General features: G+C 44.4%; 1 protein-coding gene across 1 annotated transcript; it reads right to left on the reverse strand.

Annotated features, from left to right (window-relative positions):
• Positions 1 to 22,192: 22,192 nt before the first annotated feature.
• Positions 22,193 to 43,469, reverse strand: LOC310782734 (NLR family CARD domain-containing protein 3-like). Its single transcript, XM_083643461.1, has 6 exons — positions 43,349 to 43,469; positions 40,616 to 42,401; positions 40,336 to 40,509; positions 34,483 to 34,635; positions 34,241 to 34,287; positions 22,193 to 23,192 (listed from the first exon to the last, which is right to left on the reverse strand). Exons 1-6 carry the CDS (start codon positions 43,383 to 43,385, stop codon positions 22,654 to 22,656), a joined length of 2,736 nt encoding a protein of 911 aa, XP_083499587.1. The 5' UTR covers positions 43,386 to 43,469; the 3' UTR covers positions 22,193 to 22,653.
• Between the last annotated feature and the right edge of the window lie 28,620 nt (positions 43,470 to 72,089).

Below are 72,089 nucleotides of genomic sequence, written 5' to 3' on the forward strand. Positions count from 1 at the left end.
TCACTTGAAAGAATACTGCTACAGTTTTTAGTAAGTACAACCAAGGACAAAATCGACCCATGCCAATTTGCATATAAGAAAGGATGTGGTACAGAGGATGCGGTTGTCACGCTGGCACATGTCATCACTAAACACTTAGATAAATCTAACAATAATTATGCAAGAACACTTTTCTTGGATTACTCATCAGCTTTCAATACAATACAGCCAGACATTTTGATATTAAAGATGGTACAGCTGGAACTGAATCCATACTTAATCCACTGGTATGCCTCCTTTCTTACCAACAGGACACAAATGGTGAAAGTGAACCGAACCCTCTCATCAGCAATAACTACTAATGTTGGTGCTCCCCAGGGCAGCGTAAGCTCAGCTTTTCTTTTCACTTTCTACACCGACCACTGTCGCACTGTGGAATGTTTATCTGAGTGTCGTACCACACCAGATCAATATATTCTAAAGTACTCTGATGATACAGTTTTGATCTCTCTGCTTGATAGCTCTAGCGACCCTGGACTGCACCAACATAGAGTAAATAAGGTGGTGGAGTGGAGCGACAACAACGCTCTCTTAATCAATGCAAAAAAGACAGCAGAGATTGTTTTTGGGTCTCCACCTGACACACACAGCACCTCTGTTACTATCCATAACGAACAGATCAAGCAGGTATGCTCCTTCACATACCTAGGAGTAACAATAGACCACCTGCTGTCATGGAAAGACCACGTAGACTCTCTGTGTAAAAAAACGAAGCAAAGACTATACTTTCTTCGCCGATTAAGATCTTTTGGTGCTAGTAAACAGATTCTTCTATTATTTTTTACCTCAGTGATTATGAGTGTTTTACAGTACTGCAGTACCACCTGGTATGGATGCCTGTCTGTTACCTTAAAATCACAACTACTTAGACAGATGAATATTTGTTCAAAAATTGTAGGTAAACCACTGCATAGTCTATTTGAGTCTACATATGTCAACAGTGTATTGAGGTTAGCTAGAAATATTGCCTCAAACACTAATCATGTGTTACATGAAGAATATGAACTCCTGCCCTCTGGCAGGAGATACCTAATTCCAACTTTCAAGAAGGTCAGACTAAGAAAGTCCTTTATACATCAGTCGATCCTGAGGCTTAATCAAGAACATGGCCGAGGGTCAGTGGAGCAGTGACCAGTGCTCTCTGTGTGCTGTATGTGTGTATGTATCTTTGTATTTTTTGGTTTTGTTCTCTTTGTCATGTGTTTGTGCATGGGACTGCCGCTGTCTTGCAAGACAAATTTCAGTGTGAACTGACAATAAAGTATATCGTATCGTATCGTATCGTATCGTAGTCATATGCCAGCGATGGCTTCAGTCCTCTCCAATCAGTAACGACTTTGCGATCGATCAGACGACACGGGAGGCGCAGCCCATTTTTCGAACCACTCTCTCGTCGGTGCTACGACCTGTCACTCATTCAATTTCAACCTGCCTATAAAAACTAGCAGTGGCTGTGAACTGGCACAGACTCACTTATGTAGTATGCAGAGCGCAGCGATTCAACGTAATATTTGAGTCTGGGGAGAGACTAGGTTCTCGATAACCCTGATTGGTTGCTTTGGAATTTTTTATGTGACAGAAGGAAGGGGGGGTCATTTTAAGGATTTTGACAAGATAATTTAACCTTTTTTGTGGGGAAAACCATCAGACACAAATTATTATTCAAGATTCAAGATAATTTTAATAGCCATAGTGAGTGCAGGAAAAACTACCGCTCCACCCGGCTTAATCTATGTCAAGGTGCTGGAAGCAATGAGTACGTAATGAAGAGACAAGAATCCGCACACTTAAAGGTCCCATACTGTGAAAATCGGTTTTGATTGGATTTGTATAAACTTGGAGGTGTAAAGTAACATCTGTAAAAGTATGAAATCATTTGCTACAGTCATTCCTCTCCCTCCCTCTGCCATGGAGCCCCAGGAGAGGGTGGATCAGAATTTGCATGGATTTGACTACGTAGTTAATCCCCAACCAATAGGCGTGGAGCTCAAAGTTCACAGGGCCCGCCCAGAGCCCGCCCCCTCACAGCCCCGTCCTCCGAGGCTCCGACAGCTGCCTGGAGGAACCCTGTTGTGTCGGCATGGGAGGCCTGTCTGTTCTCTTCTGTTAGCTGCTGTGTTACTGTAGCATGGAAACATGTCCACAAAACAATGGCTAAGTGTCACCACTTTGTGGTTGTTCAGTTGTATTCATGGCGTTTTGAGCCAGAACGAACTATGTTAGCAAACGTAGCTAAGCCAAGCTAACGGCAGATTGTATTCACTGTAATGAATATATATTATTCACTGTAATATATTGTATATTATTAATATGACAGGTATCAATATCACCATACGTGAGCGTTGACAAACATAAAGTCTGACGTCAGCACCCCTTTTCTAGCACATGAGCCAATTGAAGAGTTTGAGCCCAAAATAAGGTTATTTGTCAACAGAATACAGTGACGAACACTTTGGCTAATTAGCAGGAAAAAACATGGCTACACATGAAATAGCTTCAAAATGACCAAACTGACTGGAGGGAGGCTTTAAATCTGTGCAGAAGGCTCACATGTATTTGCTGAGCTTTCAGCCTCGCAGGCCATTTTAGGGCATTGTGACATCATCACCATCAAGACAATGTGTTGAGGTTCACATACTGTGACATCATCACCATCAAGACAATGTGTTGAGGTTCACATAGTGTGACATCATCACCATCAAGACAATGTGTTGAGGTTCACATACTGTGACATCATCACCATCAAGACAATGTGTTGAGGTTCACATACTGTGACATCATCACCATCAAGACAATGTGTTGAGGTTCACATACTGTGACATCATCACCATCAAGACAATGTGTTGAGGTTCACATACTGTGACATCATCACCATCAAGACAATGTGTTGAGGTTCACATACTGTGACATCATCAGGAGTGGCTCTGGAATGTGACAGAACAAGTGTCAGGAAGAAGTTCAAGTTCATTTGTGTTTCAAAAAGCAGAGTGTTTAAGAAACAACTAAATGCTTATTGAGAGCTCCCTCACACCAGTTCATCCCATCAAAGTCCAAACTAAAGATAACAACATGTCTGCACAGTGAAGCAGTGTGATTAGTCCAGCAGTGAGAACAGTGTGTGCAGGTGGTGAGGAACTCGTACAAACACGAGTCCCTCATAGAGGGTCATCTTACCACAGAGTGATTACGCCAAACATGAGTTGCCATGCTATTTGTGAATAAAGCTTGCTTGTCAAATTTTACCCACTGGTCTCTCATGATTGAAATGTTGGTCTCCACCGAGTTTCAAGATGGGGAGACCAGTCATAGCCAATCAGCCCAGGGCATCTGTCAAAACATCGGTGAAGTCATCGGTGATGTCATACTCGCTGATGTCATCAGTGATGTCATAATACCACTGTGATGTCATCCGTGATGTCATAAATTCCCGTCTGCTGAGCCAATCAACAAAGAGGACACGAGCAGTATATAAACGTGGCCATCACGGCATCATCATCTTTCCTGATTGTTCATCTCAGTGGCTGGTCGTACCTCGGGGCTGATCGTCTTCTCTGGAGCTGCCTGTGTTTCGCCCCACCCACCTCCCCAGTCCACCACCAACGTCTTGACTCCTGAAGAATTCCCTACGGGGGGGATTCTCTATCCTAGACTGAGCAGCTGCTCTCCTCTCTCACCACAAGAAGAGGGTCATCTTACCACAGAGTCATCCAAGCTATCAGACTAGTTCTGACACTTCCTCATATCTTTCCATTCAAATAAGTCTTGGCAGTCTAACTTGTGAGCTGGTGTTGATTTGACCTGGCAGCACTAACAGTAAAACAGGTTCCTGTTTTTGAAAGAAGGGAGCAAAACAAACACTGTGGCGCGCACACGTACAGTACCTGCGTTGTCATAACAACACGTTGTCGTTGTCTCAACAGGGCTTGCCTTCTCCTTCGGTACGTACTGCCTCGCTCGTCTCATCTGCAGAATGAAATGTTCAACAGCTGAAACCTCTGAGGAAAAATCAAAGAAAGCAGTTTGGCAGTTAAGCACAAGAAATGGATTGTGCTGATTTATTGCCAGTGGCAACAGCTTGAAAGAAAATATATCTGACTCCAGTAGTAACAAGTAAATACCCAAAGGCTAACAAGCTAAACGATCAATCTCTCTCAATTTTTCCTTCATAAAATGTGTTTGGGGTGAACACCTGACTGGTTTTCTTCACTGCTCAAGACGAATTGCAAAAGGATATTTATGAAACTTACATTAAATGGGTTTGTTTGGTACATTTATGCTGCCCATCACACCAAGTGGGTCATTTCATGTTGGGATAAATGTCTTATTTGTGGTGTGCTTGTACTTAAGCTATGTAGGTAGCCCTGGCATGGACAATACCAGCACATCACTGAAATAGTCCTCAATGTCACCACGTTTGTTAGCAACATAGTCGCACGCACACCAGAGATGCTCAAAAGGCATTTTTTTGCAAGCCCAAGTCAAGTCTCAAGTCTTTTCCACTCAAGTCTAAGCCAAATCTCAAGTCTCTTATGGATGAGTGTTCTATCATCTGCTGCATCATGCATGCCATCCAGTCTGCCCAGAACAGAGATGGGGACTTGGACTTGAGTCGCACTAGTTAAGTCACACACACAGTGACTTGAGACTCCTCAAAGACTTGAGACTTGACTTGGACTTGGGGTTCGGGACTTGTGAACAATCTTAATTTTTTTGTTTTATTTTTTGGTGCATTAACATTAAGGAAATGTATACTAAAGTCATCCAATCAATGCTGATACTGTATGCTAATAGATAAGGTTAGTTTTAGCTATGCAGTGTTCTAAGCAGAATGGATGGCATGCAGCAGATGATAGAACGTGCATCCATGACAGACTTTAGACTTGAGCTCAAAGACCTGAGACTTGACTTGGACTTGCAAAAAATGACTTGGGACCATCTCTGTCCCAGAACACTGCATAGCAAATAAGGAATTCAAAGCATGTAGTGTATTCTCCTCCCTCCTTTATCAGCATACACTATCATCATTAATTAGTTGACATCATTATTAGTAGACATTTCCTTAATGTTAATGCACCCAAAAAATCCATCTCCCCATCTCTGATGCACACACACACACACACACACACACACACACACACACACACACGCAAGCATACACGCACGCACACACATACACACTCACGCACGCACGCACGCACGCACGCACGCACATACACACACACCTATACACACACGCGCACACGCACACACAGACACCTACACACTCACGCACGCATGCACACACGCACACACACATATGCACACCTGCTGCTTCCATGAAGGTGCAGTTGAGGCAGAAGGTGAGCAGGGGTTCCTTGAGGTTGCCATGAGGCCATCATCTGAAGACACACACACACACACACACACACACGACAAGATGGAGAGACCAAGAACGTGTGAATAGATTTATAAGCTAATGTGGATCCTTAAAGAGAGATGAGCCACTAGGTCCCCTCACACTCAACCTTCTCTATTAGTGGCAGGTAGAGGTGTTGTAACTGTGTAATATTAACCTTGCAATGTTTTTTGAAAAATGCTATTTTGAGAGGGGGTAGGCTACTTCCAAGCATTATTCCTATAACTATTAGTGGTGTGTTTGCTGACAGCTAACATTCATACTTTATTCAAATGACTACAGTCAGTTAGTTCCTGCTGAGGCTATAAGGGTAATAAGCATCAATCTGGGAACCCAGAGTTTATTATTATTTGAGAAATAGACTCTGGGACAGCCCTACCGTTTTTCCCAGCTTCCTGTACAGCGCGCCTCTCCTGCCACCGTCACTTCCATTTCTGCATCCGTGCTCCGAGGTTTACAGTCTAAATAGCACAGTCTAATTCCGCATCCATTTCGGCTATTTGCTAATATAACGTTAACGCATAATCACACTGCATAGAAGACGTCAACTCGTCTTACAACAACAGTGGAAAATGACTGGAAAGTCGCGGTGCAAGTTGCTATTTAGACTGTAAACAGTGGAGCACGGAAATAATTAAATAATAATAATCATATAATAATAATTCAAATCACAGTAATCATCAGTGTGCAGTGGTTAATTTTGATCTTCAAGATTCATAACCCATTCAGTAAAACCAAAATCTATCCCAAGAAACTCTCATCTTCTGACAATTGGAGGAACATGGACCAAGTCCTACAGCCTATCCGAGCTTGTCATCATGTGAAACCTCAGTACCTTTTGGTGTGGACCTTGACAGGACTCTGTAGCTTCTCCTCAGACTTGGTGCTCTCCTGGGGGAACAGAGGTTGCAGTACAGATTATCTTTTATTTATTTATTTTAATGTTAATTGATTTAAATTGTATTAATTGTTGTACATGCTGTAAGCAGGGCATCCTTGAAAAAAACAACGTGCTCTCAATGGTCCTCCCTGGATAAATAAACAATCAATCAATCAATCAATCAATCAATCAATCAATCAATCAATCTACAGCACACAGCAGCTTCCTGACAGATCTGAACCTGGGGCCTGGCCTGTATGTGGTGCACTCTAGTGGTCACTTGTATATTAGTTCTGCGTCCTTTCTGGTTCAATGGTGTAAAACCAGGGTGAGATAGTTGTGTTTTATATGTACAATGTTTACTATTCTGCTTAAGAAGTGCTGTTCGCAGGGCGAGGTGTTTACAGACCAGTAGAATCTCTTTGTTTTCCATGATAACTTATAAGAGCAGACTGTAGGCTACGTAATTGACCATGTTATGAACTGATTTATGTTACTGTGGCATATGAATTGTGCTGACTTTATTTAATTAGATTCCCGAGAGTGTTTGCTTCAATGTAGTCTATTTCATATTCCATTACCGCAGCCCTGAAGAACATGAAGCTGACGTTATGAATAGAAAATCTTTTTACAGCCTCAATGTGTTGACAAACTATTTGATCAATGACAAATATTCACACTGTGTCTTAAAGGGATAGTTCGGTTTGTTTGAAGTGGGGTCCTATCAGCTAGTTCGATACACTTATTATAACTGAAGTAGGTACAGTGGTCTGGATCCTGGGCGCAGCGTGTTACGAGAACCGGTACTCAGAGCAGCAGCCAAACCACTAACAACTAAAACGTAATTTAGCCACCTAAAACAACGCCCACCTAAACAAATCGATATCTGTGTACATGCACGCTCTATTTTGACAATTTTCAGTGCTTTACTTTTCTGCCAAACAGCAGTTTCATTCAGCACTGCTTTTTCTCCCAACCGTACAACTACCGTATTCCTCCGCTAAAAGCCTGCTGGATTACTCCGCAGATCAGCTGTTATTTTGGGTTATTTTATTTCTCCCAGCTTGTTATTGAAGACACAACAAATAGAATACACGAATGAAAATATGAGTGATTTTGATAGCGAGGATGATATGCCATTCACCTTGGTGACAAGAGGATACAATTATGAACCAGAGAGAGTACCGTAAATTCCGGACTATAAGGCGCACCGGTCTATAAGCCGCACCTTCAAAGGTGACTATTTTTTTCTTCTATAAGCCGCACCGGTCTATAAGCCGCGGGTGTTTTGATGTTTAATTACCATATGTAAGGCTTCGTGCACAGAGGGGATTGTCGGGAAAGAGATGGCTGTTTGGGGAAGCTCCCATTTATTAACATTTCAACAAAACAAAAGTCAGGTCACTAATCCCCAGACAAAATCACACATTGTGAGATGCTTAAAAATCACCATCGGCGGGAGCTGCTGTGCAGCCAAGAACACAAGTGAAATTCGTTCTCTCGTGACCTGTGGTTCTCAACGTGATGGACGATTCACCTTTCTTGTTAACAGTCCTAGTGAGAGGCAGGTCGAACGTCAAAGGCACTTCATCCATATTTATGATCTGCTCCGGTCCGATGGAATATTCCTTGATCTTTCTTTGTGTGAATTCGCCGAAGTTTGTAATTTTCTCCTGGTAGTCGGGAGGGAGTTGCTGACACAGTCGTCCGCGCCCTGACGGACAGTCCCTTTCGTCTCGGGTTTGTGCATGATCCTTTGCTGCTGCTGCTGTTGTTGTTCCTGTCTCGCTACTGTCTCAGACATGGCTTTCAGGCTCAATCGCCGCCATCGTCGTAACACAGCCAGTTCTCCATCTTTTGAAGCATGATGTTAGATTACAACGAGCTAGTTGTGTGGCTTAGCCTTCCAAAATGTTGCTGTTAGTTTTTTAGAATGTAATACATAGAATTTGGAATGTTACATTCAATTTCATTCAGACTGTCTTTCAAGCTCAATCTCCGGCTTTTTTCCCCCCGGAGCGAGGGAGGAGGGAGGGTGTTTTACCGTAGTGGCTGAGAGAGAGTAGTGGCACAGTGCTCCAATCAGGTCGCGAGGCACATTTTTTGCAACATCATCCAATCAGGGTCTCGCTCTCATAATGTCTGTCTTGCTCTCGTTCTGCCTCATACCAACATCCATAGATTTTGGAGGTTCCCGAGTGGCCGTTTGCTGGAAAAATCCATAGATAAGACGCACCGTTATATAAGCCGCAGGGGGCAAAAAAGGCCAAAAAACGGGAAAAAAGCCGCGGCTTATAGTCCGGAATTTACGGTAATATACAGAAGAGGAACTTTTGCAGAGAGTGAACAGGTGGTGCGGCGAGACAGATACGAGTAACTGCGCATATGCTGCCTAAATGCCGGGGTGCCCTGCAGACCTTTTTCACCATTCCCAGGATAAATTGGGGAAAACGTCCCAGACCAGAGAGGCCTGAGCCCTGTACCAAGAAGCAAGATTAGTGGTTTAGCGAGGTAACTTCAGGTTTAAACCTGGTTTGGCCGTGCTACAAAGCTAGTTAACTTCTTACCGACATATATTTCCATAGCAACTTATGCTTCACACTTAACCTGGTCCACAGCAGGTTAAGTTGCAAGGATAAGATTAGACCTTAAATACACCGCCCACGAACCAATCGAATCAGCAGTTTGGAAAAATGGCCAACCCCTTTCTGGACGAGTTTCCCATCGAGGAAGGAGCACGAATTGTAATGTTGAATTAATCAAGGGCTAAAGCCTTGCACTTGTTGCAGGCTACATTTTAATTAAGCCCTACTTACCACTTTGGAATATGTTTTTATATATTCATTTTTGTGCTCTCAAGTAGCCTAGATACGTTGTTTGACCCCGCTGATCGATTGCAGCTGAATAGTGAGTGGAGAAATATCACTAAACCGGCATAAAAAGGTTACATAAAAGTCTCCAAAGCGCACGGTGCCGTGTGCGCAACGGAGCTGAGACTGATGTTGGATTGGAATTGAAATGGTCATAGCCTACATACTGGAATAGCCTACTACATCTAAGCAATTTAATATGGGATCACCTGCACACAGGCGATCCCATATTAAGATGATTCATATCTAGGCTACTCCTGCATTTTGCAGCTGCAACTGTGTTGCTTTTGGCCTGTATGATGTGATTGAACTTCATATTTCCAGCATCATTATATGAAATATGGAAATATGCGACTCTGCTGACAATAGCCTATATACAGTATGTGACCACAAAATAGGCGATTTTTTAGAACTGAAATCTATGCCTGCGCGTACCGTGTCGATTAAGTTCAGAAGCATTTTTAAATTTTATCATCATTCTTTTTTTTATTGATTAGCCTATAGGAATTATTCAATCAGTGCGACTAAACACATCATGAGATCATTATTATTCATTGAGCCTAAATGGTCTATACATACGGATTTTGGACTGAGATAGATTACACATTGCTTCCACAAAAGACATGCCGGTTTTGAGTTTATTGAGAGGGTTAATTGAGCTGCTGTAGATAGCCTACGTGGAGGTAGAAACCGCTCTTCAAAGAAATTACTGGTGTGGATAAAAGTGGTCACTTTAGACAGTCATTCGGGAACAGACTAATAATATCCAACGCAGATTTTTATTTCTGCGGTTTCATTCAATGAGGAAATAGGCGTGTCTGGCGCTGTCAGAGCTGGAGCAGTCAATATTGCATTGTGATTGGCAGTTGTTAAAAACCACGCCTCTTTTGCGGGCACGAGCTCCAGTGCACGGGCATTTTCATGTGCACGAGCTCTCAGCTTGATTAGAAAAACCTGGTTGGAGTTAACGAGTGGCAAACGAGGTTCGTAGTACAAGTTAACTACAATCGAGCTGATCTGGTTTAGACAAAGCTGATCTGGTTTAGACAAACCAGATCAAGGGACAGATCCTGGATCTTCTTATATAACATTCGTTATATAATTATAGCCGTTATACCGGTATAGAGCCCAGGTGACTTGTTGTCTCTAAAGTAAGTCAGTGTTTTGTCTCTCTTCTAAGCCTTCCTGTTTTGTAAACCGCGGCTCTGTGGTCTGTGCAGGCTTTTAGCGGAGGAATACGGTAGTTGTACGGTTGGGAGAAAAAGCAGTACCGAATGAAACTGCTGTTTGGTAGAAAAGTAAAGCGCTGAAAATTGTCAAAATAAAGCGTGCATGTACACAGATATCGATTTGTTTAGGTGGGCGTTGTTTTAGGTGGCTAAATTACGTTTTAGTTGTTGACCCCACGTACTTACAGAGAAAAAGCTGGTTTGGCTGCTGCTCCGAGTACCGGGTCTCGTAACACGCTGCGTCCACGGTCCAGACCACTGTACCTAGTGGTCCTCTGAGGACCACTGTGATCCTCACTATTTCTTCGATGAGAGCCGCACTGGCAGGACAAAGTCAATAGGAGAGCCACTTTTACCGCAAACACCAAAAGCCACCCCAACCAAGCACATCTGCCTACCATTTTTTTGTGTTTTATTGTTTTCCACACACACACACACACACACACACACACACACACACACACACACACACACATATACCAGTTTCCCCTAGAAAATCTTTCAGGCCTGGAGGGATTTCGAAATGTACCCCGACCGCAACGGTGGGGGCCGTCGGTGGGGGCCGTCGCTGGCGACGCTGAAGTTTTACCTAACCTGTTCACATCTATGTCCACAATGGCATCCCAAGTATCATCATACTATTATGGGATGTGCGTTTCCCAGGCAACGACACACGTTGACACGTTTTGGAACAGCGCTGCATGCTGGCACAATACTCCTACTAAAAGCAAAATGCTTACTGTTTTGAATGATTTGGCACCTTCTATTACTGTCAACACCAGTATTGTTGTATTGTAATAATATGCCATAAAGGTTTATTGAAACTTTGGGGAGAGCAGGGGGGGGGGGGGGGGGGGGGAATCTTTTTTTTTTTTTTTTTTTTTTTGTGCAATTTCTTAGAGCCGCCAACTAAAGCTTCGAGAGCCGTCAGCGTCTCGCGAGTCGCGCAATGAGGAACTAGTTAGTGTATCGAACTAGCTGATAGGACCCCACTTCAAACAAACCGAACTATCCCTTTAATGACAGTCCAGTTCTTCCAGTAATCCTCCAGTAGCCTTGGAAGCAGAAACTTTGACTTTATTAACACTTTGAGTGCCACGGCCCTTGGGCAAAAGGTGCTGTACTGTGCCACATAGGCCGCAATGCATTTTAAAACAGTCATATAATTTCTTTAATAATTACTATGTAAACACTGAACACGCACAAATAACGATGAGACTCTCTTCTATCACCTGCAAAAAAAAGTTTATTGATCCCATTTTCCGTTCTTTAGTTATGAGCCGGAGAAGATAGCTTGATTAGACCAAAAGCAGCCCTTTTTTTCTACGAGCTGAGATAATGAGCCTTTTGTGAAAGGAAGCATTTCAAGCACATCATTGACTCATTGCTAATATTTTCTGATGTAATGCTGCAGCTGCCTGCGGGTCTGTTGTATGCTGTAGTGTCCTGCGTGCCCCACCTCCCCCCCTCCTCCCCCCCCCCCCCCCCCCGTTGTGGGAGGAGTAGCTCTCTGCTCTGCTGGGCTCTGCTGTGAATGCGTTTGTCTGCGTGTGCTCAGCAGTGAAAAGTCCGCTAGTCCAGCTTTTTTACACCCGCGTGTATGTCACCATGCTTCCAGTTGAGAACTCCACGGCTGATCATGCGAATAGACTGTTGCAGCGGACACGAGGTGCTCAATTGTGACAGCAGATTGGCTGCTGCAGGGGCACAGCTACGTTATGCTTCAATGAAGCAGCTGCATACGGACGGATGCGATGCGATTTCCTCTTCCCAAACGACTTCTTCTGTGTGTTTTACTCTATGGTTTTACTCCACTTTCTCTCATCTGGAGTGCGCTGTCGCCACCTTTCTGGGTTTTTTAAAATTTTACAGGGTTCTGTAAAATAGGTTAGACACATTCAATAGCTATCATATTGTAAGAGGCGATGTAAGAGGCATAGATCGACACCCCCCCGTCAAAAAAACAATTTCGAGTTACTGACGCCATTTGGCGTCGCTGGCAGCCTACGGTAAATTTCTAATGACGCCATATGGCGTCGCTGGCACTCAATGTGTTAATGATAAGAATGTTCTTCCTGAGAGAAGATCCCAGAGTTACAGTAGTATCCATTTCCCCCCAATATCCATGTCTGGAAAATGTCAGCAGGAAATATGAGGGCTTATATCATCCTCTATAGGTCTATTGTCTATGGCTTTGATTGTTTGATTATTTTTCACCTATTTCTATTACACTTTTGTGCTTCTATTCTATATCCCTTCCCCGCTGAATCATATCACTTTTGCTGTGTAACAATCTAAAACAATGTCCAAGAGTTCAAGAGTTTACTCTGATCTTATCCAAATTGTTTGATCTGGATCTGTTCACTTTTGCCATCATCCATTGTCTAGATTTTGAATTTCTTTGTGTGTTTGTGCCTTGTCTAGTTCATTTAGTTCTGTGTGCCATGTTCTCTGTCTGCCCCAGCTGTGTGTCATTTGTAATCAAGTCTTGTCTCTGCTGTCAATGGTTGGATCATTGTTGCTGTCATGTGTGTGTGTGTTTTCTGTGAAGAGCTCTGTCTGTTAACTCATTGAGTGCCAGCCACTTTTGGAGAACGGACGCTCCCAGTGCCAGAGTTTTCAGAGCGTTTTCAGTGATTTCTCGAGGCCCGCAGAATATTGTGTGATATTACTATGTAAACACCGAACACACAAAAAGAACAAGGAGACTCTATTGTATCATCAGCAAAAAAAAGTTTATTGATACCATTTTCCGTTCTTTAGTTATGAGCCGGAGAAGATAGGTTGTTTTCAGCGTTTTCAGGCATTTCAAATTATAAGCTGAGATATTCAGCCTTTTGTGAAATGCAGCATTTCAAGCACATTCACTGACTCTAGATAATATTTTCTGATGTAGTGATGTGGTGTAGTTGTGTCCTGCCCTGCGTGCCCCACCCCCCCCCCCCCCCACCCCCCCCCCCCCCCTCTCAGCTGAAAACTCCTCCCCACACTAGTAACACACAGCCTCACGCACCAAGCGTCTATTTTCGGAGTGCTTTTGGTGCGCCGCCTCCCAGGCAGCGCAACATGGAGAAGCCACACGCGGACTGCAGTGAAAGGTTTGGCTTTTGAGTGTCGGCTGCTGCTTTTCTAGCGGCTAATCATGTGGAGAAACTATGCTGACAGACAGACAGAGGCGGAAGGGCTCAGTCGTGTGCGCGGATTGACTGTGTTCGCACGCACCGTCAGTTGCAGCCAGAACAATCTACATGGCTCTGGACTGCAGCATGAGCGGGTTCTCTTTGATCACGGCTATTTCAGGCTGTGTATTCCTGACATTTCTGTAATCTGGAGAGCACTGTCGCCACCTAAGGGTTCTGTAAAATAGGTTATAGACCTCCAATAGCTACAATAGTTGTACAGGAAATGCGGAAGGCTTTGATCGACATCCCACCGTCAAAAGACGCATTGGACGTCGAAAGACGTCCGTGGCACTCTACGTCACTATTTAATTGGACGTCGAAAGACGTCCATGGCACTCAATGAGTTAAATACACCCCTGGTTATGCACTAGCTCCTGTCTCTGTGTCGCTGCCCTCACCACACCTGCACCATGACAGATGCACGTGATTGGCTATTTGTTACAAACCCTGCCTTTTTATGTGCTCATAGAGTACCGCAGGGATGACATATTTTTGTAGTCGCAACGCAGAAGTCGCGGACTAGCAAGGTAGCAACCATGTGGCTAACAACCGAGCTACATTATCATTGGCATTAGCAGCAGTTAACGAGCACATGGCTGACAATATACAGTAGCTAACAGCAAAACCAACATTTCAAACAAAATACAGTTGCACATCACACAAAGTAACAGAAATGAAACACTCACTGCTTTTATGTACGCACAACCCCTTGGAAAGAATGTTGCCAGCCTCTGTTCGTCTGTTTCTGCTTCTCTATGGTCGGAAGGGAAAGTTACGGTGGGAGGGGCCAAACCACTAAGTGGGCTTAACATGATTGGCTAACCACAGTAGTTGACTAACAGCGGTGCTAACCAATAGGAAACTGAGAAATATTAAGGCAATATAGAATGAGAAAGGTTGGCCTTTTTAACAGCCGCCCCCAGATTTCTTATGGAAATCTGCGCAACACTACAAAAAAGGTCCTCCAATCGGGAGGCCTTGCCCTTAAAGGGAAAGATTCTAATCAGGCACTTCAGGAAGGCGAATGATCCGGGCCACCGGACGCACATAGTTCCGATCCCCAACTCGTACTTCCACTGCCCTGACTCTGTTATCCGATCCAGGGAGGACTTGTGATATCCGTCCTACAGGCCAGAGTGCTCGGGGTAGCTGTGGGTCTACAAGCATGACCGTGGTACCAATCTGGAGATCTGGTGCTTGCCACTTCTGACGCGTTTGGAGACCAGGCAGGTAATATTTCAGAAAGTGCTTCCAGAAGTGGTCCACTAGCAACTGACTGTGTCTCCATCTACGCCGACTCAACATGTCTGACTCAGGGTAGACGACCTGTGGGAGCGACGCATCTGGCCGCCCCATCAGAAGAGCATTTGGGGTTACCGGGTCAGGGTCAGAGATGTCGGAGGAGATATAACCCAGAGGTTTTGAGTTGAGGATTCCTTCAATCTCAATGAGGACTGTCCTCAAGATCTCTTCTGTCACTGATTGAGCCCTCAGTGTTACCCGCAGGGTTTGCTTCAGGGAGCGGATCTCCCGTTCCCAACACCTACCAAAGTGTGGCGCGCTTGGGGGGTTAAAGGCAAAGTGGATTTGTTGGCTGGCGAGTTGTGCCTGGACTTCTGGTTGGAGAGCTGTGAAGGCTTCCTTCAGCTCTCGTTCTCCTCCCCTGAAGTTTGTCCCCTGGTCGGACAACAACTCGAAGGGTTTCCCTCGCCGAGCCACAAAACGTCTTAGTGCCATCAAGTAGGAGTCCTATGCTGCCGAGGAGATCGATGTGGACAGCACGCATCGTCATATATTTGAAGAGAATACCCCATCTCTTTTCGCGCCGTCGGCCGATTTTAACCTCATAGGGACCAAAACAGTCCACTCTGGTGGAGTAAAATGCTGGCTTGTGGAGGCGCAGCCTGGCAGGGGGCAGCTCAGCCATCTTGGGGATCTGGGGGGTTCCACGCCATTTTTGACAGTCAGGGCACTCCCTCTGGTGGCGTCGGATTGCTTCCCTGCCACGGATGACCCAATACTTTCGACGGACTTCAGCGAATACCCGCTCTGGCCCTGGGTGTAATAGCCTCTGGTCGAACTCTTTGATGATCAACTTGGTGACCCAGTGCTGGGGGTCAAGCACGATCCGGTGCATAGCATCCTGATCCAGCAGTGTGCTGTGTCGCAGGCGACCTCCCACTCAGATCAACTGGGTGGCATCATCAAACTCGGGGGCAAGAGAGAGCAGGCGACTGGTCCGAATTACAGCTTTTCCTGCTTTCAGGAGTGTCACATCGGTGGCGAAACAGTATTTCTGCCTCTTTGAAGTCACTGGCTGATGGGCTTCCCTCTGCTGCCCCATGAATAGAGAGCGCAGTAGCCTCCAGGAGTTTGCCAAAAGTAGTGAACTGACTATAGCTTCTGGGGTGTCTGGGATCGGCGCTGTAGCAGTGAGGCCGCAGAATGTAGTTTTCCTGAGCTCATCTCCTTCAGTAGGTGAGGTGACTGGCTTCTTTGGCCACTGGTCAGGGGTCCCTTGCAAGAATGATGGGCCTTGGTACCAGCGACTCTGCATGCCTAGCTCAGCAAGCGCTTTCCCACGTGTGATGTCATCGGCAGGATTGCTGATGGTATCCACGTAGCGCCATGCATCCCGGTCAGTAAGGTTCTGTATCTCCGCCACCCTTGTGCCGACAAACACCTTAAACCGACACGAAGTCCGATTGGAGCCACGTGAGGACTGTCGTGGAGTCGGACCAGAAGGTAACTTGGCGGATGGGAAGAGAGAGCTCTGTCAGGAGTACCTTAGCTAGCTGCGCCCCAGTAAGTGCTGCACACAATTCCAGACGGGGGATTGATTCTCTCTTCTCTCTCACATTCTCTGTAAAGTCCTCTGAGACTTGCCAGGTTACATATTCATTGTGCTTAGCTAGACCTAGCTAGACACATTCTCTGTAAAGTCCTCTGAGACATGCTTGTGAATTGACTGGACTTGACATTTTTATTCTGATTGGGCAGCTATTCTGATGAAAAGGCTCCATGTAAACACAGCTATTGTCAATGTTCCTGTCCACCTCAGATTAAAGACCTGCGGGACCACCAGCTGGACAACAGGATGGAGTCCTTCTTCCTGGCCGAAACCGTCAAGTACCTGTACCTGCTCTTTGACCCCGCCCACTTCCTGCACGGCGGGGGGTCCTGGGAGGAGGGGGGGTAGGGGGGGCAGTGCGTCTTAGGGGCGGGGGGCTTCATTTTCAACACGGAGGCCCACCCACTCGACCCGGCCGCGCTCTACTGCTGCGGCCGCCACGCCCACGAGAGGCACGAGCTGAGGGACATCCTGCTCAGCCTATCACAGCAGCCCTCGGAAAAGACCGGCAGCCAATCACAGACGCCCTCCAAGCAGACTGAGGACAATCCTCCCCCCGGCCAATCGGAGAGCATCGCCCTGAAACCTGGCGAGCGAAAGACCGCCCCCCTGCTGTCCTGCCCCGTTCAGCCTTTCAGTGCTCGACTCACGGTCCTGGGACAAGTGTTCTCCGATGATACCTGACATCATCTGGGCTCGACTCGCTGGTCTGATCTCGGTTGGTTTATGTTGTGGGTTTGTGTAGTGGGGGATCCAGTGACGAGGAGGAGCTGTGATCTTTGTGATTGTAGGAGGGAAAACAAGGAGAGGACGATGACATCACCATAGCCCCCCCCCCCCCCCATTTCAGCCTCTGATGACATCACTGTCCACTCTGATGACATCACTCCTCACTCCTCACTCAGGTAGGATGAGTGTTCGAGCCCACTGAGCCAATAACTGTGACCTCTGATGTCAACTCAAATGTTGCTCTGTTGTCTTTGATGCTGTAATTTAAATTAAAAGTAAAATATATTTTTTATTTATGACAATATTGATGGTGGTCGCTGTATGATTTCATAAGACAAGATGGAGGTTTAATGTAGGTAAGACTTTATTTGGATAGTCCGCCTATAGAGTCTACAGAGTACTTTGTTGTATTTCAACAGCTTATTAGTTGACATTCAACAATTCAACTCTTTAGCACATTCAACAAATTATCTATAGACACTTTTAACTTCACAACTAGACATTCTAAATTGCCCCTAGGTTGTTGCAGTGTTTGCTGGTACAATAGAGAGGCAAAGTGGAACGTCACTTCCTGCTTCAGCACTGTACCACAGATTTTCATCCGCCATTTATTTTCCCATAGACATTTCGTAAAATGCGTATAAAATAATTTTACTTCGTCGAACCAAACGGTTCAGCTAATGCTATAATCGTGAGAGACCATAGAACATTTCACTCAGACCAAAACTTAAAAAAACATAGAACAAATATTTTCTTTAAACCCACATTTTTCTTACGTTTTGGTCCCAGTGAAATGTTATGCGATCCCCTGTTTATATATATATATATCTGTACCGTTTGGTTTGAACCAGTAAAACTATTTTTATACGCATTTTACGAAATGTCTATGGGAAAATAAATAGCGGATGAAAATCTCTGGTACAGTGCTGAAGCAGGAAGTAGGTGGTCACTTTGCCTCTCTATAGCTGACAGGAAATAAGCAAGGATTCAAAGTGTGCCCTAGCAACACAAATCTATGAAAACTGTCTATCGAGTATATGTGACAATTCATGAACATACCAACATCTCTACGACATCTACAGACAAACAGTTGAATTGTTGAATGTCAACTAAAGCTGTTGAAATGTTGTCTATGATCTAAATAAAGTATTAGCCTAAATTTTGAGCCTAAATCTCCACTTTCCACTCGCATGTGTCGGAGGAAAACATGTAGGAACATCACTGACACAACTGATGGCCTGTGTGGACAGACCTGTAAGCTTCCAGACTGTTCCTGCCTTGCCAACAAACTAAAGTGCACAGAAATGTGCAAGCTACAAACCTGCAGCCATCACAGCGAGGAGGAGGATGTAGAAGTTGTTGTGACCCTGGATGACTATGATGATACTGATGATGATGAATACAACAGAATATGAAAACTGTTTAATATTATAATTTGTGATGGTGGTGATGATAAAGATCATTGGTTAAATAAGTGATTGAAAGTTAAAATTCTTGATTTTTTGTTCTGTTCAAATAAATTGACAAGATTGTCTCTTTCGTTGGATCAACAGTTGGTGTCAGTGAGGGTTAACTGTGACTAAGATACCACTTGTCAAGATTTATCAAGTTGAAATATCATCTAAAGGTACAGACCTTTTCAAAATACAAAACTAGGATTTGCCACCGTGGGTGGTACCAATTAGTGAAAATTCTGGCCCGGGCCCATCTTCTACTTTAAGGCCCACATTCAGCCTTCATGGTGGGATAATATGGGAAGATTATACATTTCCTCAATTGTTACAGTCCTGTGAGTATTTCAGGTTTTGTTATTTGTGTCAGTGATGTTCCATGTCACAATGCTCAAATAAAGACTATACTTTAGGCGGAAATTGTGGGGAAATGAATGTTGTTGATACTTTGAAGACCTACATTTATTAGACAGACTCACAACTGGGCTTAAATGAAAGCTATGAGTCTACACTTAAAAAATAGACCAAACATGCCTTCATAAAACATGAGTAAAGGTCCTGACAATGAGCCTAAAGTAGGATATGCATCAGCGCCTAGATAGCAATTTATTGTAGGGGCTGGTTAACTTCATGTGCTGATAACACATGAAGCTACCACTTAGCAAAAGTTATCATACCAAAATATCATCTATGGACATGTACCTTTTCAAAAAATGTGACTAGAATTTGTCACCTTGAGTGATACCAATAAGTGAAATGTTGGGCTTTGGCCCATGGATTATATATACGGCTCCCTATCTGCATTCAAGGTGTGTACGGCAAGCCACAGGTACCACCTGCTACATTATAATCATATAGAAAAATCTCTGGGAATAATGTTTTCCATCCCGAGAGGCTATTAGCCTACCGGAGTGTCTCCCGGCCAATCCAGGAGGCTTGGCAATACTATTTGGACCGCTTGTTGCTGGGTTAAATAAAACGATTATACTTCCTAGCTATACAGTCATAGCTCAGTTACAAGTACACAGTTAATTGATGTTACTTTCCAGTTATAGGGACATAGCCCTTGAGTTATACAGTCTTCTGTCTTATTGGAAAAAAGGAAGATGTATTGATATGTGGTTCTATATGATGCCTATGGAGGGCGCTCTAGACTGTGTACTTAAGAATGTGTTCCAGGAAGTAAAGTTGCTTTGAATGAATCGTCTGGTGTGTGCAGTCACTTCAAAACACCTCTAATAACTAACATTTCATGAACATTTCATTTTCACATGTTTGAAAAGGGGATTGATGCTCTACTACTAATGACTGACATGAATTTTGCATTTTCTTTCTTTTTTCTCTCAAAAAATGCAACTGCCCCCTCAGTTTCAATGGGCATGACACTTCTGACCTTAACTATTGTATCAGTGAAATGACTGAGTTTTGTTAAAACAGGTAACATTTGTGTTGTATCAACAGTAAATGCTATTTTAGGGCAAAACACTACACTTTACCAAAATGAGGAAAGGAAACTATTTCCACACAATTGTATGCATTTGAATATGTAACATGGCCTCATGAAGCCAGAACATACATGAATACTATTTTGATGGTAGTGTTTTAATTGATCACACCAGTGTGTAGTTGATGCTGTGTAAGACATCAACATATCATAGCTGTGTGTTTTGTTTTGGTGGAAAGAATCCGTTTTGAGAAGAGAGAACATGGTTTTGAGTGTTGTGTCACTTTGTAAGAGATTTGTGGAGTTTTGACAAACTCTTTTCAGTTTAGAGTTTTGACAAACTGAGCCACAGTTATTGGAAATGTGTTTAAACGTTTGGAGAAAAACTGTAAAGACACAACACATGTAGACATTTTCAACACGTTTAATTCCTCAATGTAGCAGTCAAATAAATTGAAACTGAGTGAACAAAGTAGTAATTTTAAATTCAAAAAATATATGATAAAGAAAGTAGAATACAGTAAAAATAATTTCCATGTATTTACATCCAATGAATAAAACAACAGTTTGTACATAAGAAAGACATGAGTTTATGGTGCCTCAGCATCCTGTCTGTGCTCTGACTCAGACCAGAGATTCTGCTCAACATCACGGCAGCAACAACAAGCCTCCTCCATGGCCTCTCTCTCTCTCTCTCTCTCTCTCTCTCTCTCTCTCTCTCTCTCTCTCTCTCTCTCTCTCTCTCTCTGTGTGTGTGTGTGTGTCTCTCTCTCAAATTCAAATTTTTAAAATTCAAATAGCTTTATTGGCATGAATGGCATAACAACAATATTGCCAAAGCATCAAGAAACAATCACATTCAACATTACCATCACTCCTCATGAATAATACAATAATACAGTAAAAAATAATACATACAATGCAATAATAATAATAATCATAATACACATTAATTATAAAACAGATTGATACACATCAGTGTGTGTAGGTCACTCACTGTCCCTCAGGTTGAGAATAATTGGACAGACAGATGAGCCCTGTCTCCTTCTCTTAGGACTACTTTTAATTTGGAGCTCATTCAGTTCTTTGAACTCTGGAATTACAGAGATGAACTTATTGAAGTCAATATTCCTTGTTTCTTCAAAGGTTTTACATTGTAGGAGGAAGTGCATCTCTTTTTTGACCTCACCTGTCAAACACTGACCACATGTTCTCTTTATCTCTCTGTGTCTCTATCTGTCTGTCTGTCTGTCTGTCTGTCTGTCTGTCTGTCTGTCTGTCTGTCTGTCTGCCTATCTATCTATCTATTGGTTAGCATAAGGTGCAGTCAGTGACATGTGAAGGGAGTTTTTAGACACACACACAAACATGCATGTGTGCGTTCACGTTGAGAATTGAGGCTTTGTGTTCAGATTAGTTTGTGTCAGAATTCTAGAGGCAGATTTTCACTTCTAGCTGCTTCCTGTCATGTGATTTAAACATATGGACGAGCTTTTCTGTCTTGACTTGTCATAACTGTCGTGTGTGTGTGTGTGTGTGTGTGTGTGTGTGTGTGTGTGTGTGTGTGTGATCCTGTACAGAGTGAAGCATCATCTCAGCAGCTGTGTTTGGTCTCAGTGTTTCTCTCTCACTCCTCTATCTGACAGTGTCTCTCTCCCTCCTCTATCTGACAGTTTCTCTCTCCCTCCTCTATCTGACAGTTTCTCTCTCCCTCCTCTATCTGACAGTTTCTCTCTCCCTCCTCTATCTGACAGTTTCTCTCTCACTCCTCTATCTGACAGTTTCTCTCTCTCTCCTCTATCTGACAGTTTCTCTCTCACTCCTCTATCTGACAGTGTCTCTCTCCCTCCTCTATCTGACAGTTTCTCTCTCCCTCCTCTATCTGACAGTTTCTCTCTCCTTCCTCTATCTGACAGTTTCTCTCTCTCTCCTCTATCTGACAGTTTCTCTCTCTCTCCTCTATCTGACAGTTTCTCTCTCACTCCTCTATCTGACAGTTTCTCTCTCTCTCCTCTATCTGACAGTTTCTCTCTCCCTCCTCTATCTGACAGTTTCTCTCTCCCTCCTCTATCTGACAGTTTCTCTCTCCCTCCTCTATCTGACAGTGTCTCTCTCCCTCCTCTATCTGACAGTTTCAGATTCATTTATTAAGGACTGCACAACAAGTCGGCAGAATTTGCTTTCGGTACAGCAATTGTTAAGCACATGAATATGTGTCAGCATGAGACATTACAGTACATAGACAGACATATGACAACATAAATACAGAACATTCAAACATATACATTGCTGGAGAGGTATGCAGTGAGGTTTCAGAGGTGAGTGGAGTTCAGAAACCTGATGGCAGTGGGAAAAAAACTGTTTTTGAATCGTGTTGTTTTGGTGGGGAGTGATCTGAAGCGCCGTCCAGAGGGCAACAGTTGGAACAGGTGATTGGCTGGGTGAGATGGGTCAGAAACTATTTTTTGTGCTCGTGTGATTGTCCGTTTGTGGTAGAGAGTGTCCAGTGATGGGAGTGGGGTACCTATAATTTTTGAAGCTTTTTTTTATTATTCGTTGGAGTTTGTTGCGTGAGTTTCTCTCTCACTCCTCTATCTGACACAGAGACACTGAGGCACCATAGTTATACAGCCTAAACCCAGGGTAGAGTTTTTCAGTGAAGGTTGAGTAGAAGGTGTGGAGGTGAGTCAGTGTGTCAGAGGAAACTGTGTAGAAGGACAGAGAGCCAGCAGGCCAGTCAAGATACACTGCGACTCTGTTAGAGCGAGAGGAGGGGAGACGTATGTCTGTGTCTCTGTTATTGTGCAGGGCAGAGTAACGATCATCAGAGCACAACAGACTCCAGGACTTTTCATTCCCTCCAAGCCTGCTGTCAGCACCCCCTCCTGTCCTGCTGATTCCTCTGTAAGCCACTCCTATATCAACCCCTCCTTTCCTCTCCACCTCCCAATAACAGCGACCAGTCAGACCATCTCTACACAGCAGCTGAGGCCTGGAGTTAAATCTCTCTGGATGATCAGGATATGGCTGCTCCTCTGTCACACACGTCACCTTTCTGTTGTCTTCAGACAGGAGGAGCTCTCTCTCTGCTGTGTTTGTGTCCAGTGTGAGTTCACAGGCATCTGATGAGACAACAAGACTCAATACAGCAGCAGCTTCTCATCTAAAACACCTGTACGGCAACCATTTTAGGGCATCCTCGTCAGTCAGAGTATAGGCTATCGTTCCTCAGTCTAAAGCGTTGTCAGTTGTCATGTCTCCTATAGTAAACCGTCGTGTGTGCTCTGAAACACCTTCAGTCCTCACACGAAAACGCTGTCATTCCTCCTGCCTCACTAAAAACGTTGTCGATCCTCCTGCAGACTAGTTGTCAGACATCACTCAAACTAGCTGTCAGGCATCACTCCTCACGTCTAACACAAAAACGTTGTCGATCCTCCTGCAGACTAGTTGTCAAGCATCACTCAAACTAGCTGTCAGGCATCACGCCTCACGTCTCACACAAAAACGTTGTCGATCGTCCTGCAGACTAGTTGTCAAGCATCACTCAAACTAGGTGTCAGGCATCACATGAAAACGCTGTCATTCGTTGTTTTTGGTTGTTCTTCCGTGTGGGGAAAGAATGCCTGTGAAGTTAGCAACAATTTTTTACAACTTCACTTCCGGTTGAATGCTTTTTGCCTTTCAAAATAAAAGCACGCGTTTTTTTTTATATTTACAATAGATTAAAGTAGTAATCTATGAGACCCAATAGAATTAACATAGTAACACTAAGATGAACATCTAGTTTAATTGACAATAGACTATATATATATTTATATATATATATTTATATTTCTTGAAATTATTTCAACACAAAGACCGGAAGGCTAAATTTGGACACATGTAAATTAAACATAAAAAGTTAAATGGCTTTAAGGTAGATTCCTAGGATACTTCTTTATTGAATGGGAAAGCTTATTTAATTATTTAATGGTAAACTGTTGTTCCATCAGGCATAAGATATCCCAACAATGTAGGGTGTGTGCAGAAAACATTTGACTTCTCCAATAGCCTTGGTTATGGCCTCTTGGAAGACATCCAAAGAATAGCAAGTAGAGGTGATACACATTAAGCAAAATGGAAGGTTTTGGTCTTGTGAAGTTATTTGCAAAATTTAGATACACAAGTCATGTGTATGAGTGATGACGTCAGCTGCAGTTAGGAAGAAACAGTTAAAACCCCCAGTTCCATCAAAACATTATTTTCTATCCAAATAAGTAAACAGATTGACGGTGCAGTAGTTTGAGTGCTCTCCTATTACAATTTATTTATTTAAAAAGACAATGTATCTATTCAATTTTTATTTTCAATTCTTGTTTTTGTCAGAGGTTAAGACAGATAATTCACCAAAATTCAGTATAACAGTTGTCCTTTGTAGGTCAATAACAGGTGAGTATAATCCATTGGCAGGTGATTACACTCAAATGACAAAAGCAGCCAATGAGCTGTGTATTGTGAAGCACCATATTGGCAGGAAATGCATGTGACATCATGGAATGCTATGAATAGGCTAGGCTACAGTTCAAGGCCCAAGTGTCCAGATTAAAGGTTCATTTTAATACAGTGAGTAATCATAACACAGTGGAATTTGACTTTGTCCAATATGCATATCAACTCTCCCCTATATATAACTTTTCGAATGACTGAGATAGTATATAGAGTATTTTAATCTGTTATGCGTCTAAAAGTAAAATGTGAGAACAAATGGCATAACATTCCACAACGTATTTTGTACAGTGACATTCCAACAAGACCATAAAAATAAATACTTTCCCCTGTGTTTCATGAAAATTATTTGCCAAGATGTACTACAGAGATTAAAGTAACCAAATAAGTCAAAATCTCAAAATACTTGATACTCATTTTCATCACGTGAAGGCTTTATGTAATTTCAAAACGTTAAAAGATGCAGAGTGGCTGGCTGTTATCAGGACCATCAGAGAGAGGCAGAGTAGCTGGCTGTTATCAGGACCATGAGAGAGGCGGAGTGACATATTTACTTGAAAGTGCAGTCCATTCATTTAGAAGTCTGTGCAGCAAAGATGTGTGTGATGTCCTTTCAACCCGAATCTCTCTGACCAATCAGTTGTCAAAAGTATAGATTCAACCCAGATCGTCATGTTTACTGCCCAGTGGGGCTGGGGGGGGAGGGAAGCGAGTAGACCCGGCCCGATACTGGCGTTGGTAATGAGCCTATATACCTTGGTGCTTGGCCTGCTAGCGCCCTATGTCAGCCAGCTGAATGTATATATCATTGGCCTCTGCAAATGTAGATGGTCTTGCAATATCCCTTTCTTCCATGGCAGTGGTGAGACTATCCAACAGTATTAGATATCCAGCCAGACACTCATCCACTGACGATGACAATTCAGCATTCTGAAGAATGGCCTCTGCTGCATGCCTAAATTCCACATTTGCCACCAAAGATGGTTCCTCGACCTCACATGCTTTCCCATTCAATAAAGAAGTATCCTAGGAATCTACCTTAAAGCCATTTAACTTTTTATGTTTAATTTACATGTGTCCAAATTTAGCCTTCCGGTCTTTGTGTTGAAAGAATTTCAAGAAATATAAATATATATATATAAATATATATATAGTCTATTGTCAATTAAACTAGATGTTCCTCTTAGTGTTACTATGTTAATTCTATTGGGTCTCATTAGGGGTGTCACAATATATTGTCCCACGAAATTTCGCGATAGTAAAACGTCACGATATGTATCGTTGAGATGAAATCTCATATCGCAAAAAAAAAAAAAAAAAAAAAATTTTTTAACACCTTAACTGCCAGCGACGAGTGTACTCGTCAAACACAATCCAGCTGTTAACTGCCAGCGACGAGTGTACTCGTCAAAAAAAATCGATTTTTTTTTTTTGACGGTAGGTTGTGCATCTAAGCCTTTTACATCTCTTATATAGGTATTGGACGTGTACAACGTGTACAACCCATTCCACCGACCCACTAAGTGGCGACAAGGAAGGAGGAAGGCAAGCAAAAAGCAGTGTGACTGAAGCCATTCTCATGAAGGTGGATTGGCGAAGGCGCTTTCATTTTCGCGCTGATTGCTGGCGGTGCGGGATTGCAGATTTGCATAGTGGATTGCGGGTGGGACACACTTTGAAACACGCAGCATAATATGACCAGAATCGCAAAAGCTTCATCAAAGCCCTCAACCAAAACTCCAAGACGCGAGCGAGTCCAACCAGACTTCCTCAAAGAGCGGCCGCACAGACAGGCACACACCCGCACAGCAGCAGCAAAGCAATGGTGACAAGCGGGGACTGCCCCCTAATCCGACACCAAATTGGAAACAAATCCCATTCTAAAAGGCTTTTAGAATGGGATTTTCAACCCATTCTTTTTTGTTTCTTTTTCGCTATAATTTAGAGTAATTTAATTTCTATTCAGAAATTTATTTGAGAGGTCGAGAGTATGAGAAAGTGCATTTGCAAAGGTAGGAAAGTGCTTGTGACAGGGCGCTGCACCCAAAAAGAACGCCCACAGGAGGGAGGAGTTGAGCAGAGGGAAGTTTACTGCTGTTATGGAGGAAATTACTGTTCAAAACTATTGTGTAGGTCTTACTGATGCCAAAAATGAATGGTTAAAGTGACTGTTTCACAAAAAGCCGTTTATCTCTAAATATTTTTTCTGATGCTGAAACCATGCTGTATTCAATTGCTAATGCTTACATAACTACTAACTCTACAAACTAACTCTTTTAGACAGAGAAAGCACACATTCTATTAGTTCTTTTTAGATGATTGGTGTTCACGAAGTCGTAACAGAAGAGAAACCTCGGCTCTTGTAAAATGAGCATAGAATCCTCAAAAACCCCCCTGGCAGAAGCTATCTACAGCAAGAAAAAAACGGCTGGCAGTCAATGTGTTAAATAGACTAAGAAACGTCTTTGTTTGTTGAAGTTCAATGTGTGGAAAGTAGTTCAGTTGAACAAGTCTCTGAAGAGACACATGAGAAGTTATACAGGAGAGAAACCATTCAATTGAGTTTCTGGCAAAACTGTTTACTTGACAGGAAAAACTGAAGATGCATAAAAAATAGATTAAGAAAAGTCTTGTTGTTTGAGTTTGAAGAAAAACTGAAGATGCATAATGAGAATTTATACTGCTGAGAAACCTTTTAGTTCAAAGTAAATCTAAGTGACGGTGTAACTCATTCTATTTCAAGATAAGCCTTATCTCCAATCTCATGTTTTTTCTAGTTGTTATTGTAATAACAATTTCCCACAACAGCATGTTTTGTATTTGTGCATTTCAAATAAAATACTACTTTTCCAGTCATATATTGTCATTATTCAAGTTTAAAAAAATATTGTTAAAATCGTATCGTATCGTATCGTTATCGTGAACCCAGTATCGTGATACGTATCGTATCGTGAACTGAGTGTATCGTGACACCCCTAGGTCTCATAGATTACTACTTTAATCTATTGTAAATATTAAAAAAACGCGTGCTTTTATTTTGAAAGGCAAAAAGCATTCAACCGGAAGTGAAGTTGTAAAAAATTGTTGCTAACTTCACAGGCATTCTTTCCCCACACGCAAGAACAACCAAAAACAACGAATGACAGCGTTTTCATGTGATGCCTGACAGCTAGTTTGAGTGATGCTTGACAACTAGTCTGCAGGACGATCGACAACGTTTTTGTGTGAGACGTGAGGAGTGATGCCTGAGAGCTAGTTTGAGTGATGTCTGACAACTAGTCTGCAGGACGATCGACAACGTTTTTGTGTGAGACGTGAGGAGTGATGCCTGACAGCTAGTTTGAGTGATGTCTGACAACTAGTCTGCAGGACGATCGACAACGTTTTTGTGTGAGGCGTGATGCCTGACAGCTAGTTTGAGTGATGTCTGACAACTAGTCTGCAGGAGGATCGACGGCGTTTTTGTGTGAGACGTGAGGAGTGATGCCTGACAGCAAGTTTGAGTGATGTCTGACAGCTAGTCTGCAGGAGCATCGACAATGTTTTTATTATGGCAGGAGGAATGACAGCGTTTTCGTGTGAGGACTGAAGGTGTTTCAGAGCACACTCGACGGTTTACTATAGGAGACATGACAACTGACAACGCTTTAGACTGAGGAACGATAGCCTATACTCTGACTGACGAGGATGCCCTAAAATGGTTGCCGTACACCTGGGCTGTGTTTCACAATAACAATCATTCTTAGTGGTTATGAAGATATATTACAAGTGATTTTAAGAAGTGGTTGATTGTAGGTTTTTACCACATTCATGTTCACATAAATAAACCTTTTGTCAAAACCTTAAAAACAGACCAAATAAAGTGTTGTGCAAACTAAAGGCAATGAGACACAGAAACACAACAGATGAACATTGTTTGATGTGAAACACAATATTGAGCCAGACTGCAACACAAGTCACTGTTATTAAGCTGTTACCAACTTATTCACACACACACACACACACACACACACACAGCGCGCGCGGGGCTCACAGCTGATTACGGTGCAGCCACATCTACGCGTCGTTTGACACGGCCGGAGCTTGGCTGTATGGACGCTCGTCGCTTGGTGGGCGTGGAAATCCGGAGGCAGCAGCTAGCTCCCAAGCTAGCTGCTGCTAGATTTACTTTGCTTCTTTGAAAATTGGTGGTAGAGAGGAAGTGGAAGAGGACAGGAAGGGTAGGATAGGTGCTAGGACGAGCTCAATTGGCTAGCTTTGTACTTTGTCAAATTCCACCCCGTCCCCTCTGTCGCCCACTGTCGCTTCGCAAGCCTGCTACGCGTCGTCTGGTCTCCCAGCATGCTTTGCGAGGCGTCGAGCAGCATGTTCCAATACAAAGTGGATGGGCAGCAGCGTCAGCCCGCGTCAAACGACGCGTAGATGTGGCTGCACCGTTAGGAGATGCACAGCAGGTGCGCAGGGAGCCGAGAGAGACGCTGCACGCGACACGAGACAACGGAGCTGCAGCCACACGAGCACGAGCCACGACAGAGGAAAGACGCCAGCGTGGGAGGAGCTTACTGCCATCTGCAGACACGCACGAGCTGACTGCGAGAGAGAGAGAGAGAGAGAGAGAGAGAGAGGAGGGAGAGAGAGAGGGAGAGAAAGAGAGAGAGGGGGGAGGGAAAGAGAGGGAGAGAAAGAGGTAGATAGAGAAAGAAATAGAGGGAGAGAGAGAGAGACAGAGAGAATAAGAGAGAGGGAAACAAAGAGTGAGGGGAGAAAGAGAGAAAGAACGAGGGAGAGAAAGAGATAGAGGGAGAGAGAGAGAGAGGGGGAGAGAGGGAGGGAGAGAAAAAGAGAGGAAGGCAGAGAGGGAGAGAAAGAGAGAGAGGGGAGAAAGAGAGCGAGAAAGAATGAGGGAGAGAGAAAGAGAAAGGGAGACATCGTGGGAGAGTGGAGGAGTGGCTTCACGCCTCCTTCAGTGAAGTCTAGATTAATGTTGATTCATCAGTGTGTGTGTGGCTCCATGAGGAGGTGATACAGGTCCACATAACGAGCCACAGTACAGCTAACTCCAAAACCTGGCATCAGGACAACAGACTGGAGCTGAAGGGAAGAGGCTAACTCTAAAACCTGGCATCAGGACAACAGACTGGAGCTGAAGGGAAGAGGCTAACTCCAAAACCTGACATCAGGACAACAGACTGGAGCTGAAGGGAAGAGGCTAACTCCAAAACCTGGCATCAGGACAACAGACTGGAGCTGAAGGGAATAGGCTAACTCCAAAACCTGGCATCAGGACAACAGACTGGAGCTGAAGGGAAGAGGCTAACTCCAAAACCTGGCGTCAGGATAACAGACTGGAGCTGAAGGGAAGAGGCTAACTCTAAAACCTGGTATCAGGACAACAGACTGGAGCTGAAGGGAAGAGGCTAACTCCAAAACCTGGCATCAGGACAACAGACTGGAGCTGAAGAGAAGAGGCTAACTCCAAAACCTGGCATCAGGACAACAGACTGGAGCTGAAGGGAAGAGGCTAACTCCAAAACCTGGCATCAGGAGAACAGACTGGAGCTGAAGGGAAGAGGCTAACTCTAAAACCTGGCATCAGGACAACAGACTGGAGCTGAAGGGAAGAGGCTAACTCCAAAACCTGGCATCAGGACAACAGACTGGAGCTGAAGGGAAGAGGCTAACTCCAAAACCTGGCATCAGGACAACAGACTGGAGCTGAAGAGAAGAGGCTAACTCCAAAACCTGGCATCAGGACCACAGACTGGAGCTGAAGGGAAGAGGCTAACTCCAAAACCTGGCATCAGGACAACAGACTGGAGCTGAAGGGAAGAGGCTAACTATAAAACCTGGCATCAGGTCAACAGACTGGAGCTGAAGGGAAGAGGCTAACTCCAAAACCTGGCATCAGGACAACATACTGGAGCTGAAGGGAAGAGGCTAACTCCAAAACCTGGCATCAGGACAACAGACTGGAGCTGAAGAGAAGAGGCTAACTCCAAAACCTGGCATCAGGACAACAGACTGGAGCTGAAGGGAAGAGGCTAACTCCAAAACCTGGCGTCAGGATAACAGACTGGAGCTGAAGGGAAGAGGCTAACTCTAAAACCTGGCATCAGGACAAAAGACTGGAGCTGAAGGGAAGAGGCTAACTCCAAAACCTGGCATCAGGACAACAGACTGGAGCTGAAGGGAAGAGCCCTTAAAATCGAACTGAACCTGTTCGTCACGTGCATAATGAGTCCGTTTCAGACTGAAACATAGTTTGTCTAAGATGACAGGTTGAGAGGCGGGTCATAGTATCATGTCGATGATTTTATTTGACCAATCTGGGGACTGGATTGGGCTTTGGCCAATCATGGCGTGTTCCACGCCCAAATCGAGTGGGATTGAGCGTGTTGTCGTGCTACGCGAGTGGGATCCGCGGAGTACCAGGCAGCCAGCTGCTTCGTGCGGAGGGAGCGGACAATCCGATGAATGGGTGCTGCCCGCCCCCCTGCTATCTCCGAGGGGCAACCCCTGACAACCACGCTCTCAAACGGTCTCAAGCGCGCGCCTTTTACGCTATTTCTGTAAATACGATATCCCTGGAATGCGCGTTTTAACGAGCCAGTTACATTTCTTTGCATTCTTAGAGATTATAGTTTTTGTTTGTTGTTCATGTTTCTAACAATTGGCCAAGTTAGTAGTTAGTTTATGGGATAGGAATTCTGCCAGATGACCGGCACTAGGCACCATTTTCTACGTCATTTGGAAGAGAAAATGAAGATTTGATTGACAGCTGCATGTCGTGATATGATTGGTTGAAATGGGGTAGAAATTTGATAGTACTAGGTGATGTCAGCAAACTGTAAATTACTGTTATCAATGAAATCTTGAAAAACAAACTTTTGATGTGAAAAAGTGTGAAAAACTAAAGAAATTAGATTGTTGTGATATGTTTTGCATACATTATTAAATAGGTGCACTGCATACCCAGGTATTTGAACTAAAATAAAAGAAAAGTCATTATTGGGTTCAGTTTGACTTTAATGACTGTTGATTCTTTCATTTGGCTTTTTGCTTTATTTGATCCTGTTGGTTTGATTTTGGTTGCAATGCATTTATATAATTAATTTAATTTGGCTCCTCCATAAATCAGTGTTACATTTAGCTGGTTATTCTACCCTACTCCATATGAACTCCATACACTGAGAAAGCAAGACATTAAAGTCTGTTCTGTAATGCACTTCTTTGCCACTTGGAGGCAGCAGGACAGCCTGCTGTTGGAGACAAAACAGTCACTACTCTTGGTTGCAGTGGACACTGGACATTAAACTCTTATGGACGCTGGACTCTTTTAACTCATTGAGTGCCAATGACGACAATCGTCGTCAATTCGATTACTAACGTTGAGTGCCAATGACGATAATTGTTGTCAATTGCGTTTTTTGACGGTGGGACGTGGATCAAAGCCTTATGCATCTCCTCTGAAAGTATGGTAGCTATTGCATGTGTATAACCTATTTTACAGACCCCTTAGGTGGCGACAGTGCTCTCCAGATTACAGAAAGTTGAGTAAAAACAGCAGGAAAAAGCCGTGAGGATCATGAGAATGGTTTGGCTTTTCGCTTTCGCGCTGGGAGCTGGCGCACAACGGTGGGGGATTCCAAAAATAGACTCTGGGTAGAGTACACTTTGAAACGCGCAGCAGAAAGCCCAGAAAGCCCAGAATCGGCCGCAGCTTCATCCCAGCTCACAACCGAAACCCCAGAAACGAGCGAGCCCGATCCAGACTCCCCCGACGAGTGGCCGCCATCTGAACGTGGATCCGCAAGCAGCAGAGTCTCTGCCAGAGACTCGCCTGACAAGCAGCAGAGCGAGCAGAGCCACCAGAGACACACCCACGGAGGAGGAGTTTGCAGGAGAGGGGGGTGGGGGTGCTGCTATATTGAAGGAAATTACTGTTCAGATGTTTCAGGTCAGAAAATATTAGCTTCAGAGTCAATGATTTGCTTGAAATGCTTCATTTCACAAAATCTCAGCTTCTAAATGGAAATGCCTGTTTTTGCTGTTTTTGACCTATCTTCTCCGGCTGATAACTAAAGAACGGAAAATGATATCAATAAACTTTTTTTTGCTGCTGATACAATAGAGTCTCATCGTTCTTTGTGCGTGTTCGGTGTTTACATAGTAATATCACACAATATTCTGTGGGCCTCGAGAAATCACTGAAAACGCCCTGAAACTCTGGCACTGGGAGCGTCCGTTCTCCAAAAGTGGCTGGCACTCAATGAGTTAAATAGGCACATTTTTTACTTGTATTTTAGTAATAAATCCCTTTGTTTTTTAACTTGTACTGTTGTTTGGGCCAGCACCACTCCCCTGTAGAAAACACATGTATTTTATTCTTAAAGTCACACTCCACACCCTTGAGACACATTTGAATTACCTTTATTTGTGTTCACATTTAGACAAAAAAAAATCCTTGAACACAAACAATGGGATATTTCAGAATGACAAATGTATTTGAAATTACAACCTCAATTCAGAAAAAGTTGGGACGCTGTGTAGAACTGAAATAAAAACAGAATGTGATCATTTGCAAATCCTTTTCCACCTATATTCAATTGAATACAGTACAAATATATTGAATGTTTTACCTGATCAACTTCCAGTCAAGGCTGGCTCAATATTGTGTTTCACATCATACAATGTTCATATTCTGAATTTGATGCCAGCAACACCTTTCACAAAAGTTGGAACAGAGGCAACAAAAGACTGGGAAAGTCGAGGAATGCTCAAAAAACACCTGTTTGGAACATTCCACAGGTAAACAGGTTAATGGAGAGGCAAAGTGACCGCCTACTTCCTGCTTCAGCACTGTACCAGAGATGTTTATCTGCCATTTATTTTCCCATAGACATTTCATAAAATGCTTATAAAAAATAGTTTTTAACTTCATCAAACCAAACGGTTCAGCTATATTTAGCATCTGGAGAGACCATAGAACATTTCACTCGGACCAAAACTTAAAAAAACTACACAGAATTTGTTTTTCTTTAAATCCACAATTTTTTTTACGTTTTGGTCCGAGTGAAATGTTATGTGGTCTCTCCTGTTTCTAAATATATCTGAACCGTTTGGTTTGACAAAGTCAAACTATTTTTATAAGCATTTTACGGGAAAATAAATGGCGGATGAAAATCTCTGGTACAGTGCTGAAGCAGGAAGTAGGAGGTCAGGTCAGAATCTGGAGAAATCTCTGCTGAAACCAACATTGAATGCCCGTGACCTTTGATCCCTCAGACGACACTGCATTAAAAACCAACATTATTCTGTCATGGATATTCCCACATGGTCTCTGGAACACTTGGGAAAAGCAGTCAGTTAACACAGTTCCTCGCTGCATCTTAATGTAAGTTAAGACTCTACCATGCACAGTGAAGCCATATATCAACCACATCCAGAAACGTGCCCGAGCTCATCTGAGATGGACTGGTCAGACCACAGCACACTTTGCCTCAGTCATTTCACCTACTTTTCAAATATGTTGATTAAAAGGCATGATGTCAGCCATCATCACCCTGATTCACAGTAGGATCAGAATGAATGGACGTCACAGACTGTGCCATAGATGGACTTTCTATCTCACTAGTTGAATGTGTTGCTTTGTTTTCATGAATCAAACTAAATACACACTTACATCTCCTCGGAACTGGTTTCAGCCTCTGCACTCCACCATGGTCCACACTGGAGGAATAAACAAAGTCAGATCAACAGATTCTCTTTGATGATGGAAACAACATGGACATGTATTAATAACCTTCATTATGAAGGATTTCCTCTCATATCCTCCATTGAACTGTATTGCTGCATGAACTTTGCAGTGTGACAGAGAACATGTGTGTGACTCTCAGCCTTCTAGCAGACGCTGTCTCTCCATACCTGAGTCTCCACTGTCCAGCAGACAGCAGCTTCTCTCCTGAGGCTCCTGGATGATTGTAGCTCAGGTCCAGCTCTCTGAGATGGGAGGGGTTGGACCTCAGAGCTGAGGCCAGAGAAGCACAGCCTTCCTCTGTGAGCAGACAGCCTGACAGCCTGCACGCATGCACACGCGCGCACGCACACACACACACGCGCACGCACACACACGCACGCACGCACACAAACACACACACACACACACACTGTTGCATTTATAGTTTATACTGTTTTCCTCGTCTTTGCTGTCATGACGATTGACGTCAACATTTCATCACTTCCTCGACTGTAGTTTTACTTTGATTCAGTTGCTGAAAACAGGAGCGGTGCTTTCCAATACACACACACACACTCTCACACACACACACACACACACACACACACACACACACACATATACACACACACACGCATGCGCGCACACACACACACACACAGACACACACACTCCAACAAATAGTTGTGACACACACACACACACCAACAAATAGTTGTGACACACACACACACACACACACACACTCACACTCACACTCACACTCACACTCTCACACACACACACACACACACACACACACACACACACACACACACACACACACACACACACACACTCCAACAGATAGTTGTGACTTGTGACCAGGGGCAGTTTTAGCATCAAAGCTTAGCCCACCCAAAGGTCATGGACCACTGAACCCCTAGGGGGGTCCGGGTGGGCTCAGCCGGGGCATGCCCCCCCGGAAGAAAATTTTGTACAGTTTCAAGTAAAAATGGATCAAAGTTGCGCACTTTGAGATCAAAATAAAGAGACTAGATCTACGAAGAACTACACACATCAATATCTTCTTTACCGTTCTGTGGTTTTACAGCGATGAAAAAATAATTGTTTCCCTATATATACTATATATATTCTGCATACAGGTTACTATATGGTAGAATTATGCTTGCATAAATAATACCAAAATCACTTCAGGGGAGTTTCAAGTAAAGTAACATTTTGCTTTGTAGGCAAAACAAAAGTACAATTAAATCAAAAGGGAACTTCCTAACTTATTGGCTGGAATAATATTCCGACAAGATAATAATATACTGTAAGTACTAAAGCAGGAGTTTGCAGTCAACTAGTTGAAATTAATATGTGGCAGTATTTGTGGGGGTCAAAATCTATGTAGGGTGTACCACCACAAATAGATCAGTGTATGGGAAACACTGACTATTAAATTGTGTGACTAGAAAGACACCAATAAATCTGAGAAAATGTACTTTAATTTTGAACAACAGCACTACAACGGTGGCATTACAAATGGTATTATGAAATTATTGTGGGAAAAAACAAGAATGCCACTTTCTTTCATGAACTTTAAGCAGAAAATTAACTCATTGAGTGCCAGCCACTTTTGGAAGACGGATGCTCCCAGTGCCAGCCCTTTCAGAGCGTTTTCAGTGATTTCTCGAGGCCCACAGAATATTGTGTGATATTACTATGTAAACACCGAACACGCACAAAGAACGATGAGACTCTATTGTATCATCAGCAAAAAAAAGTTTATTGATAACATTTTCCGTTTTTAGTTATCAGCCGGAGAAGATAGGTTGTTTTCACCAAAAACAGACGTTTCAAATTAGAAGCTGAGATATTGAGCCTTTTGTGAAATGAAGCATTTCAAGCAAATCACTGACTCTGAAGCTAATATTTTCTAATGTAATGACACTTCAAAAATAATTTCCTTCAATAAAACAGTGAAAACAAAGGAATTTTGTTTGGCAAAATAATATCTTTTAGCTGCAACCAGCAGCGCTGGCCCCTGCGTGCGCAGACCCTACACCTTCTTGCTGGTCTTGATTTACTGCTGGTGGGCATCAGATATTCTAGCTTGTTTGCCAATCTGTCTGTCCATCGAGCCTACTGTCACAACACCAACACTGTCTGGGTCTGTGTTGTATGCTGCCCTGCGTGCCCCATCCCCCTCCTCCTCCTCCTCCGTGGGAGTGTCTCTGGTGGCTCTCTGCTGTGTTTGCTCTGCACTGAAAAGTGCGCTGCACCCAGCTTTTTCACAGCGTGTCCGCCGATTTTGTCGCCGGCTCCCAGCTGAGAATAATGTAACTTTTCAGAAAGACGCTGGTGTCGGCAACTAAATCATGTGGAGGGGCTATCGCAGCGGAGACGGAGGGGCTCAATTGTGGCAGCAGATTGACTGCTGTTCACAGGCTTCATGCATATCGATGCATACCGATGCCGTTTCCGTTTCCCCATGACTTCTTCTCTGTTTTTTCCTCACCTTTCTCTATTCTGGAGAGCACTGTCACCACCTAATGAGTCTGTAAAATAGGTTATACACCTTCAAGAGCTCCCATACATTTAGAGGAGATGTATCAGGCTTTGATCCACGTCCCACCGTCAAAAAACGCAATTGACGACTTTAGTCGTCATTGGCACTCTACGTTACTATTTGAATTGACGACTATAGTCGTCATTGGCACTCAATGAGTTAAAAAATAGTTTTAAAGCAAAAATAAATAATAAATAAAGATCATTTTAACAGAAACTGCTACTAATGACCACCATGGATTTGGAGAGAAAAATCTCACCCAAAGCCCACCCAAAAAATCTCACCCAAAGCCCACCCAAAAAAGGCCTATAACCGCCCCTGCTTGTGACTGAACAATTTGCATCTTGACATTTCCGTTATTTGATGCTTTTTGAACGTTGCTCGCTCTTCCCTGTTTACTTGCTATAGCCCTGGTTCACCACTAGATGGCTCCACTGTACTGTTCATGACCCGGACCTCTTGCTGAGTTTCTGTCTCTGCACTTCAGTCCACTCATTGCTGTGCTGCTGGTTTCTGCTGCGTTTGTGCATTAAGGTCATATTTAGAAGGAGGAGAAGCAGCTTTGACTGCTTTGTTTTGTTATTCTTATTCAAAGATCATATAAGGGCCTGTGTCCACCTAGCGTCTTTTTCCGACGTTAAACCCTGGGAGTGCGCTGGGGAACGCTGATCCCAGCGCACAATATACAAGGAAGCAGTCTGCAAGTAACGTTAGTTCAGCTTGATAGCTGACAGCTAGCAAGCTAATAACACAGGTAGGCTACGCTATTAAAAGCAGTAAGCACAACACTCACCAGAAATATTAAGTGTCTAGCCGATCTGCTCCCACAATTGAGCCGTTCTGTCTCTGTTGCGATAGTTTTTCCATATGATTAGTTACCAGAAAAGGAGCAGCCGACACCAGCGTCTTTCTGAAAAGTTAAAATATTTTCAGCTTGAAGCGCTGGGAGCGCTGGGAGTCGGGCGCACAAAAACGGCGAAAATAGACGCTGGGCGCTGCACACTTTCTCTAGACGTCCGTGTGCGCTCACATACGCTCTCCCCCCATTGGAAACAACTGAAAAAAGACGCTGGACCTGAGGAAAAGACACTAGGTGGACACAGGCCCTAAGGCTACAGAGCAAAAACAAAACAAAGAGAGACTGAAAAACTATTTAACTCCCGCTTGTTTGTTTGATTTATTTTTACCTCCACTAAGGGAATTGGACTGGGTTTTGTTTTCACCCTGTTCTGTTCCGTCTGTTTGTCTGTTTAGCAGGATAACTCCAAAAGGTATTCATGCATTTGCATGAAACTTTATGGAAAGATTGGTTATCGGATGATGCAGTAATTTAGTTAACTTTTCACACTGATTGGAGAGGTGTTAAAAAGGCCAATCAGCAGACAGAAGAAGAGACAAACCCTCCACTATTTCTGTTTTTTTACCTTTATTTATACAGGGGTAGGAGTCTCACTGAGAGCAATGCTCTCTTTTTCAGCAGCGGCCTGTTCACATTCACACACACACACACACACACACACACACACACACACACACACACACACACACACACACACACACACACACACACACACACACACACACACGCATTCACACATGGAAGCTGACCAGTACAACCTCCAAATTAACTTTGGATAAAAATCTGACATCTGGATATGCTGACAGCTGCACAGAGTTGGTGGAATTCTGAGCTCTACTGAGGAACATCTAGTGTTTTTACTTTTATTCTAGCAATAAAGACATGTTTTAAATACAAGTTGACTGATATATTTAAACTTATTTTCAGGATAAACATGAACCCTTTAAAACATTTGACACAATAGTGATTTTACATACACTTATATTGTGATCAAATTCAATTATATATGATCATATGAAAAGTGTATAACATTTTCAGCAACATCACCCAGCAATAATCATTTATTGATTGTTTATTCTTGAGTGTTGTGAGCTTTTGCACAGGTTTTGTGAAAGAGAGATCCCAACTCTCAATGAAAACTCACTACAGTGGAATCCGCTTATAGTGATCACAGTTATAGTGATCAACTGCTTATATTGATCATAAAGCTTGGTCCTGAATCATTCCTATACACATGCTGTTTAAATAGTTTGCTTATAGTGATCAATACTCTGCTTACAGTGATCATTTTGGGCCTTGTCACAACCGGGAACAATGGAAAAAATGTTTAAAACAGTAATTTTATTTTTTGCTTACAAACTGCCAAAACTGGCAGCAATACTTGATGCATGTCTGTCTGTATATGGAGATATTGTGGTGTGTGTGTCTGTCTGTCTGTCTGTCAGTCCGTCTGTCTGTCTGTCTGTCTGTCTGTCTATGTGAAACCGCTTGAAACAGCTGGAGGCCTAACTTACTGTATCTACATAATAAAGTCATCATTTTGGGCCTTGTCACATCTGAGAACAATGGATTTTTTTTTTTAAACTAAGGTTATTTTATTTTATTTGTTGCTTACAAACTGCCAAATATGAGCCAACAAGATACAGCAGTGATACCTGGTGCATGTTTGTCTGTATATGGAGAGATTGCAGTGTCTGTCTGTCTGTCTGTCTGTCTGTCTGTCTGTCTGCCTGCCTGCCTGTCTGTCTGTCTGTCTGTCTGTCTGCCTGTCTGTCTGTCTGTCTGTCTGACTGTCTCTGTCTGTCTGTCTGTCCGTGGAGCAATGGCGGCGTCTCTGTCTGTCTATGTGAGACCGCTTGAAACAGCTGGAGCAGTGGTGTAGTGGTCCCTGGAGAAGTGGGTAGACTGTATGTACAAAATAGCTGCCAAAATAAAGTAGCTGCCAAAATAATGGAAGCATTCAAGTCATTGAGGGATACATTATTATGAAAAGCAGGCTAAATTGCGCCCCCCAATGTGTGACTGTTTGTGACTGTTTGTTTGTCTGAAATATAACTTGTTACTGTATGTGACTGTTTCACAGTCATATACAGTAACAAGTTATATTTCAAAAATCGACAGGATGTTTTATTTGATCATTCTTGTGAATTTCTGCCCAGCTTGATCTGCTCTGTGCTCCTTGATGCAATTCAAAGAGAGGAGCGAAAATAAACAGGCTGATTTGTTTAGTGGAGCAGAGCGGAGAGCCGCTTCGGGGACGCCTCTGGTGGACACAGGCGTTCACTACACAGGCTGCGACCAGCTGCAGTGTCCACCTCGCCTCGCGGTCGTAATGCAACATTTCCTGGTGGAATCTCAATCTGCCCGGCAGAGACTTTAGACAGAAAAGAGAAACAACTTGAATGGAGGCGCATCAAAGGAGCTTTGAGTAGACGCAAAGCTGTCTGAAAAATAAGTAGGTAGACGGCGTCTACCTGCGTCTACCCTCCACTACACCACTGAGCTGGAACCCTAACTTACTGTATGGATTTTTAAAGTCAATAACATTCACTCAGGTATTTTCACTGACATTAATGTGCATATAGGCTAATGCAGAATGTAATGTGTCTGTTGAACAGTTATCCTGACCTGAGAGTTTCCAGTCTGCAGTGTGGACTCTCCAGTCCAGCAGAGAGAAGCTTCACACCAGAATCATGCAAGTCGTTGTTACTCAGGTCCAGCTCTTTCAGACTAGAGGACTGGGAGCTGAGAACTGAGGCCAGAGCTTCACAGCTTCTCTCTGACAGCTGACAGCCACTCAGCCTGAATAATTAGTGATGAAGACAAACAAGAACATTAAAATATGTATTTTCTATCCTGTTTTAAAGATCACATCATATTGAATCTATCCAGTTTGCTATGCACTTACACAGATTTATTGGAGGCCTTGACCAGTGGCAGCAGCCTCAGAAGAGCCTCCTCTGAAGCAGAGTATTTCTTCAGGTCAAACACCTCCAAGTCTTCTTCTGATGACAGTAAGATGAAGACCAGAGCTGACCACTGAGCAGGGGAAAGTTTCTCTGTGGAGAGAGTTCCTGATCTCAGGTAATATTGGATGAGGTTCACTAGAGAATGGTCATTCAGCTCATTCAGGCAGTGGAACAGATTGATGCTTCTCTCTGTAGAAGGAATGTCCCTGATCTTCTCCTTGATGTACTGGACTGTTTCCTGATTGGTCTGTGAGCTACTTCCTGTCTGTGTCAGCAGGCCTTGCAGGAGTCTCTGATTCGTCTGCAGTGAAACACCCAGGAGGAAGCGGAGGAACAAGTCCAGGTGTCCATTTGGGCTCTGTAAGGCCTTGTCCACAGCACTCTGGCAGAGGTGAATTACCTGAGATTTGTCTCTGGAGGTTGATTGTGGTTCTGACAGCAGATTGACACCAGAGTCGATGAATGAGGCGATGACATAAACAGCAGCCAGAAACTCCTGAATGCTCAGATGGACAAAGCAGAAGACCTTGTCCTGGTACAGCCCACACTCCTCTTTAAAGATCTGTGTGAACACTCCTGAGTACACTGAAGCTGCTGTGATATCAATGCCACACTCTGTCAGGTCGGCTTCATAGAAGATCAGGTTGCCTTTCTCCAGCTGCTCAAAAGCCAGTTTTCCCAGAGAGAGAATCATCTCCCTGCTCTCTGTCGTCCAGTGTGGAGCTGCCTCAGTTCTCCCATGATACTTGACGTTCTGTAGTTTGGACTGAACAACCAGGAAGTGGATGTACATCTCAGTCAGCGTCTTGGGCAGGTCTTCTCTCTTACTGGTTTCCAACAAAGACTCCAGAACATTTGCAGAGATCCAGCAGAAGACTGGGATGTGGCACATGATGTGGAGGCTTCGTGAAGTCTTGATGTGGGAGATGATTCTGCTGGCTTGCTTCTCATCTCTGAATCTTTTCTTGAAGTACTCTTCCTTCTGTGGGTCAGTGAACCCTCTCACCTCTGTCACCATGTCAACACACTCAGCAGGGATCTGATTGTCTGCTGCAGGTCGTGTCGTCATCCATATGCGAGATTTGGGGAGCAGTTTCCCCCTGATGAGGTTTGTCAGCAGCACGTCCACTGAGGCTGACTCTGTAACATCAGTCAGGATCTCGTAGTTCTTGAAGTCTAGAGGAAGTCGACACTCATCCAGACCGTCAAAGATGAACACAACCTGGTACTTGTCAAACCTGCAAATTCTTGCTTTTTTGGTCTCAGGGAAGAAGCGATGAAGAAGTTCCACCAAGCTGAACTTTTTCCCTTTCAGCAGATTCAGCTCTCGGAAAGTGAATGGAAATGTGAACTGTATATCCTGGTTGGCTTTGTCTTCAGCCCAGTCCAGAGTGAACTTTTGTGTTAAGACTGTTTTCCCAATGCCAGCCACTCCCTTTGTCATCAATGTTCTGGTTGGTTTGTCTCTTCCAGGTAAGGGTTTAAAGATGTCTTCACATTTGATTGGTGTTTCTGGTCTCGCTGGTTTCCTGGATGCTGCTTCAATCTGTCTGACCTCATGTTCATCATTGACCGCTCCACTCCCTCCCTCTGTGAGGTAATGCTCTGTGTACATCTGATTCAGAGGAGTTGGGTTTCCTGCTTTAGCAATCCCTTCAAACACACGCTGAAACCTCTCCTTCAGATTACATCTGAGTTCACGTTGGCAGATGGCAGAAAGAGTTTCTGAAAGAACAAACGACAAATAACATCAAAGAGTGAACATTTCCTGGTAAATGTATATCTTCAAAAAAATTATAAAAACAGCTCGCAACCTGCAGGGCTCCGTTTACAGTGATTTATTAGCAGCAAAAGATTAAAGTGACATTTCGAGCATCAAGCTCTTCATCAGACTGATGAAGAGCTTGTGTCTATGGCAGATAATTAGTTAATCTTGAACTGATTTGGTCTCGTTTGATAAATATTTAGATGTATATACTTAAATCAACCTGCTCTCACTCCCAGTACATCAAAATGTGCTGATTTGTCACGGCCCCTTGGCGTCGTTATTGCGAGTGAGAAAGAGTACCTTCACATTGTAATATGCAGAAGAAGGGCCACCGGACCATCTCGAGGTCACCTCGTGGCCACCCCCAGTGGTCTTGCATGTAATAACAGTCTGAGGGTCAAAGTCATGCTATAGGAAGAAGTGCTGGGAGACGCAGACCTGTAGTGTTCCCAGCTTGTAACTTTCTCATCATGAGAGACCGGTTTCAAATCCTGACCTGAACCATAACTCCAACCAAGTTGTTGTGCTTGCCTAGATTTACCCTATATACGAGCCTTAGCTCCCGTGAAATGTTGCCGGGCCACCGGTAGCCACAGTAGCCGGTAGCCGGTCCCGGCCAACCTGCTCGACCAAATAAGCAGAAAGAGAGTCAGCGTTCGGCTCTCTTCCTGGTTATTTTGCTAAATAAAGAAACAAGGAGAGCCGGTATCTGTGCTGGAGGAACGTACGCACCCAAATGTGACGTTAAAGATAGCATTTCACCTCGGCAATAATGACATCCAGGGGCCGTGACAAATTTACGTATTTTGACGCTCTGGTAATGAGAACCTGTTGATTTAAATCTATCTCTCATTTTCCACCATGTCCCATCTCCATCATGTTAAAGCTGTTGAAAGCATCTTACTGCTGTGCAGAGAGTCAGCCAGCTCCTCCTGCTTCATGCTCCTCAGGAAGAGCAGTGTGATGTTTAGAAAATCCTCTCTGCTGCTCCTCCTCTGCTCTTCCTCCTCACCATCCACCACCTCCTCATCCTCCCTCTGACTATCTGAGCATTCTGGCTCATCTGGACTCAGAACCCTCTGGAACCTTCTCAGCTCCTTCTTGACAAAGGTGATGATGTTCTCCTCAAGCAGCTGGAACAGAATCATAATGAATTAAACATTCTTACTAAAATCATGGAACACAACATCAGATCCATCATAGACTGAAAGACTCGTTGGTGAAGTCAAAGGTGTTTTTGTTCATTTCCACACCATAAAGATGGAGTCCAGGTCTGGTTGAGGCTCCTGGGCAGACTGACCACTGGGAACCTCTGACCTCTCCTGGTAAACTCTGGGGGGACAAAACATCAGATGGTAGGTTATACCATCATATCATGTCTCTCTCTCTAACACACACACACACACACACACACACACACGCAAACACACACGCACACGCACACGCACACGCGCACACACACACACACACACACACACACACACACACCCACGTACACGCACGCACACACACACACACACACACACACACACACACACACACACACACACACGGACACACACACACACACACACACACACACACACACGGACACTTCTCATTCTTATTCTATAGGCTTCTCCTTCTTATTATAGAAGTAGAAACTGACCAATGGGGAGCTCCCCTGAGAATACCTTCAAGGCTTTATTCTGTTTGCATTCACACTGCCATTAGGAACTCTGAAGTGAACTTTCAGCGGGTGTAATGGAGCTATATTTTTTAATTAGGGCAGATTAATTGCCCTAATTGCCCTAAGGCTGATTTATACTAACTGCGGAGTGTCCGGTGTTCGCGGAGCGGAGGCTCTGTACGGCGAGCACGGCGCTCCGCACAGGCTCTGCGGAGGGACTGCACGGAGCTCCGCGCTCCTCTCAAAAAATGTAACTCCCCGGAGCCTGCCGCGAGCTCGTGCAGTCAATTCCGAGGCTATGATTGGCTAATGTTTGCTATGGTTTGTATAGGGAAGAAGCCCCCACAAACTGACCAAGTGACCGGCGAAATCAGTGCAAAATGAACGGGTTTGAGCATCGCCTGGCAGAAGAAGTACAGAAATACAGAAATTTGTATGATTCATCCAACCGAGACTACAAAGACCTACAGATGACTAATAACTCATGGGGGGAAATTGGTAGAGTTTTGTCAACAGATCCTGACATCTCTAAACAAAAGTGGAAGAACCTTCGAGACAAATTTGTGAAAGCCAAAAAAAAAGGTGAAAGGAAAGAGTGGGGATGGCGGTGGGAAAATAATTCCTCCCATCTTAAACAAGCTGCCTTGGCTCAGTGTTTTTGTAAAGCACAGGGAGACAGATACTAACTTCGATGAGGTCAGTTTATCACATAGCGTTGATACTTGTATAGGACGGTTTCAACAAGACAGACAACATAAACATTCTAAATTGCCGCCATGCTTACTTCCTGTTGCAGGGTTTGCTATAGGCTACAATAACTGACAGGACATACGCTACATGTAGGTTAAACTGCACTGCTACCGCATTTACCATAAAAGGATGTGCCTCTGCGGAGAGAACGGTCTTGCCGTGAACACCGCGGACACCGGACACTCCGCAGTCAGTATAAATTTGCTTTAAGGCTGAGGCTATAGTTCAGTGATGATGTCACTGACATCAGTGATGTCATCAGTCTGAGGCTCACGAGAGAGACTGAGGGAGAGGGAGAGAGGGGAGGGAGAGGGGGAGAGAGGAGAGGGAGAGAGGCTGAGGGAGAGGGAGAGGAGGAGAGGGGAGGGAGAGGGAGAGAGGGGAGAGGGGGAGAGACTGAGGGAGAGAGCGAAGGAGACAATGCACGCACGCCAATAGGGCACGCAAGGCGATGCAGCAGCCGAGCGGGCTGGTACATGAGCTGCAGGCCCAGCTCGGCGAGCTGCAGGACAGGCGAGCCTAGGAATCAAGCATGCGTAGCGTGCAAGATGCCTAGTGGGTCTAAGGTCGTTTTCACACATATTTGGGTCGAGCCAGGCGCTGCCGCAGCAGTGAAAAGTATACAATGTTTCAATTTTCAACTAGAGCGGCTTCGTTTCACATGTGTTTTTTATCACCGCGCCCAGGCCGTCGTTCTACAGAGTGGAGCGTCATGTATCCATGCCAACCAGACGGAAGTAGACGCGTATAGCATATCCCCCCGGAAAAGAAGCCGGATGTAAACAAAACTGAACGATGGCGAATGAACAGCAACGCCGTTTGCTCCTGGTACTGCTTTTTGCATTTTACATCGTTTGTCTCTTTCAATGTCGGGAAACTATTGAATTTGAAAACGAGGCACGGCTGCGTATGGAAAACAATGTTTTCATGTACTGGAGACGGCGGATGCAAATCTCCAGACAAAGCAGGACAAGGCGCAGATTCCTTCTGTTGAACCGTGAAGCCCTCACCATACGCAGATATTATCGGCGAACACCCAGGTAAGTTGTAAACATTAACGTTTGTAACGCTAGGCTTGCTATGCCCTTGGTGGTAATTTGTCCAATAACTGTTTATTCAATGTTTGTGAACGCCCCATTGATGTTAACATTAGAAATACAGCATTAGTAGCTAGCAAACACATGATGATACTAAACGTTACATATGCCGTGTAACCCTATTATTTGTAATATAGCACTGTCAATAAATCAAACTTTGTCATATAAGGTGCCACCAGTTGGAACATTAATTTGTAAACGTGATGTTATTGAAAGTGGCCTATTGAATGCTGTAATAACCTCCCACTGCTGCAGTCTTCTACACAGTATATTACCAATCATAAATGAATAGCTTACCAATTCTACCTTTCTGTTACACAGAAGCATATGGACCTTCCCACGCACTCATGATTGGTGGCAGCACATCAGCACTAATTGGGACGACCGAGAATGGCGGAGACACTTCAGAATGAGAAAAGACACCTTCGATCTGCTGTGTGATACTCTCCGGCCCTGGCTCTCACGGCAGAACACTCCATTCCGAGCGGCAGTGCCCGCAGAGGCTCGTGTGGCTATTTGCCTTTGGAGGCTAGTCACAAACCTCGAGTATAGATCTATTGCACAGCTGTTTGGTGTAGGGTTATCAACATGCTGCCTGATCACCCAGGAGGTTGTGACTGCCATCAATGTTCTCATGCGGCCCCAGTACATCAAGCATCCCTCTACAGCAGAGTTCAGGGAGATCATGCAAGGTTTTCGAGACAGGTGGAGGTTCCCCCAGGTGGGGGGGTGTATTGATGGGACTCACATCAAGATCAGGGCTCCCAGTAGGAACTCGGCTGATTATTTTAATCGAAAGGGAGACCATTCTATTATTTTACAGGGTGTGGTGGACCATAGGCTGAGGTTTTGGGACATTGTTGTAGGCCGACCGGGAAAGGTGCACGATGCCCGTGTTTATGCCCTCTCCTCACTGTATGAACGTGGATGTGCAGGCACCCTTTTCACCAACTTGACTGAAAGATTTGAGGGGGTCGATGTACCTGTTTTCCTCCTGGGTGATTCGGCCTACCCTCTGTCAACCTGGCTCATGAAACCATACCAAGAGGGACCAGGAGTGACACCCCACCAGCTGGACTTTAACCACAAATTGTCATCATGTCGCATGGCAGTGGAACGAGCATATGGCCGACTCAAAGGCAGATTTCGTTGTTTGCTTAAATTAAACGAGACCCACATCACCTTTATTAGCCAGATAGTGTCTGCTTGCTGTGTTCTACATAACTTATGTGAAGTCCACAACGAGGAATATCTGGGGAGAGATGTGGAGGAAGCTGAGGAGGGAGATGCAGAGGAACAGCAGCAGGGGCCACAGCAGCAGCACATCATCAGAGATGCACTGTGTAGATATTTTTCTAGACTGTGAAGTAGGCTGACAAGCAACACAGGCTAGGAAAGAGAAGGTCCCGAGCACACTGATCTACTAGAACGTTTTGGTCCCAATCGACCTTTGTCAGGTATATTATCACACAAGACAATGGCACAGGTATATAAAAGCTATAGGAAATAGCCACACCCTAGCTCTGGTGAACCATTAGCAGCTGCAGTGGATGATGACAGCTACTGCAGCTGCTAATGGTTCACCTGAGCTAGGGTGTAGCTACTTCCTATATATTTTATATTCCTGTGCCATTGTCTTGTGTGATTATATACCTGAAACATATAACTGAATAAAGACTTTACTAGTAGATCAGTGTGCTTGGGACCTTCTCTTTGCTACTTCAGTCCATGGACATTTTCTGATGCACTTGATTAGTGTTTAGAGGGAGTGCAGTAGTCTTCTCACACTTTAAGCAACACCAGTGACATAAAAAAAAATACTCTAAGCAACACAGACTACACAGCATGCAAATTTGGGTTGTCAATACTATAAAATCTTTCCTTGAAATTTTTTTCTACCTCTATTTTTTATGTGCTCATTAAGGAGCAAACTTCATAAGATTTGTATAAAAATTGATGCATAATATGTTTGTTACTGTAAATGCTGTTTATTTTTTTAACAGGCTGAACATTTGTTAATAAAAGAACATTTCTCAACATTTTGGGACATCTTATTATAAATGTGCAATAACAAGGGCCTTAAGAGGTAGTGCAATCAGGACAAGAGTTAGTGCAATCAAGTCATTTTCTATAAAAAATAATCTTTCTCCAGAATGAGGTAGCCTATTTGTAAACACCAACGTCTGCATAGGATATTACAAACGAAAAGGCTACATTGAATGTAAACATCTTTCTCTTATCAGTAGTATAACAATTTTAACAATATGTTTTAAAGTGATACAAGGCTTTTCAACAATTTTTGGTAGAATGTGCAATATACCTATTTCACGGCAGCCATCTTGATGTGTCATCGATGGGTAAAGACAGGTGTAATTAATGATAGTAATTAAGGCCCCATTCAAGTGGCTGGGGCCTTAATTACACCTGTGTTTACCCTGCGATGACATGTCAAAATGGCTGCCGTGAAAGCGGTCTATTATAAAGTCCTAGAGGCAGTGCAATAAAAAGTATAATTGAACATGCAATACAATACTTATTCAAAATTAGGTAGTCAATACAAACTGTGCATAGGATATTCTCGTCACATTGAAGGACTAAAGGCAATACAATAAAAGGTCTAAAATTGAACATGAAAAACAATACTTTTTCAAAATGAGGTTGTCTATTTCAAAACACAAACTGCATAGGATATTCTCTACATTAACTGTAAACATATTGGTCTTTAGAATTGTACCTTAGCAAATTTACCGTGCTATTGAAGGCCTACAGGCCTCCAAGAAAAAAAAGCACACAAAAAACAAATCTACTACAGGTTGTAGTAGTGCAGTGGAATCGTGGTAGCACTGTCACCTTCTGGGGCTTGCTGGTGTGGAGGGAGCCCTAGCAGCTGGACAGGACGTGGTGGTGAAGAACGCGCATGACGCTGGACGGTAGGATGTGGTGTAGGACACATTTGCAGCTGGGCAGAAGGAGGTGGCGGAGAATGCAGTGGACGCTGGATGGTAGGATCTGGTGGAGGATTCACTGGCAGCTGGATGGTAGGAGGTTGTGGGTAAAACTGACGTGACATGGACCAGCCGCTGGGGGTTGATGCTGCTGGGGGTGTTGTGGTCCAGGGTGGTACAGTGGAGGGACGAGGTGGAGCAGGATTCCACGCACCTGCAATAGTGCTCATTAGTTGCATGAACATCTGGTTGGTGGACTGATGCTGTTCCTGCATAGCCTGGTATCTTCTCTGCTCGCCCTCCTTTTGAGCCTGTAGATAAAATAAGACATTATTGGGGGGAATTGGTTTTGCCACAGCAGCAGAGGGATACTGAAAATACACAAGATTCCATAGCAGCTTGTGGAGTTGGTTGCGTTATGTTTTGTCGCCCTTTAGGGGTTACAATCAGCCACAATCAAACAACACATACCTGAACCATCTCTTTCAAAGTAGCAGCTTCCTCAGCCAACTGCCTCTGTTCCATTTCACACATGTCTTGGATCATCTTTTTACTTTCTGTCATGTATTCACGGAATTCAACATCAGCTCGGTTTGTCTGATTATTTTTTCTCTTCCGAGCCTGGGCTCCAGGAATGGGAAGTCTTCCCCCTCTGGTGGACCATCCACTGTTCCTGCTTGTGTTGCTTGCGCTTGGTCCTGGAGGATCACAGTCATCTGCCTCAGCACAGGTGTTTGTGGCACCAGTATTACTGGACATGTTGGCTGACTCTGCCCCTGTTGATTGAAGTAAACAATAGTCAGCTGTGTCATGTTTATGGTTGAATGGCTACAGACCCATGTTCAATACAGCCTAGATCCTGACTCCTTACAGCAGAATGGTATAGAGGGGAAGAGGAGGCAGAGGTGAGAGGGAAGAGGAGAGGTGGAGAAAAGGGGAGAGAAGACATGAAGGATGGGAGAGAGGGAGGAGGGGGAGAGGAAGGGGGGGGGGGTGACAAGTCAAATAGACCCACATAGAAAGGGAATGGATGAGACCCAGTGATAAATGGGGCCTACAGATATTATTAATTTGATGTCACAACCATTTCATTCCATTGTTTATCCCCTGATGACAAATAAAATTGGCCATTCATTCATTCATTCATTCACATCAACACCCTCAACATTAAAAAGTAGCCTATTATTGCCTAACGTTACAAATATTTTCTGGTAGTAACAAAGGCAAAACATAAAAACTCACCTTCTATAATGTTGTATGTGAACACGGCAGGTGGGTCATCATCTGTGATGTCTGCATCAACATCCATTGGAGAGGGAGTCACAGGAGATGGGGTAGGAACAGGAGATGGGCTGGAGCTGGACTCTATCAGATCAACGGGATCTACCACTGGTTTACCCCCCAGTATATCGTGAAGCTGGTCATACCAGGGGAATTTATCCTTTTCTGTCCCATCGCTTCCAGTTTTCTGCAGTTCATCGCAGATACGTATGTAATCCCCTCTCAACTTCTTCACCTTTGTGCGGCACTGTTCAAGCGACCGGTTGAACCCCTTTTCCTTCAAGCGTTTGCTAAAAACATCGTACACTGTACTGTTCTTGTGGGTAGTCGACAGTTGCGCGTTTATAAACTCTTCTTTCCATATATTAATGAGGGAATGTGTCTCTTCAGCGCTCCAGGTTTCTCCACGGTTGCTCTTCTTTTTCTCTGCCATGTTTGTTGTGAAAATAGCGGGAGGGCTGCTGGTTACGGGTGCCTGTCTAGCTCAAAAAAGGCGGAGTATCTGGAATTTAGGACGAGCTGAAGTCGGCGCGCGTTCACACATCACTCGCGCCGCATTAGGGCAAGGGTTAGGGCGACACAAGCCGCTCCGAAACCACCCTCTCCAGCCGGACTGAGAGCGAGTGAGTTACGTCGACTACGAGTTCAAGTGGCATGTTCACACTGACCCAGTCGCGCCGTGTTTGGCCCCAAAACTCAGTTAAGTCGACCTAAACGTTCCGGTGTGAAAACGATCTAAAAGTCCAATATTCACCTGATTATCTCCTAGATTTACCAACTCATGAAGCTGTGGTCACTTTACAGAGATTCCTGCTGCCTTCAGGTGCTCCTCCCATCGTTTGACAGGTAAGTATGTCATGTATTCAAATACTTTTTAGACATACTGTACATAACAAAATGGACTCTGAAGAAACCATGTGGTACAAAGCTACTTTGAGTCAGATCACAACAAACACATCTGTTTTCACCAGTTTTAAGTTTGAACCTTTTATCAGTAGAGTGGTGTCCATGTTTGAAGGCAAAAGGATGATCCATAGACTGGTCACTCTTGATGGACACACATCTTTGGACAGAGGAGTCTGCTCTGTCCTGCTGGATCCTGATAGAAACACAGGATGGACAAAGCAGAGCTGATGTAGGAACAAGGTTAGACAGACAGACATGCAGGCAGACAGACAGGCAGACAAGCAGGCAGGCAGGCAGGCAGACAGACAGGCAGACAGACAGACAGACAGACAGACAGGCAGAAAGACTCCCAGTATGTCACAGTAACAGACCAGTAACTAACCCTAACCCGGTTACAGACTTGTCATACTTCTCAGTGTGTCACAGTAACAGACTGGTTATACTGGACAGCTCTCAGTGTGTCACAGTAACAGACTGGTTATACTGGACAGCTCTCAGTGTGTCACAGTAACAGACTGGTTATACTGGACAGCTCTCAGTGTGACACAGTAACAGACTGGTTATACTGGACAGCTCTCAGTGTGACACAGTAACAGACTGGTTATACTGGACAGCTCTCAGTGTGTCACAGTAACAGACTGGTTATACTGGACAGCTCTCAGTGTGTCACAGTAACAGACTGGTTATACTGGACAGTTATACTGGACAGCTCTCAGTGTGTCACAGTAACAGACTGGTTATACTGGACAGCTCTCAGTGTGACACAGTAACAGACTGGTTATACTGGACAGCTCTCAGTGTGACACAGTAACAGACTGGTTATACTGGACAGCTCTCAGTGTGACACAGTAACAGACTGGTTATACTGGACAGCTCTCAGTGTGTCACAGTAACAGACTGGTTATACTGGACAGCTCTCAGTATGACACAGTAACAGACTGGTTATACTGGACAGCTCTCAGTGTGACACAGTAACAGACTGGTTATACTGGACAGCTCTCAGTGTGACACAGTAACAGACTGGTTATACTGGACAGTTCTCAGTGTGACAGAGTAAGAGACTGGTTATACTTAGATGGAACCCCCAAGGCAAAAGGAAGAGAGGCCGGCCCAAGAACACCTGGCGCAGGGACTTGGAGACAGACATCACACAGAGCGGACTGACATGGAAACAGCTGGAAAGAAAAGCACAGGACAGAGGATCCTGGCGAACTGTTGTCGACGGCCTATGCTCCTCCAGGAGCGATAGGCGCAAGTAAGTAAGTATACTGGACAGTTCTCAGTGTGACACAGTAACAGACTGGTTATACTGGACAGCTCTCAGTGTGACACAGTAAGAGACTGGTTATACTGGACAGCTCTCAGTGTGTCACAGTAACAGACTCGTTATACTGGACAGCTCTCAGTGTGTCACAGTAACAGACTGGTTATACTCTCAGTGTGACACAGTGTTACGTTCCCAGTTTTACCAGCGGAGAAAGGATGTAACATATAACACAACAAACCGGGGGACAAAGGAGACAAGAGATAAATTACAATAATCAGGTTTTTATTACCAAAATAAAGTTAAATGAAAAGGGTCAAATCGGATGGACCAACACAGGACTGCTTCCTGAAACAAAGCATGGCACCCACTCTATCCCCTCCAATATTCCGCCACTATTTAAAGCATGGCATAGCATGGCAATATTCCGCCACTATTTAAAGCATGGCACCCATGCTCTTAGTATTTCGCCACTATTCAAAGCATGGCACCCACTCTTCCCTAAAGCAAGGCACCCATAAGCTCTATATGTGAACATGTGCTTATTTGGCAAAAGGACTCACTACTAAAGGCTTGCAGCCAATTATATTAGGCATAGTTTGGTTGCTTAGAAATTGACATACTGTATGTCCGTTTGCAAGATGTGCGTCTATATTTCTCATTCTCTCCCCACCTCCTCCCTCCCCCTGCTCTCTTCTCCCCCACACCCCCCCCCCCCCCTTCCCCTCTCCTGCTCTCTCCTCTTGCTCCTTCCCCACCTCCTATACCCTCCAACATCTCCCATTCCCTCCCCACCCCATCACTCTCTCACATTCCCCCTGCTCTTCCCCCTTCTCCTGCTCTCTCCTCTGCTCTCTCTTCATTTCTATATTTTCTATATTATCAATTGTTCAAATGATATCTTTATTCTGTATATTCTTGTTACTGTTGTGTTAGCTAGAATCAGCTAGACATACTAGTGCAATAAACCCCCCAAGGTAGAGTAGACATATAGTGCAATAAACCCCCCAAGGCAGATTAGACATACTAGTGCAATAAACCCCCCAAGGCAGATTAGACATACTATTGCACTAAACCCCCGCACAGCAGATTAGATAGTTAAAACACGAGACAGTAACATTGTAACACTGGAACAATTTACTTCTCTTCAGAAGAATGGCGTCCATCTTTAAAAGTTATCCCTTCATCCTTTGAGTAGTCGCTCTTCAGAGACACACAGCTGGGTTGAGGAGAGTTGGGTCTCTCCTGCTGGATCCTGAGTGCAATAAACCCCCCAAGGCAGATTAGACATACTAGTGCAATAAACCCCCCAAGGCAGATTAGACATACTAGTGCAATAAACCCCCCAAGGCAGATTAGACATACTAGTGCAATAAACCCCCCAAGGCAGATTAGACATACTAGTGCAATAAACCCCCCAAGGCAGATTAGGCAGATCTGTTCATGTGGAATAGCATCTCTCTCTCTCTCTCTCTCTCTCTCTCTCTCTCTCTCTCTCTCTCTCTCTCTCTACTAGACTCTGTTCGTGTGGAATAGGCGGGGCCAAAAAAACACTACTGCATAGACTATCAGCACAGCAGTAGAAGTCATATAAATTTATTTGGCGCATGAACTGTTTGAGCAACTTTCATTGGAATGAATGGGCCCCCATCTTGCCACACTGTTTCCAGTTTGTTTGATACCTCCTTATAAAACAGTTAGTTCTGACTGAGCAATTTCATTGGACAAGAGGGATCCTGGCCATGCTGATATTGTAGTATAACATCACGGGCGCTTCACTGTGGTCATATCACTCCGCTTCAAAGCTGTGTTCAAACAGCGCTCACACTCAGGGACAGCAATATGGATTCAACCCCATTTAATCCCACCAGGCACAATAGTGACCGTGAAACTATTTCAGTTATAAGACTCTAAAGATGTTACTGAATGATGTATCAATGCATTTCCAGCAGGTATTGAAATAATAAAGGGTCTCAATGAAATATGTGCAGTGTCACATGGTTAGTGTAAATTGTCACATGACCATGATGCTTGGCTGCATCAAACCTCCAAACAAAAGGTTATTAAGTATATGAACATAAAGAGACGGTTATTCTCATGAGATTGCAGCAAACCTTCTCTGCATGAGTCAGTTGAAACAACTTACTTCTCTTCAGAAGAATTGTGTCCATCTTTAAAATCAATATATCCACCCTTTGATTGGTGGCTTTTCAGAGACACACAGCTGGGTTGAGGAGAGTCTGGTCTCTCCTGTTGGATCCTGAACACAACAAACCCCCATAGGGCACAGCAGACATATATCATTTAATAACATGGAACCATCCTAAAACAGAGAGAATTCAGAGATAGTATCTGCAGAAGCATCCTGTGAGCACATGAGAGCTGAGAGGTTTGGATGGACTTGGGTCAACAGCAGCAGTGCAGAATGATCAGCAGATAGCTGGCACATTACACACACAAGTAGGCCTACAAGTAAAAGTTCAGTTCAAGTTCAAGTTTATTCATATGTCCCAGAAGGGCACTTTGGGTTGCAGCAGAGCATAAACATAAAACAGTCATAAAATCACACAAGACTCGAGATAAAAACATGAAAACAAAGTGCAGACACAAATAGACCATAAAAACCATAAAAACCATAAAAGACCATAAAAACCATAAAAACCATAAAAACAAAAATGGAGACACAATAGACCACAACGTAGTACAAAGTAGCAGTTCAGTTCAAAAGTGCCAGTGTAGTTTAAAGTGCATTAGAGGCCATGGCCGATAAGTGCAAATGCAAGGCAGTCTAAGAAGGACACTTAGCCACACAGCGCTACATATTACAGAAAAAAAAATGCTACAACCGTGATGAAATTGAAACTGTTTGGGTTGAAATCTTGTTCGAAAGGGCAAAATCCGTACTAGTAGGCACAATCTATAGACCGCCAGAACAGAGTGGCTTCTATGACACACTTGATGGGTGTTTGGCTGGGGTGGAGGGTGTAGAGAAGATTCTTATTGGGGACTGGAACACGGATATGCTACGTAAAGTAGCACCCGTCTTCAAGGCCTTCAGTAGGTTTTGTGATCTGCACGGTTTCAGCCAGCTAATCACCCAACCAACAAGGGTATGTGATTCAACACAAACTACCATTGACCTCATTCTGACCTCTGACAAGTCCATGATCTCCAACAAAGGGGTGATAGCATGTGGGTTAAGTCATCATTATATGATTTTCTGTACCCGCAAAAAGCTAAAACAAAAGGCCGGCTGTCACAAAACAGTCACATCTAGGGACCTCAAAACCTACTCTAGAGAGGCCTTTAACCAAGAACTGGAGAGCATGGACTGGTCAGATGAGCTCAGTGGTACACTAGTTGAAGAAACATGGCTTGGATTCAAAACCAAATTCACAACAATACTCAACAACATGGCACCCCTAAGAACCACCAGGGTTAAAAATCGCGCTGAGCCATGGATGCACACTGAAATACTGACCGCTATGAAAACCAGAGACAAAAAATGCTCAGAACTTCATAAAAGTCAGACAAAGCTTACCAAAAGCCCGAACAGTGAACTCCAAGCCCACGTGGCTGAACTAAAAATTCAAAGAAACAGACTAAGAAATGACGTAAACACCATGATCAAAACCGCAAAAAAAAAATTCATCAATGACAAAACTGAGGAAAACAAAAACAAACCCCGAGAACTTTGGAAATTACTCAACAACCAGCTAGGCTGCAGCAAAAAACTAAAAACCAGATTTACAAACATAAACATAAAGACAGAAAACACTCTCATCACAGACAAACTGGATGTGGCCAAATACCTAAACATATTCTTCACAAACATAGCCACAACACTGGTTAATAAACTACCCTCCCACTCAAGGCATTTTGGGGTAGAACACATAGTAGCATACTACAAAAACCTAGGGGTCCACAAAGACGACTTCAAACTTGAAATGGTATCAACAGATGAGGTACTCAAAAAACTGAGCGCCCTCCAACCTAACAAGGCCACTGGCCATGACAACATCCCCTCCAAATTCCTCAGAGACTCAGCAGCCGCCATCACCCCAGTCATCACACACATAATAAACCTCTCCATAAAACAGGGACACGTCCCCAAGGACTTCAAAATTGCGAGAGTGACCCCCCTGCACAAAAAGGGCAGCAAAATAGACCCAGGCAACTACCGCCCTGTTTCTATTCTTACCTCCATCTTGAAAGTCATGGAAAAAATAGTATACGAACAGGTCGAAAAGTACCTTGCGGAAAAAAATCTAATCTACGAATTCCAATCTGGCTTCAGAACATCCCACTCCACTGACACATGCCTTCTTTATTTGAATGACCACATCAAACAAGAGGTGGACGCGGGCAAATACTGCGGCATGGTCATGCTGGACCTACAAAAGGCCTTCGACACTGTCAATCACTCCATTCTGATTGACAAGCTAAAAGCAATAGGTTTTGATAGCCTATCAGTGAGCTGGATGCAATCCTACCTGGAGGGGAGAGAACAGATGGTGGAGGTAAACGGTACTCTATCCCCCCCCCCCCCCCCCCTCACAGTGAGCTGTGGTGTTCCACAAGGAAGCATACTAGGACCGCTACTGTTCCTAATTTATGCAAATGACATGACGTCAGCTTGTGACTGCAACTTGTTCTTGTTCGCGGACGACTCAGCCCTGCTGGTCTCTGACAAGAACAAGTTACAGGTTGAAAAAACCCTCAGCTCAGAACTAGGCAAAATCTGCACCTGGCTCGCTGATAACAAACTATCATTACACCTGGGTAAAACAGAGTCCATTCTCTTCGGATCAAATAACAAACTCAGCAAGACCGACAGCTTCTCAGTTACAGTGGGTGACAATATTGTCACAAGGAAAGATGAAATTACATACCTGGGTTCCATCCTAGAGGCAAATCTTTCCTGTGACAAAATGGCATCCAATGTAATCAAAAAAGTCAACCAACGAACTAGATTCTTGTACCGGATCTCCTCTCTGGTAAACAAGAATACCCTGAACACTCTGGCAGGAGCACTCATTCAAGGGTACTACGACTATGCTTGCACCTCATGGTACCAATGCACATCAAAGGCGCTAAAAACAAGATTACAAACATCACAAAACAAACTGGTCAGACTACTACTTGACCTTACTCCTAGAACCCACCTCACCCCTGCCCACTTTGACTACCTAGGATGGCTTAGAGTAGACGACAGAGTACAGCAACTTGCAATGGGCCTGGTCTACAAGATACACTACACCACACAGGTACCCATGTACATGTCAAAATACTTCCCAAAGGTCAGTGAGTACCACGCCCACAACACCAGAGGGAGTTCCACAAATCATGTGCAACCCAGATTCGGCACAAACAAGGGACTAAACACATTTCGCAATTATGCCACAACAATGTGGAACGCCCTACCCACAGCCGTAAAAATATGTGCATCCCTACCCACATTCAAAACCGCTCTTAAAGGGATAGTTCGGTTTGTTTGAAGTGGGGTCCTATCAGCTAGTCAGATACACTAACTTAATTAGGTGCGCAGCGTCGAACGAGATCCGGCACCCAGAGCAGCAGCATCACCAGCTTTTTCTCTCTAAGTCCTGGGGGTCAACAACTAAACAAAAAAACATAATTTAGCCACCTAAAACAACGCCCACCTAAACAAATCGATATCCGTGTACATGGACGCTCTATTTTGACAATTTTCAGCGCTTTACTTTTCCGCAAAACAGCAGTTTCATTCGGCACCGCTTTTTCTCCCAACCGTACAACTACCGTATTCCTCCGCTCAAAGCCTGCACACAGCCGCAGCACTGCATGGATTACTCCGCAGTTATTTGGGGGTAGGCTATTTTATTTCTCCCGGTTTGAAGACACAACAAATAGAAAACACGGACGAAAATATGAGTGATTTTGATAGCGAGGATGATATGGCATTCACCTTGGTGACAAGAGGATACAATTATGAACCAGAGAGAATACAGAAGAGGAACTTTTGCAGAGAGTGAAGTGAACAGGCAGAGAGATGCGCCTCCTGTCTAAATGCCTGGGTGCCCTGGCTGCAGACCTTTTTCACCATTCCCAGGATAAATTGTGGAAAACGTCCCAGATCAGAGAGGCCAGGTGACTTGTTGTCTCTAAAGTAAGTCAGTGTTTTATCTCTCTTCTAAGCCTTCCTGTTTTGTAAACCGCGGCTCTGTGCTCCTCTGTGCTGGCTTTTAGCGGAGGAATACGGTAGTTGTACGGTTGGGAGAAAAAGCAGTGCCGAATGAAACTGCTGTTTTGCGGAAAAGTAAAGCGCTGAAAATTGTCAAAATAGAGCGTGCATGTACACGGATGTCGATTTGTTTAGGTGGCCGTTGTTTTAGGTGTTTTAGGTGGCTAAATTACGTTTTAGTTGTTGACCCCCCGTACTTACAGAGAAAAGGCTGGTTTGGCTGCTGTGCGCGGTCTCGTTCCACAATGCGCACTCACTCCTGAACACTGTACCTAATTAAGTTAGTGTATCTCACTAGCTGATAGGACCCCACTTCAAACAAACCGAACTATCCCTTTAAAGAGCACCTACGGGAGGCTGCAATTCGAAACTGGCCACCGTAAATGTCCAAACCTAAACCCCCCCCCCCCCCCACCCTCTCCTAATAGACAGTCTCCTCCCCACCGTATGTATTATATTTTCTCCCCACCGTATGTATATTTTTTCTCCCACCCATCCACCTCCTCCTAATGTACAGTCTCCTCCCCATCATATGTATATATTGTCTGTTAGGATCTATGGGTAACAGTACTGTATATTTGCATATCGTACTGTATATGTCACAAATGTAACAGTACTATATACCTGTATGTCATGTATGTCCCTATAGTTCAAGCAGATATATAGCTGGAGAGCTATCAGCCCGCACACTCACCGGATAATTTAAAGTCTTAAGGTGCACGGCACAAGAGTTTCTTGAAGCAATAGAGAAGGAGCCAGCACTCAGAGAATCCTTTTGAGGGTTTTTATTCCTGTTGCACCACAACGTACGCGTTTCAGCGTTAGCCTTCGTCAGTGTTGAACGCTGACGAAGGCTAACGCTGAAACGCGTACGTTGTGGTGCAACAGGAATAAAAACCCTCAAAAGGATTCTCTGAGTGCTGGCTCCTTCTCTATGTATGTCCCTATGCCATAAATGTTATGATGTCATGTATGTTGTGTATGTCATAAATGTCACTATGAATTGAAAATGGGGGACCCTGATGTAAACAAGACAAACGTCTTTCTCTGGTCTGCATCCCCTTAACAATTGTGTGTATTGAGCCGTACTGTATTGTACCCAATCTGCAATCTGTTAAATAAAGTTTTCATTCATTCATTCATTCATTCATTCATTCACAATATAACTATTGTATAGGAGAACATAAAATAAATAAAAACATCAAATGGATGTTACATTATATTCTCTTAAGTAGCATTTAAAGCTCGAATCGAAGCAGGCACAAAGGAATTCCTATATCTATTTTTCTTAGCCAAGGGAGCACGGAAACGAAGGCCAGATGGAAGCAGTTCATATTCAGAGCTCAGCGGATGGGCATTGTCTGAGCAGATAGCCCTTGCTTTTTTCAGCATCTGCAAGTTGAAAATGTGGTATAGGCTCCCAAAATTGATTCCGGCTATTTTAGAAGCCGTTTTCACAATTCTCCCTAGGGAGTTCCTATTCTTGATGTCGAGGCTGCCCTACCAGCAGGCAATAGAGAAGGTGATAACAGATTCAATGAAAGCGCTGTAGAACAATTTCATCAAGGTCTTGTCTACCTGGAATTTAAGTTAAAATGCAAATCTCTTTCATTTTTGAAACATTGAGTTGCAGAAAGGCGTCTTCACACCAGGATACAAAGTCATCAATGACTTGGCCATGGCCGACTTCATCATCATCAAGCAGGCTGATGATAATAGAATCGTCAGTATACTTGATAATAAATCTATCGGCATAGCGACTACGACAATCATTGGTATACAAAATATACAGAAACGCAGATAACACACAACCCTGAGGCGAGCCAGTCAAGGATGTTAAAAAACTAGACAGTATCCCATTTACTCTTACCTGTTGAGATCTGTTGGTAAGAAAATCTAAAATCCAGCCAACCAAACATGGGTCTAGACCAAAGCTGTCAGTTAGTTTTTCAACAAGAACATGTGGCTGAATGGTGTTGAATGCTGATGAAAAGTCAACAAAAAGCAATCTGGCGTGATTCTTACTGCCCTCTAGTTGTTTATACAGGAGGTTCAGCAAGGTGGCCGTAGCGTCTTGCACGCCTCTTTTCGCACGATAAGTGAACTGAAAGGGGTCGAGCAAGCACTCAGTTTTAGCTACGAGCTCAGTTTTTACTAACTTTTCAAACTGCTTCATGACAAGCGAGGCTAGGGCTACTGGCCTAAAGTCATTCAAGGTTTTGGGGTTGTTGCTCTTGGCAACCGGAACCACAGTGGACTGTTTCCATAGGGATGACATCCTCTGCTGGCAAAGTGATGAACTAAAAATATAATTAAAAATAGGGCCTAGTTGGTCTAACCTTGCTTGCAAGATGGATAACCTCGCGAGATCAAAAGAGATTCTCTCGACGTAATCCATCTTGTCATGCACAGTTAAGATGATTGGTCGAACCATGCCGGTTCGACGAATCAGCGGCAGCCTTAGGCGGGCTTAGGCTCATCTGGGAAAGTAGTGGGTACATGGTCTTTGTAGTTCTTTTCACTCGTCAACATGGCTGCCGCCGCGGAAGTGACGGGCAGTCTGGATGAAATTGAATGTAACGTTCCCAATTCTATGTATTAAATTCTAAAAAACGACCCTCAACATTTGGGAAGGCTAAACCACACAACTAGTTCGTTATAATCTAACGTCATGCTTCGAAAGCGACTTTACGACGGTGAGGACTCAATCAATGATAGGCACCTTCCTCTGGTCGCAAAGGTGACGTCAGAGGCATGTCGATCTGATTGGTTGAATTTAACACACACCAGCGGTGATAGACAGATGGGTCATCCAATCACCTGCCAAGTAGCTTGGAATAGCAAGGAATAGCCTCATGTGGAATAGCCTCTCTCTCTATGGCTCTGGCCACTAGACTCTGTTCATGTGGAATAGCCTCTCTCTCTATGTTCTGACCACTAGACTCAATCTGTTCATGTGGAATAGCATCACTCTCTATTGCTCTCTCTCTCTCTCTCTATGGCTCTGGCCACTAGACTCTGTTCATGTGGAATAGCCTCTCTCTCTATGACTCTGGCCACTAGACTCTGTTCATGTGGAATAGCCTCTCTCTCTATGACTCTGGCCACTAGACTATGTTCATGTGGAATAGCCTCTCTTTCTCTCTCTCTCTCTCTCTCTCTCTCTCTCTCTGTCTCTCTCTCTCTCTCTCTCTCTCTATGGCTCTGTTCATTAGACTCTGTTCATGTGGAATAGCCTCTCTCTCTCTCTCTCTCTCTGGCTCTGTTCACTAGACTCTGTGCATGTGGAATAGCCCCCCCCCCCCCTCTCTCTCTCTCTCTCTCTGGCTCTGTTCACTAGACTCTGTTCATGTGGAATAGGCTCTCTCTATGGCTCTGGCCAGTAGACTCTGTTCATGTGGAATAGGCTCTCTCTCTATGGGTCTGTTCACTAGACTCTGTTCATGTAGAATAGGCTCTCTCTCTATCCCAGCAAGCACGGACGGACCCGGACGAATCGAGAGAGCCCAATCGGGGCCAGCTCAAGTCATATCATGACGGGTCAGATCTGGCCCAAGTATCACTATCCAACTAATTTCACTCACCACTGAAATATCCATGAGGATAACTAAATGGTTGCAATCAATCACGTATTTCTCAGCCTGGGCTATTTTTTATCCAAAATCCGAGTGATCAGCACGTGTGGACATCTGCTGATTAACAAACTGTTTATTCGTGGAGGTGGGACTACGAGGAGATGAATTGCGGGGGAATCCTGCAATTGTCTCACTTGCATATCGTGTTGCCAGATTGTTTTGAAAGAGAGAAAATACACTGCGAGGCGTAAATATTTGAGTTGGGAGTCGCATGCTGTAGCATGTGTTTCGGGGTTCTGCTTGCTACAGATTGTAAACTGTTACACTGTGATGTGCGATCCACAAAAGTTCGGTAAAGTTGGAAATATATTGACAGATTTGCACTTCCCGGATCAATAGCTCATAAACGAAGCGTGTACTGCACACACGACGCCTCCCCATCTTAGTAAGGTAGACAACGAGCTACAACCTCATTTTCACCTAAATGAGCGATCCTCCGAGCTGGACAAATAACATTGGTCTCTATGTGCTGCGGGCGGTGAGGCGAGTGCTTATAGGCTGGTGACACTTGTAAATTTTGACTGAGGGGACCCTCAATGATTCTTCCAGATTCAGTTTTGAATTAAATTAGCTATCGTTTTTAATAAAACTGTCCCGACTCCATGGATGTTATACCGGTATAAAAATAACAAGGGTTCCATGTTTTGAAACAGTAGGCTATATTACTCCAACCTACAGCAGAATATTTCAGCGAACAGTTAGCGTAGCAGTAGAATAGCCGGCCTGTAAGTTGTAGATCCAGAGTTCAAATCCCACACGGGGTGCTATTATATTTTTTGAAAATGTAGAATAAAATTGTTAATCTGGACATAATTATAGCTTTATGTATAAAGTTGCTGAATATACACTGTGTACATAGCAGAATAACTGAACATGCCCATTCATGGTAACGGTCATATTTCGACATCAGCTTGACGTTCCCGCGTAGACGTCTAAATCATCCCCAAATCACCATGTCATCTGGCCTAGTCCTGAAGGTCACTGGAACACGTCATCACAACGTTATCATGACGTAATTTTGCTTGCTGGGATGGCTCTGTTCACTAGACTCTGTTCATGTGGAATAGGCTCTCTCTCTATGGCGCTGGCCACTAGACTGCTCATGTGGAATAGGCTCTCTCTATGGCTCTGTTCACTACACTCTGTTCATGTGGAATAGGCTCTCTCTCTATGGCGCTGGCCACTAGACTGTTCATGTGGAATAGGCTCTCTCTATGGCTCTGTTCACTAGACTCTGTTCATGTGGAATAGGCTCTCCCTATGGCTCTGTTCACTAGACTCTGTTCATGTGGAATAGGCTCTCTCTATGGCTCTGTTCACTACACTCTGTTGATGTGGAATAGGCTCTCTCTCTATGGCTCTGGCCACTAGACTCTGTTCATGTGGAATAGGCTCTCTCTCTATGGCTCGGTTCACTACACTCTGTTCATGTGGAATAGCCTCTCTCTCTATGGCTCTGGCCACTAGACTCTGTTCATGTGGAATAGGCTCTCTCTATGGCTCTGTTCACTAGACTCTGTTCATGTGGAATAGCCTCTCCCTATGGCTCTGTTCACTAGACTCTGTTCATGTGGAATAGCCTCTCCCTATGGCTCTGTTCACTAGACTCTGTTCATGTGGAATAGCCTCTCTCTATGGCTCTGTTCACTAGACTCTGTTCATGTGGAATAGGCTCTCTCTATGGCGCTGGCCACTAGACTGTTCATGTGGAATAGCCTCTCTCTATGCTCTGTTCACTAGACTATGTTCATGTGGAATAGGCTATCTCTATGGCTCTGGCCACTATAGACTCTGTTCATGTGGAATAGCCTCTCTCTCTCTCTCTCTCTCTCTATGGCTCTGTTCACTAGACTCTGTTCATGTGGAATAGGATCTCTCTATGGCTCTGTTCACTACACTCTGTTCATGTGGAATAGGCTCTCTCTCTATGGCTCTGTTCACTACACTCTGTTCATGTGGAATAGCCTCTCTCTCTATGGCTCTGGCCACTAGACTCTGTTCATGTGGAATAGCCTCTCTCTCTATGGCTCTGGCCACTAGACTCTGTTCATGTGGAATAGCCTCTCCCTATGGCTCTGTTCACTAGACTCTGTTCATGTGGAATAGCCTCTCCCTATGGCTCTGTTCACTAGACTCTGTTCATGTGGAATAGCCTCTCTGTATGGCTCTGTTCACTAGACTCTGTTCATGTGGAATAGGCTCTCTCTCTATGGCTCTGTTCACTAGACTCTGTTCATGTGGAATAGGCTCTCTCTCTATGGCGCTGGCCACTAGACTGTTCATGTGGAATAGCCTCTCTCTATGCTCTGTTCACTAGACTATGTTCATGTGGAATAGGCTCTATCTATGGCTCTGGCCACTATAGACTCTGTTCATGTGGAATAGCCTCTCTCTCTCTCTCTCTTTCTCTATGGCTCTGTTCACTAGACTCTGTTCACGTGGAATAGCCTCTCTCTCTCTCTCTCTATATGGCTCTGTTCACTAGACTCTGTTCACGTGGAATAGCCTCTCTCTCTCTCTCTCTCTCTCTCTCTCTCTTTATGGCTCTGTTTACTAGACTCTGTTCATGTGGAATAGCCTCTCTCTCTCTCTCTCTCTCTCTCTCTCTCTATGGCTCTGGCCACTAGACTCTGTTCATGTGGAATAGTCTCTCTCTCTCTCTCTCTCTCTCTCTCTATGGCTCTATTATGGAACTACATTTATATCAGAAGTCGAGAGCTCAATCAAACATAAGCACGAGCGTATTATATTGTTTCACACGCGCAAATACATACTCACACTCGCGCAATCTGACATCCCGCGCGCACAAAGACTGCACCGAGCGAGGAGAGAAAAGCACAGCGTGTATTTTTCACCAGCGCGCGCGGGTAAACCCTCTCTCTCTCCACCCCCGTGGTCGAGTTCTACGCGCTCGCGTTGAAGTAAACTCCAACGCGAGCGCGCAGACTGCTGTTGCCCCCCCCCCTCCCCCCCCGGTTGATTTCTACGCGCTCGCGTTGGACTTTTGACAATTGTCGGCGGAAACCAAGGCAGGCCTCTGGCCCTCTATGATTGGCCACTTTCAACGCCGACCCACCCCCTTAAAAAAAAAAAAAAAAACTTTATTGCCCCAAGGAGCCTTACACTGGTATCCAGAATACTTTGGCTATTAGGCTACCAGTTGAATCAAAATTTTCACAATCACAAACATGCCAGGGGGATTAATGGTTGATAATAATGACGACAAAAATAAAGAAAATTTATTGTTATCTTGTAAACACAGACCTCCTCCGGCCTTGATGACAGCTTCCATCACAGACAGGAAGCTTTGAGAGTCTGAGCATCATAATATGGTCAGAGAGCAACCGATTGAAGAGGGAGCTGGAGCAGCATTCATGGGGTACGCTAAGTGAACAAAATTATATTTGCGAGATGATGTTAGGTTGTTTTAACATTGCATATTGGTTTGCATGCAACTAATGTTAGGCTAGCTGTTGAAAACTGCTAACTTAATGTAGCTAACGTTAACGTTAGCTTAGCTAACGTTAGCCATATCTCTGCTCTCGGATAAGTTAGCTAACGTTATTTTAGCTCTATAACTGGCTGATGCAAGCCAGGTTGGTTGCTTGTTATGTTCATTTTCTATATGTAAGGTTATACTAACTGTGATGCCTCCTCCATCACAGCGTGTTTCAGAGAAAAGTTATCAGTCTGGTTCTGTAGCTATAAGTTCAGCTAACGTACCAACTCGCTTCCAAGCGGCTAACCTAACTTAACGTTAAACAACTAGCAAATTTTAAGTGTTGGTGTTTGTTTCATTCAGATTTCTTCCCATTGCCTATCACCAAATAATATGTTTACATGCATCTTTATGTGTTGGTTATTTGGGGTCTGACTCGCAACAGTAGCCTACTACTGTTTAGCCTTTCTGATGCTATTGCATGGTTAAATCAATTATTCTTTATGGGGGTAAAAGTTGGTAGCCGCAGTGGTAAGTGGTACTTTGGAAATTTGGTTTGATAGTGTACTTGGTCTGAAAAGTTTGGGAACCTCTGCTAGACAACATGACTGGGTTACCTGCTGTATAACGTTTATAGATACATAAGCTATATTTGGAACAACATATTGCATTCTGATGGATGTTTTTGTCATACCACTTCATTTAGCCTGTAACAGTGATTACATGATGTTGAATTTATTATATTAATATTGAAAAATATTATACATGATGTATGAAAATGTTCTTATAACACATGATGGGTGAACAAACTATCTAACTAACAACATAAATACTTTCTCTGTCTTTGCTCGTCAGACCACTTGCCCGGTGCTCAGAGGGCAGACAGTCCAGTCGAATAACACAATTCAGGCTTATCATAATTATCACGGATTCACAGAGGGCTGGAGGGCACGGCTTCCTCTCCAGCCAACACAGAGAGCAGTCAACAGGTACCAGCTGTGCCAGGCTGATATAAAGGTACATTGATAAATCATTATGTCGAGCAGCACAGCAAGAATAAAAACTGTAGTTATAAACAGGACAGAGGAAACTCTTGTGGAAATATTTTTTAGACAAATTCATGGATAGCCTACATGTTTCGGGAGCTGCTACAGATGACAGCCTGTGTCTGCTGCGGACCCCCCTCACCCACAGGGTACCACCCTTGCAGACCTCCTGTGCCCAGACATCTTTTATACCATCCAGCATAGCTCTGCTAAATTTAATATTTTTTATCAGCAGGGTTGGTGTGAAACACTTTGGGAACAAACATTGTATTGTATTGTATTTTCTATTATGTATTGTATATATTTTGTATGACTGCAACAGATGCAAAAATAATTTCCGAAAGGACAATAATAAATCTAATCTAATCTAATTTACCAAGCTAATAAAGGGATCTATTGCTTGTAAGATGACATAGCAATATTTAGTCATGTTACCAAGAGGTTGAAACACAGCCAATCAATCGTGTTGGTAGACAGGAAATCTATCAATACACTACCCGGACGCCCCTAAAATATAATCTATCTAATGTAATGTAATTTCACACAACTTTTATTTTTGGCCATCCAGATCATTTTTGTGCCCTTCATAGAAAGGAATTTGGGCACCTCTGTTGTAGGCAGTGTAACATGCATCTTCAACTGGTGAAACAATAATTGATGAAAATGTTAATATAGTCCATTGCACTCTGTTCATTGCATAAAAAACATAGGTTGATATATTCATCTAATGCTGAAAGCCAAAACCTTTTGGAAGAACTGATTACATCACATGATATACTATAAATATGGAATGATGACTAAAAGTGGTATTTTACTGTCTTGTTAACTGTCAGGATATTCACGAGCCGGACATCGACTGGGGCGTTGACGTTGCAGCTGACTGGGGAAGATGGTGACGTTGCAGCTGACATGGTGTGCTGGTGGTCCCTGAATTTGACGGTCCATTGAACGAACACCAGCTAGCAGAGGTTTAGTTGCTGATTGAGCAAAATGACACCAGGAAGCTTTACCTCCTATGTCGTGAATATGTGGAAGCTGCTTTGTCAGATGTTTGATGATTTGTTAAGCAAATGACCCATGTCTAATTGTCAAAAACTTTCAAGGCCTTAATTTTCTCTTCCTCAAATTCAAAAAGTTTCAAGGACCCGTGGGCCCTGAGCCATTTCTAAGTGTTACCCAGCTACAAAATAAATAACATTATATACAGTATATATATATATTATCAAGGGCATGTATTTTTTATTTTTGTTTTGAAACACTCAGACATTTAAGAGAACAAAAATGTCCCATTAAAACTGCAATTTTTGATCCAACTGCCATTACAACATACTGTAAATCATGCAGTCTATTATGTTGGGGTCCCATTCGGGACTCTTGAAACTATTTTACATCAGAAAGTGTCATCTCTTGTTTGGCATATGAGGAAGTGTCATTTTGGTACAATACCCAACAATGACAGTAGGTGGCAGCAGGACTTAGCTGTCAGGACTGTCAGTGTGATCTGTTGTCAGGATGCTATGCTATGCTTCAGTTAGATTATAACATCTAGGGACAAACATTGCAAACTAGCTTAGGCTATAATGTTTCCTGTGAATACTCTATGTTTATGTATCTGTCCCTATAGAAATAAACTTTTCAATCAATCAATTTCATCTGTTGAACCATAATTTGTTCCAAAAGGAATTAAATCGTAACGTTAATCAAAATGCCACAGAAACATTAGCTAATCAACACAGAGCTGCAAATATCGGTTCATCAGATAATTTCCCCTGTATAACACTTGACACAACAATATGTCTGACTACGGATAAATCAGATGATGACGATATGTAATGGAACACAACAGCTCAAGAATTTCACACGTGTTGTACATCGAGACGAGCATCTTTTTTTTTGTAACTCTTTATTTTGTCAATTTTCAAAATAGACAAAGACAGACATGTATACACAAAAGAAACAAAAACAACAATACAAGTATGAATGAGGCAGCGAACATGAGGTCTTTTTTGAGAGAGGTATTCCAGGTGTGTCAGGATCGGTGTCAGACATGTGGATCTACTCGCGGGTCGTTGAGGGCCAAGACACTCTCCAGGAGTAGGGGAGTTGTGGAACTGGATAGCTTGATGGCAGGGGCTGCACTGTTCGGGGTTTGGGAACGGTCGCAGAGAGATTGCAGAAGTTGCTGGTTGCAGGAATTGCAGGTTGCAGGCGTTGCTTGAGATTGGTATGACCCTAGTTTAGATTATGAATCCTTGGCCAAGGCCTGCAGGAGCAGACCCTTATGGACTCGAATATGACATCACCTGTGTTATAATAATAATAATAATAATAATGATTGGATTTATATAGCGCTTTTCTAGACACCCAAAGCGCTTCACAGAAATCATTATTCATTCACACCATTCGTACCAGTGGTGGTAAGCTACGGGTGATGTAGCCACAGCTGCCCTGGGGAAGACTGACGGAAGCGTGGCAGCCATTTCGCGCCTACGGCCCCTCCGACCACCACCAACATTCATAGACATTCATACCCATTCATACGAGGCAATGAGGGTTAAGTGTCTTGCCCAAGGACACAACGACAACAGCTGGGAGGGAGCGGGATTCAAACCGCCAACCCTTGAGTCATTGGCTGACCTGCTCTACCTCCCGAGCTAATGCCGTCCCGTTATGACATCACATGTGTTGTGACATCACCAGCGATGTCATGATTCACCGCTTATGAATCATGACATCATCAGTGATCGATGACATCATAGTAGGAATGACGTCAACGTAGGAATGATGACGTCATCCTAACAGTACCCTCCCCTCAACGGGCGTCACCCGGTGCCCGATCAGCCGCAAGGAAATCCCGAATGAGCGCAGCGTCAAGGATGAACCGGCGGGGAACCCAACTGCGTTCCTCGGGGCCGTACCCCTCCCAATCCACCAGGTATTCAAACCCACGACCCCTGCGTCGCCTGTCCAACAGCCGCCGGACCGTGTAGGCAGGGTGGTCGTCGATTAACCGAGGCGGCGGGGGGGCCGCCGCGGGAGGGCACAAGGGACTAGAGTGCACCGGCTTGACCTGGGATACGTGGAAGGTATGGTTGATGCGACGGAGAGAAGCAGGTAGAACCAAGCGGACAGCCGCAGGGTTCACAACCCGCTCAATAACAAAAGGCCCGATAAAACGGGGCGCAAGCTTCCTTGACTCAACCTTCAAGGGAACGTTCCGAGACGAGAGCCACACTCTCTGACCCGGCGCATAGGCTGGGGCCGGTGTGCGGCGGCGGTTAGCCTGGACTTGCGTCTTGGTAGAGGAACGTAATAGTGATGCGCGGGCCCTCTTCCACGTGCGACGGCAACGGCGCAAATGTGTCTGCATGGAAGGCACTGCAACCTCCTCCTCCTGGGAGGGGAACAAGGGGGGCTGAAAACCGAAGCAGCATTCAAAGGGAGACATGCCGGAAGAGGCGTTGGGGTGCGTGTTGTGGGCGTACTCAACCCATGGCAACTGGGCACTCCAGTGGGAGGGGTCAGCAGCTGTGGTGCAACGCAGCATGGTCTCCAACTCCTGGTTGACCCTCTCGGCTTGGCCATTAGTCTGCGGGTGATAACCCGACGAGAGGCTGACAGTCGTGCCAAGAGCCGAACAGAAGGCCTTCCAAACCTGGGAAATGAACTGCGGCCCGCGATCGGACACAATGTCAGACGGAATGCCATGTGCCCGGTACACGTGTAAAACCAAGAGGTCCGCCGTCTCCTTGGAGGACGGGAGCTTAGGAAGTGGAATAAAGTGAGCCCACTTAGAGAATCGGTCAATGACGGTCAAGATGACGGTGTTCCCATCGGATGGGGGGAGTCCGGTTATAAAGTCCATGGCCATATGAGACCAAGGGCGACGAGGTATAGGAAGGGGGCGGAGAAGGCCTGACGAGGGTTTAGTCGAAGTCTTGTTTCTGGCACAGACCGGGCAAGCGGCGACGAACTCCCTAGTATCCCCCTCCATGGCGGGCCACCAGAAGCGCCTGCGGATGAAGGCAAGGGTCCGTCTAACCCCAGGGTGACAAGTAAGCCGCGTCGAGTGGCCCCACAGAAGAACCTCAGAACGGGCGGAGTCAGGAACGAATAGACGTCCCGGCGGGACCCCCTTTTGGTCAGGCTGTCCCTGTTGGGCTAGACGGACACGCGATTCAATCTCCCACGTTACCGCGGCCACAAAACAGGCCGCAGGCAACACGGGTTCGGGCTCAGCCCGTATGTCAGCAGAGAACTGGCGGGACAGAGCGTCTGGCTTGACGTTCTTAGAACCCGGTCGGTAAGTTAAGGTGAAGTTGAACCTCCCGAAAAACAGGGTCCACCTGGCCTGCCGGGAGTTCAATCTCTTGGCGGCCTGGATGTAGGCCAGGTTCTTGTGGTCCGTCCACACGACGAACGGGAGCTTGGAACCCTCCAGCCAATGGCGCCACTCCTCAAGAGCTGACTTAACTGCCAGCAGCTCACGATCGCCGACGTTATAATTGGCTTCAGCGGGTGAGAGTTTACACGAGAAAAAGGCGCAAGGATGGACCTTATGATCCCCAGGAGAGCGTTGAGAGAGAACAGCCCCAATTCCAGTCTCTGAAGCATCAACCTCAACGATGAACTGCAGTTCTGGGTCAGGTTGGGAGAGCACGGGAGCTGTAGAGAAACGGCGTTTGAGCTCGCTAAAAGCAGTCTTGGCCAGGGGGGTCCACCGAAACGGAGTAGAGGTGGAGGTGAGGGCGGTAAGAGGGGAAGCCACACTGCCGTAGTTGCGGACAAATCGTTGATAAAAATTGGCAAACCCAAGGAACCGTTGAAGCTGTTTCATGGTAGAGGGTTCAGGCCAATCCGCCACAGCCGCGACCTTGGCGGGATCCATGCGCAACTCACCCTCGGCAATCACATATCCGAGGAAGGACACAGTGGAAGCATGAAATTCACACTTCTCAGCCTTGACGAAGAGGCTGTTCTCCAACAGCCGTTGGAGCACTAGGCGGACATGTTGTTGATGGTCGTCAAAATCCTGAGAGAAGATGAGGATGTCATCCAAGTAGACAAAAACGAAGAGGCCGATCATATCCCTCAGAATGTCATTTATGAGAGCCTGGAAGACGGCGGGGGCGTTAGTAAGCCCGAAAGGCATAACCAGGTACTCAAAATGGCCAAGGGAAGTGTTGAAGGCCGTCTTCCACTCGTCCCCCTCCCTAATGCGGACCAGGTGGTAGGCATTCCTTAGATCAAGTTTGGAGAATATCTTGGAGCCATGAAGGGGTGGGAAGGCAGAGCTAATGAGTGGCAGGGGGTATGTGTTCTTCACCGTGATGTCGTTCAACCCTCGGAAATCAATACATGGTCTGAGGGTCCCATCCTTCTTCCCCACA

Source organism: Poromitra crassiceps (genome assembly GCF_964638095.1).
Source record: "Poromitra crassiceps genome assembly, chromosome: 9".
Taxonomy (NCBI): Eukaryota; Metazoa; Chordata; class Actinopteri; order Beryciformes; family Melamphaidae; genus Poromitra; species Poromitra crassiceps.

Coding starts and splice junctions, on each gene's coding strand:
- LOC310782734 (XM_083643461.1), bottom strand. CDS start 43,385: ATGAAGCAGGAGGAGCTGGCTGACTCTCTGCACAGCA. Junction 34,636..40,335: donor TGCAGACTGGAAACTCTCAG/GTCAGGATAACT, acceptor GCATGCGTGCAG/GCTGTCAGGCTGTCTGCTCA. Junction 23,193..34,240: donor GAAACCAGTTCCGAGGAGAT/GTAAGTGTGTAT, acceptor TTGTCTCATCAG/ATGCCTGTGAACTCACACTG.